We start from the raw sequence: 71,938 nt of genomic DNA on the forward strand, positions 1-71,938 counted from the left end.
TTTCGTCGTAAATCGAGCATCGGACCTAGGGAATGGCCCCAAAAGTTGTGTGTGTCCACATGGCATGCACAAAAGTGATTTGAGATGGTTCTATGTCCAATGATACCCCCTCCGGTGTGCCCTGGCTTCTCGGACATGGGGTTCCTACACTTAGGCGGTCTGCATGTATAGGGGGAACTCCCTCGGAGGTGAACCGGAGAGAACCTTGGGATCATAGGGTATGATCCTTGTTTCCACATGTACCTATGACCTAACCAAGCTCAAACGTAGGCATACGCCCACCGGGGACCCCGATGGGATGCGATCAAAGGGGTAGACGGCGCGATCAACAGAACTAGGGTTTCGTCAGAAATCGAGCATCGGACCTAGGGAATGGCCCCAAAACTTGTGTGTGTCCACATGGCATGCACAAAAGTGATTTGAGATGGTTCTATATCCAATGCTACCCCATCCGGTGTGCCCGCTTCTCGGACATGGGGTTCCTACACTTAGGCGGGTCTCGCATGTATAGGGGGAACTCCTCGGAGGTGAACCGGAGAGAACCTTGGGATCATAGGGTATGATCCTTGTTTCCACATGTACCTATGACCTAACCAAGCTCAAACGTAGGCATACGCCCACCGGGGACCCCGATGGGATGCGATCAAAGGGTAGACGGCGCGGTCCAACGTAACTAGGGTTTCGTCAGAAATCGAGCATCGGACCTAGGGAATGGCCCCAAAACTTGTGTGTGTCCACATGGCATGCACAAAAGTGATTTGAGATGGTTCTATATCCAATGCTACCCCCTCCGGGTGTGCCCGGCTTCTCGGACATGGGGTTCCTACACTTAGGCGGATTCTCGCATGTATAGGGGGAACTCCCTCGGAGGTGAACCGGAGAGAACCTTGGGATCATAGGGTATGATCCTTGTTTCCACATGTACCTATGACCTAACCAAGCTCAAACGTAGGCATACGCCCACCGGGGACCCCGATGGGATGCGATCAAAGGGGTAGACGGCGCGGTCAAGCGTAACTAGGGTTTCGTCGTAAATCGAGCATCGGACCTAGGGAATGGCCCCAAAAGTTGTGTGTGTCCACATGGCATGCACAAAAGTGATTTGAGATGGTTCTATGTCCAATGCTACCCCCTCCGGGTGTGCCCGGCTTCTCGGACATGGGGTTCCTACACTTAGGCGCATTCTGCATGTATAGGGGGAACTCCCTGAGGTGAACCGGAGAGAACCTTGGGATCATAGGGTATGATCCTTGTTTCCACATGTACCTATGACCTAACCAAGCTCAAACGTAGGCATACGCCCACCGGGACCCCGATGGGATGCGATCAAAGGGGTAGACGGCGCGGTCAACGTAACTAGGGTTTCGTCGAAATCGAGCATCGGACCTAGGGAATGGCCCCAAAAGTTGTGTGTGTCCACATGGCATGCACAAAAGTGATTTGAGATGGTTCTATGTCCAATGATACCCCTCCGGTGTGCCCGCTTCTCGGACATGGGGTTCCTACACTTAGGCGGATTCTCGCATGTATAGGGGGAACTCCCTGAGGTGAACCGGAGAGAACCTTGGGATCATAGGGTATGATCCTTGTTTCCACATGTACCTATGACCTAACCAAGCTCAAACTTAGGCATACGCCCACCGGGGACCCCGATGGGATGCGATCAAAGGGGTAGACGGCGCGGTCAACGTAACTAGGGTTTCGTCAGAAATCGAGCATCGGACCTAGGGAATGGCCCCAAAAGTTGTGTGTGTCCACATGGCATGCACAAAAGTGATTTGAGATGGTTCTATATCCAATGCTACCCCCTCCGGGTGTGCCCGGCTTCTCGGACATGGGGTTCCTACACTTAGGTAGATTATGCATGTATAGGGGGGAACTCCCTCGGAGGTGAACCGGAGAGAACCTTGGGATCATAGGGTATGATCCTTGTTTCCACATGTACCTATGACCTAACCAAGCTCAAACGTAGGCATACGCCCACCGGGGGACCCCCGATGGGATGCAGTCAAAGGGGTAGACGGCGCGGTCAACAGAACTAGGGTTTCGTCAGAAATCGAGCATCGGACCTAGGGAATGGCCCCAAAAGTTGTGTGTGTCCACATGGCATGCACAAAAGTGATTTGAGATGGTTCTATGTCCAATGCTACCCCCTCCGGGTGTGCCCGGCTTCTCGGACATGGGGTTCCTACACTTAGGCAGATTCTGCATGTATAGGGGGGAACTCCCTCGGAGGTGAACCGGAGAGAACCTTGGGATCATAGGGTATGATCCTTGTTTCCACATGTACCTATGACCTAACCAAGCTCAAACATAGGCATACGCCCACCGGGGACCCCGATGGGATGCGATCAAAGGGGTAGACGGCGGGGTCAACGCAACTCGGGTTCGTCAGAAATCGAGCATCGGACCTAGGGAATGGCCCCAAAAGTTGTGTGTGTCCACATGGCATGCACAAAAGTGATTTGAGATGGTTCTATGTCCAATGCTACCCCCTCCGGGTGTGCCCGGCTTCTCGGACATGGGGTTCCTACACTTAGGCAGATTCTCGCATGTATAGGGGGAACTCCTCGGAGGTGAACCGGAGAGAACCTTGGGATCATAGGGTATGATCCTTGTTTCCACATGTACCTATGACCTAACCAAGCTCAAACGTAGGCATACGCCCACCGGGGGACCCCGATGGGATGCAGTCAAAGGGGTAGACGGCGCGGTCAACAGAACTAGGGTTTCGTCAGAAATCGAGCATCGGACCTAGGGAATGGCCCCAAAAGTTGTGTGTGTCCACATGGCATGCACAAAAGTGATTTGAGATGGTTCTATGTCCAATGCTACCCCCTCCGGTGTGCCCGGCTTCTGACATGGGGTTCCTACACTTAGGCGGTCTCGCATGTATAGGGGGAACTCCTCGGAGGTGAACCGGAGAGAACCTTGGGATCATAGGGTATGATCCTTGTTTCCACATGTACCTATGACCTAACCAAGCTCAAACGTAGGCATACGCCCACCGGGGGACCCCGATGGGATGCAGTCAAAGGGGTAGACGGCGCGGTCAACAGAACTAGGGTTTCGTCAGAAATCGAGCATCGGACCTAGGGAATGGCCCCAAAAGTTGTGTGTGTCCACATGGCATGCACAAAAGTGATTTGAGATGGTTCTATGTCCAATGATACCCCCTCCGGGTGTGCCCGGCTTCTCGGACATGGGGTTCCTACACTTAGGCAGATTCTGCATGTATAGGGGGGAACTCCCTCGGAGGTGAACCGGAGAGAACCTTGGGATCATAGGGTATGATCCTTGTTTCCACATGTACCTATGACCTAACCAAGCTCAAACGTAGGCATACGCCCACCGGGGACCCCGATGGGATGCGATCAAAGGGGTAGACGGCGCGATCAACAGAACTAGGGTTTCGTCAGAAATCGAGCATCGGACCTAGGGAATGGCCCCAAAACTTGTGTGTGTCCACATGGCATGCACAAAAGTGATTTGAGATGGTTCTATATCCAATGCTACCCCCTCCGGGTGTGCCCGGCTTCTCGGACATGGGGTTCCTACACTTAGGCGGGTCTGCATGTATAGGGGGAACTCCCGAGGTGAACCGGAGAGAACCTTGGGATCATAGGGTATGATCCTTGTTTCCACATGTACCTATGACCTAACCAAGCTCAAACGTAGGCATACGCCCACCGGGGGACCCCCGATGGGATGCAGTCAAAGGGGTAGACGGCGCGGTCAACAGAACTAGGGTTTCGTCAGAAATCGAGCATCGGACCTAGGGAATGGCCCCAAAACTTGTGTGTGTCCACATGGCATGCACAAAAGTGATTTGAGATGGTTCTATATCCAATGCTACCCCCTCCGGGTGTGCCCGGCTTCTCGGACATGGGGTTCCTACACTTAGGCAGATTCTGCATGTATAGGGGGGAACTCCCTCGGAGGTGAACCGGAGAGAACCTTGGGATCATAGGGTATGATCCTTGTTTCCACATGTACCTATGACCTAACCAAGCTCAAACGTAGGCATACGCCCACCGGGGGAACCCCGATGGGATGCGATCAAAGGGGTAGACGGCGCGGTCACCGTAACTAGGGTTTCGTCGAAATCGAGCATCGGACCTAGGGAATGGCCCCAAAACTTGTGTGTGTCCACATGGCATGCACAAAAGTGATTTGAGATGGTTCTATATCCAATGCTACCCTCCGGGTGTGCCCGGCTTCTCGGACATGGGGTTCCTACACTTAGGCGGATCCCGCATGTATAGGGGGAACTCCTGAGGTGAACCGGAGAGAACCTTGGGATCATAGGGTATGATCCCTGTTTCCACATGTACCTATGACCTAACCAAGCTCAAACGTAGGCATACGCCCACCGGGGGAACCCCGATGGGATGCAGTCAAAGGGGTAGACGGCGCGGTCTATTCTATTCTTATTTTTTGTAGTCAAAGGGTTAGGGTTAGTGTTATGATTTGAGATGGTTCTATACTATTCTTATTTTTTGTAGTAAATAGTGACAATATTTATTTAAAAAAATAAAAAGAAAAAAAAATAAAAAAAAACTGCCTGTGCCGACGGTCACCGTCGGCACAACATCACCGTCGGCACAGGTGGGTCGACCATAATGGTTAGACCCACCAACACGCGCGCCCCACACACACGAGCCGCGCGCCACATCCACTCGCGACCACCCACCGCCGCCGCCACCCACCGCCACCCGCCGCCGCGCATCCCGCCGCCGAGCTGCTCCGCCGCCGCTCCGGCCAGATCCCGCCGTCGCCTGCTTCGCGCCGCCGCCGCTGCCCGCCGCGCCGCCGCCGTCCCTTGCACTCCTGCCCCGCGCGCCGCAGCCGCCACGCCCGCGCCGCCGCCTTCCTCCCGGCCGCCGCCGCTGCCTCGCTTCGCAGCCCGCCGCCGTCCTCCCGCCGCCGCCGCCGCCGCCTTCCTCCACAAGGCTGCTGTCGCTTCGCCCCGCAGCCCGCCGGCCATGGTAAGTTTCTTACCGTTTATTTTTTTTTTAGCTTTTTAGTATTTGCAATTAGCTAGGTAATTTGAAATGTAAATAATTTGAAAGAAACATGTAAAGAATTTGGAAATTGAAATGAAGTAAAATAGAATTTGCAAATTGAAATTGAAATTGTAATGTAAATTTGCAAATTGAAATTGAAATGAAGTAAAGAATTGAAATAGAATTGTAATTGTAAATTTGCAAATTGAAATAGAACTTGCAAATTGAAATTGAAATTGAAATGAAGTAAAGAATTTGGAAATTGAAATTGAAATTGTAATGTAAATTGAAATGAAAATGAAGGAATAGAAATGGAAATTGAAGTGAAATAAATTAGAATTTTGTAGAAATGCATTTGTTTTATGAATTGATGAATTTGCATTGACAAATTTTTATTATTTTAACTAGGTCCAGTAGTGAGCATCCCGCGTGACGATCCCGGATCTTGCGGCGCATCTCTACGGCCGTCGACATCGCCGGTTGTTCGACTACTTCCTCTACAGCCGAGGGTGAGCTGAATTGCCGACTCCCCCTCCGCATTTTTTATGTCATTAGATTTCATTTCTCCGTCAAGTCGCGTAACCTAGGTGTCAATTCCCGTCCGCAAGCGTTACGCGGATAAATATGCATTAGTGGTCAGCATATTTTGAACCGTAACGCTTGTGGCATTTACGGGACAGTCGCCGGACCCGTAGTTGGGTACGTTTTCCATGTTCTGCTCGGGTGCGAGACAGATTTCGTCGCGCCTCCTGTTGTTCTCCGGATGCACATCCTCTCGGCTTTTTGCCGAGACGTGTATCGGGAGAGCAGCGGGGAGGTGCTGCCGAAATTCTGTCTTGCACCCGAGCAGAACGTGGAGAACGTACCCAACTATGGGTCCGGGGGCTGCTAGGAGCCCACCTAGTAGAGATGTAGGTTGATGCACGCGTTTTCGCCGGTAGAAAAGTAAAAATATGATGCATTCAATTTCATGCTACTATTTGTTGTTTGTCACGCAATAAAGCAGGATGGCTGATAATGAGTGGATGTACAAAGTGGCCGTGTTAGTTCGACTCAAGTGACAGATGAATGGAAATGGAAGACCGATTTGTTAGTGAAGGAGTTAGCTCGTGGTTCGAAGGGGATTGTTCGTCCCCGTTGCCCTTGCAATGTCTGCAGGAGGCGTCATCCTAAGGATATTCTAGAGATGACTAAACACCTTTGGTGGAATGGGTATATGCGTGACTACGACCCGCCGGTCGACTTTTCTCGGCACGAACGTGATAGAGGTAAGGTGATGCGGCAGCGGATCGATGGCAATGAGAACGATGGCATCTTAAACTTGCTAGATGATCTTCGGGATGCTGACATGCCAGAGTTACCATGGGACGAACAGTCTGAACCGGAGGAACCGCCTGAACCGGAGGGACCGCCACAACCGGAGGAACTTCCAGAGGAGGAACCTGAGCCAACCGCGAGGGCCTTCATTGATATGATGGCCTCAGCTAGGAGGCCTCTATACCCGGGTGCAAAAATGTCTCAACTTGATGGCATCACGCAGTTGCTAGCCGACAAGTGCATGTTTGAGAGTACTCGAGCATCCTTTGAAAAGACTCTGAGCACAGTAGGTAACATGTTGCCTGAAGGTCATTGCTTGCCCAAGACCATGTACGAAACGAAGAAAATCTTGAAAGCATTGAAAATGGATTATGTAACATATGATGTCTGTCCAAAACTTTGCCTTTTGTTTTGGAAAGACTATGCGGATGACAAGTACTGTGCCAAGTGTGGTCACTCTAGGTATCATGAGGTAGATGTAGGCAATGGTCAGAAGAGGCATAAAAGTAGCCATAAAGATTCTTCGTTATCTCCCATTCATCAAAAGAATCCAGCGGCTTTACATGTTCGAGGAGACTGCCAAGCAGATGACATGGCATAAGACCGGGATAAGACTGCAAGACGAGAAGAAATGGGTACCCATGGTACATCCATCTGATGGTCAATCATGGAAGCACTTCGATGAAAAGCACCCAAATGAGGCAAGTGAGGCTCGGAATGTTAGAATTGCGATAGCAACCGATGGATTCAACCCATATGGTATGTCGACTGCCGCGTACAGCTGCTGGCCCGTGTTTGTTATTCCGCTCAATCTCCCTCCCGGAGTCGTAATGCAAAGGAAGAACATATTCTTGTCGATGATCCTTCCAGGGCCTGAATATCCAGGGAAGAAATTGAGTGTCTTAATGCAACCACTTGTGGATGATTTGCACCACTCGTGGCATCACGGTACATTGACATACGACCGAGCATCAAAGAGAAACTTCATCATGAAAGTTTGGTTCCACTATTCGATGCATGACCTACCCGGGTACGCCCTATTTTGTGGGCATAGTACAGCTGGTAAGTTTCCATGCCCAAGTGTGCGAGCACGAACTAGAATTCAGGCACCTAAAAACTGGACACAAATATGTTGCCTTTGACAAACACCGCAAGTTCCTCGATCCAGGGCATCGGTTCAGATCGACAAGAAAAACTTCACGAAAGGCGTAGTTGTGCTTGAACATAAAGAAATACCAAAGTTCAATGGTGCAATCATGATGCTGAGCTACGTGCTCTCCAGCCTAGTAAGGAACCCGGCCACCAATTTGAGGGATATGGTAAAACGCACAACTGGACTCACATAGCAGGCATAACAGAGCTCGAGTATTACAAGGACCTTGAACTTCCCCATAATATCGATATGATGCACACCGAAAAGAATTGTGGGGAGGCATTCCTTAACACCTGCTGCAACATACCAGGCAAGTCAAGGGATAATGTTTCAGCTAGAGTCGATATTGAGGAGATATGAGACAGGGTGGCTCTACACATGCAGCCTCCTGAGGGCAATCGAAAAGGTTGGTTAAAGCCGCATGCCAAGTACTGTCTTGATAGCGCCGACAAGAAGGAGGCATTTACGTGGCTCAAATATGACGTGATGTTCCCTGATGGTTATTGTTCGAATATGAGTAAGGGAGTCAATCTTGCTACAGGAAAAATAAACGGGCTCAAGAGTCACGACTATCATATATGGATTGAGCGGCTGATGCCGGTGATGCTTCGAGGGTATCTCCCCGATCATGTCTGGCGAGTGCTTGCGGAGGTGAGCCATTTTTTCCGCACGGTCTGTGCTAAGCAGATATGTACCGAGGTGATTGAGAAGCTGCAGAAGCAAGTGCCGGACATGCTATGCAAGTTAGAGATGATATTCCCCCCAGGCTTCTTCACTCCGATGTTACATCTCATCGTGCATCTCGCCAACGAGGCACTCTTGGGGGGACCGGTGCAGTATCGTTGGCAGTTTTGTATTGAGAGGGAGTTCAAATATATTCGGTACAAATGTGGAAACAAAAATAAGATTGAAGCATGCATAGCTGAGGCAACTCTCCTCCATGAGATGGCAGACGCCACGACAATGTACTATGCCAATGATGTGCCCACTAAGCATAACCCGGCCGCTCGGTACAACCTCGATGAGCCCAACCGTGACCCAAAGCTCTTGCTCTTCAAATATCCCGGTGGCAAGGCCGGTGCCTCAAAAGTGGAGAACATTTCGCCAGAAGAGAAGGATTGCATAATGCTTTACGTGCTTATGAACATGGAGGAAGTGGTCGATTTCATGAGGTAAAATGATGAACCAATTACTTTGCAACCAGTAACTTGGTTTTGGTCTAATACGTATTTTCTCCTTTCAGCCAATTCCATGATGAAATGTGGTCAGGAAGAAATGGTCCCACTCCCACGCAAAGGGTACACTCTTCTGAAAGAGGGTGCCCCGCCCTTAAATAAAAGCTTCGTGAACTGGTTCCATGAAAAAGTAATTTCTCAAATGTTCCTCTTACTTTGCAATCCGTGACTTGTCTTATTACATGTAACTAATGCACAAAATAATCTGAACTGAACTTGTAGGGAGCTGATCCCAACGTTGAGATGACAGATGAGTTGAGATGCGTTTCCTGTGGTTTTAACCATAGAGTCCATACGCATGAGAAGTATGATGTAAATGGGTATCGCTTCCATACGGAGTTTCACCAGAAGAACCGACCTAATGCAAAAACAATAAATACTGGGGTCTACACCCGCGGAGCCGATGATCTTGATTACTATGGAAGGTTACAAAAGGTATACGAGTTGACGTTCAACAACGCAAACATAGAACTCAAGCTCTTTGTGTTCAAATGCCACTGGTTTGACCCACACGGTGGAATGAGAAGCACCCCTTCCATTGGTTTAGTTGAAGTTAGGCCTACAACCACCTACAGCGGATCCGACGTCTATGTTGTGGCTCACCAAACCAAGCAAGTTTATTATTTGTCCTACCCATGTCAGAATGAGGAACTCATGGGCTGGCAAGTCGTGTTCCAGGTATCGCCACATGGTAAGCTACCCATCCCCTCCGAGGACGATTACAACAACATTGACCCGGTAACATATGAGGGAATTTTCTATCAAGAGGAAGAGCAGTTCGGGGCTCTTCAAATAGACATAGGTCTTCAGGATCTCCACAACGATGTACAAATACGTGGTGAGACCGTGGTGGACCTGAAGGACATAGCTATGCTCACCAAGCGCCATGCGAACAAAGACAACATTGTCGAGACTCAACCGGAACCCAATGCCGACCATGAATACTCATATGATACTGATTTTGATAGTGAGGCTGAGAACCCAATGCCTAGAGATGAGAGTGGTGATGAATGGTGAGGGTCTTTTATGCTTAGTACCTACATTATCATTATGCTTAATACATACATTTGTCATTATGCTTAGTACCTACATTATCATTATGCTTAATACATACATTTGTCATTATGCTTAATACCTACATTTTTCATTATGCTTAGTACCTATATTTGTCATTATGCTTAGTGTTTACTCATTTTCAACATGCTTATTAATTATTTTCTCTTTTCTTATGCAGGTAATTGCCCAATATGAGCGGACGGAAGGCATCATCGAGCTCCTTGCTTGATCAGATGCATCAGCGGAAGCTAGGGGCCGGGTGCTTCCAGACGGAGTGGAAGACCCATTGTTCCCACCCGGCGTTACGAAGACGCAGACGGAGGACGGGGAGGACGAGGGGGAGGACGAGCTGGAGGACGAGGGGGAGGACGAGCTGGAGGACGAGGGGGAGGACGAGGGGGAGGACGAGGGGGGAATGCACAGCTCCTTCTAGCTGACATTCCCTCGCTCGGCCTGGCTTCACGCCTATGGATGAGGAGGACACTAGGGAGGAGGAGGAGGACACTAGGGAGGAGGAGGAGGAGTCTAGGGACGAGGAGGCTTCGACGGAGATGGCTCCGAAGAAGTTGCGGATTCGTGGGGAAGCGCAGGTTCCCGATGAGAGTAAGGAACCTGCTACGGAGGATGAGAAGTGGCTCCTTGTCCCAGGAAGATAGAGTAAGTAGTAAGGTGATTTCATTTTCGTTATGACACTTAGCATTTTCTAATGTTTGATAATTGTGCAGGAATTTCACATACACGGGGAAGAATGTCCGCGTGCCAGGGAGTCTGATTGGAGCTGCTATTAGGAAGTACTGGCCGGGGATGTACACTCCGGTCCTTGGGGGCGAGTCCAAGCTAGCCTACACTTGGGAAGACTTTGAGATAGCGCCTTACCCTGGCTTTACTTCCGCCGCCGACGCCGTGATCAAGAAGTTTTGGGTACGTAATGCATACTCTTTGGGTTTCGTTCATATGTAGTTGATAACCCCACCGTGATAACTCATGCCTCTCACACTTTCTGTTATGCTTGATTGCAGCGCAATTATAGGGTGGCGACTGAGCATAAGGAGAGGGCGGACGTGGTGCTCCGTAACATGTGTCGGAAGTTGACACGGCAGCAGTGGTACAACCAGAGGATCACGTGCATCGGCCACTTCTATGCTGAGCAGGGCGTAAGGTACACAAAGCCTGAGATTGTGCAGGGACTCGCCCCGGCTATGACGATAGATGACTTCATGTCGGTAAGTAATTGTCAATGCGATTCTATGTACCGCGGCTAACTTGCAACTATATTGTTTGTTCTTCAAATGAGTTTTGATTTTGCAGGTTGTACCACATTGGGCTGATAATAATAAGAGGGCCGCCTTCATGGAGTTGGTCAAGAATTGGGTCGGCGAAAACCCCGATTTCAAGGCCGTGAGCGACCGGAACAAGGCCAACCGTGGGAATCAGGGAACACACACTGCGGGGAGCAGCAGCACCGATCGCTATCGGGAGCGTCTGGTACATATAAAAATGGAACAAGCTGCATTTTTTTGATTTTCGATGATATGCATAACATTTGTTTTGTGATGCAGGGGAAGAAGCTCGGGAGGGAATGATGACCCACAAGTATAGGGGGTGTATCGTAGTATCTTCGATAAGTAAGAATGTCGATCCCAACGAGGAGCAGAAGGTGTTGACAAGCAGTTTCGATGAAGGATTCACTGTAAATGCTCACAGACAAGTATTCAGGGGGTTTTGATGTAGCAGTTGAATAAAGTACGAGTATGTAAAGTGCGAGAGTAATAATTGCAGCGAGTGGCCCAATCCTTTTTAGCACAAAGGACAAGCCGGTTTGTTTACTTATAATGACCAAACGTTCTCGAGGACACACGGGATTTTAGTCTAGTGCTTTCGCTTCATACAGCTAAATAATCTTCATTGTTGTGATAAGTGTTGTGTGGGTGAACCTATGCTAATGTACCGCCCTTCCTAGGACTAATACATACTTGTGATTATACCCCTTGCAAGCATCCGCAACTACAAGAAAGTAATTAAGAAATAAATCTAACCACAGCCTTAAACTCTGAGATCCTGCGATCCCTCCTGCATCGATATACCAACGGGGGTTTAGGTTTCTGTCACTCCGGCAACCCCGCAATTAGCAAACGAATACAAGATGCATTCCCCTAGGCCCATAAATGGTGAAGTGTCATGTAGTCGACGTTCACATGACACCACTAGAAGAATAACACCACAACTTAAATATCACACCATTGAATATTACTCATCCATAGTTCACTACTAACATTTAGACTTCACCCATGTCCTCAAGAACTAAACGAACTACTCACGAGACATCATATGGAACATGATCAGAGGTGATATGATGATGAATAACAATCTGAACATAAACTTGGTTCAATGGTTTCACTCAATAGCATCAACAACAAGTAGAAATCGATACCGGGAGAGTTTCCCCTATCAAACAATCAAGATCAAACCCAAATTGCTACGGCGGTGACGGTGTCCAGCGGTGATGATGGCGGTGATGATGGTGGGGATGATGATGATGGTGATGGCGATGATGTCCAGCTCGATGACGGTGACGATGGCGTCGATTTCCCCCTCCCGGAGGGAATTTCCCCGGCGGATTCCTGCCCGCCGGAGAGCTCTTTTCTCTCTGGTGTTCTCCGCCCCGCAGAGGCGGCTGTAACTCTTCGCGAGGTACCCCTTCTGGCTTAGGTCTTCGGGACGAAGGGTTTGGCGAAGAAAAGGAGGCGAAAGGGGCCGTGGGCCCCCCAGACCACAGGCCGGCGCGGCTAGGGCCTGGGCCGCGCCGCCCTAGGGTGTGGGCCCACCCTGGCTGCTCCTGGCTCCTCCTTCTGGCTTCCTTCGTCATCTTGAAAAATAGGATTTTTGGTATAATTTCCTTCCAGAGTTGATCTTCCGAAATATTGCGTTCGACGGTGCTTTTTCCAGCAGAATCCACGGCTCCGGTGTTCGATCCTCCAATAATGATGAAACATGCAAAATAGATGAAATAACATAAGTATTGTGTCCCAATATGAAATATATCAATGAATAACAGCAAATTATGATATAAAATAGTGATGCAAATTGGACGTATCAACTCCCCCAAGCTTAGACTTCGCTTGTCCCCAAGCGAAACTGAGCTCGATAGACACGACCACATGTTTATGGAGTGAAGAGTCGATAAATAAAATACGGACAAGAAGCATCATATTCATTCACACAGGTCATTATAGCAAACAACCTCTTATAACTCATATTGAAACAAGTATAAGGTAATCACAAGTAAAGGTGCATGAGAAATCATGATTGGTGATGGCAAACTTCGTTCTTGATCAGAGAACAATTAACAGATTATATTTATCTCATTGAGCAGCGCTCTCATGTTAAAGTTTATAAGGCACAACTTGCATACTCAATCATAATGGTCTTCTCATGATCATTGATAACTTGCAAAGCTATATTCATTCAGATAAAACTTGTACTAAACAAGGAAGAATAAAAGACATGATGTAGCAAATCACAATATAATGGTTTGATCACAACTACTCAAATGCTTGCTTGAGATGGAGGGAAATAGGTTTACTGACTCAACATAAAGTAAAAGACAGGCCCTTCGCAGAGGGAAGCAGGGATTAAATCATGTGCTAGAGCTTTTTAGTTTTTCAATCATATAAAGAGAATAAAAGTAACATTTTGAGAGGTGTTTGTTGTTGTCAACGACTGGTAGCGGGTACTCTAACCCCCTTGCCAGACAACCTCCTAAGAGCGGCTCCCATATTATTTTCATTTTGTGTGGCACTCCTTCCAACCTTTCTTTCACGAACCATGGCTAACCGAATCCTCGGGTGCCTGCCAACAATCTCATACCATGAAGGAGTGCCTTTTATTTAAGTTTTATTATGGATGACACTCCCCCAACCTTTGCTTACACAAGCCATGGCTAACCGAATCCTTCGGGTGCCGTCCATCAATCACATACCATGGAGGAGTGTCTATTTAGTTTAATTAATTTGGGACTGGGAATCCCATTGCCAGCTCTTTTTGCAAAATTGTTGGATAAGCGGATGAAGCCACTAGTCCATTGGTGGAAGTTGCCCAACAAGATTGAAAGATAAAACACCACATACTTCCTCATGAGCTATGAAACATTGACACAAATAAGAGATACTAAGTTTTGAATTGTTTAAAGGTAGCACATGAAGTATTTACTTGGAATGGCAGAAAATACCATGTAGTAGGTAGGTATGGTGGACACAAATGGCATAGGTTTGGTTTAAGGTTTGGATGCACGAGAAGTATTCCCTCTCAGTACAGGTCTTTGGCTAGCAAGGTTAATTAGCAAGCATAAGAGTCGAGGGAAACAAACAAATATACATATGATAGAAACAATCATGCATCTTCCTTGTAAGCACAAACAATTTTAACTTCAGAATAATAAGCTATGAGCTAACAAGAAAGACAATGAAACATCTACATGTATTTCTCTTTTCTATTTAAACCTCAAAGTGTTGTTGCTATTGACCAATGCTAAGTTTGCCAAAACCAAATAGATTTATTCAATGCTCCCAAAGTGATACCAATACTAACAACAAGATGAATCATAGAGATTGCAAACTAAAATAAAATGTGCAATATGTAAATGATAAGACTTCTCATTAATATTCCATAACGATAACTCACACCAAGGGATACATAGATAACCAACTAAAGGAGAGATACTTCCAAACGCAACCCATCTTATATGATAACTTCCCTACTCATGATATGACACTACTTGACAATAAAAGTAAAAGGTAGTGATAATGTGATACCGCGGCACTCCCCCAAGCTTGGAACAAACCAAGGGGATGCCAATACCGATGATGAATTACTCCTGCGGAGATGGTGGTGATGAATTCTTCCCGAGCTTCTTAATAAGCTCCTTCGTCTTCAGCTTCTCAGCTTGATAATTCTGCACTAAGATTCGAAGAGATTCATTGTTATCCGAAGTTGGCGATGACGACCTTGTGACGCGAATCGAGTGGTATTCAATCAATCTTCGGAGACGGCAGTTCTCCTCCTGGAGTATCTCCACTTCTCTTCTCAGAGCCCGATATTGATCACAAAACTCATCGGTAACCCGTAGAACTTCTTCCATCATGGGGAAGGAGTCGAGGCCGAGAGCGGGTGGTAGAGGTCCCTGCAAGTTATGAGAAAAAGAACGTCGAGTGTCAACAGATCCCACCAAGATTTGCTTGCTCCCTCCGGCTTGCTGATCTTGTCTTGATGGCACCTCCTTCACTTCTTCCTCCGAAAGCCCCTTGCCCTTGTCGTTGGAGGCCATGGTGCTTCTAAACTGAAAACAGATCCTGGCAGAAACAGCTCGAAACAAAACACGTCGAAAACACGATATACGGACCTCCAGGGGTCCGAGAGATTATATAGCAAAAATTTTCTCGACAAAAGGAAAGCACCAGATCGAACCAGAGTCGGAAAGGGGCGACGGGGCGGCCAAACCATAGGTCGGCGCGGGCCCAGGTCAGGCCGCGCCGCCCTATGGTGGCACCCCCTCGTGCGTCCTTTCCACTCCGTTTCGAACTCGTAATTTCTCATATTTTCCAAAAACTGCAAAAATATAGTTCGGAAAGTAAATTGCGTACTTTTCATTACCAGTACTGTTACCTATTCAAAGTCGAGTTCTGGCGGACTGTCAATTTGCCCTTTGATGAAAGCTTCCGGTGTTTCCATTTGAATAATATCAACATCAACATTATAGGAGTCACCTGAGATATAATGCTTGAGTCTTTGTCCATTCACCACTTGCGTAGCATTGCCTTGGAGAGAGCTAATTTTGATTGCTCCTGAACGATACACCTCCTCGACAACATATGGTCCTTCCCATTTCGAGAGTAATTTCCCTGCAAAGAATCTGAGACGAGACCGATACAATAGGACTTTATCCCCAATATTAAATTCTCTTTTGATAATCCTCCTATCATGCCATTTTTTAACTTTCTCTTTAAAGAGCTTAGCATTTTCATAAGCTTCACTTCTCCATTCATCTAGAGAACTCAATTGCAACAACCTCTTATCACCGGCAAGTTTAGGATCTTTATTTAATTCTCTAACAGCCCAATAAGCTTTGTGCTCTAGTTCTAAAGGTAAATGACAAGCTTTCCCATAAACCATTTTATAAGGTGACATTCCCATGGGATTTTTATAAGCAGTTCTATAAGCCCAAAGTGCATCCTTCAATTTACTAGCCCAATTCTTTCTGGTTTTATTAACGGTCTTTTGCAAAATAGATTTAATCTCTCTATTTGATAATTCTACTTGACCACTAGTTTGAGGATGATAAGCAGAAGCAATTCTATGATTAATACCATACCTAGCAAGAGTTTTTCTAAAACCTCCATGAATAAAATGAGAACCTCCATCGGTCATAATATATCTAGGTACTCCAAATCTAGGAAAAATAATTTCTAAAAGCATTCTTAAAGAAGTCTCACCATCAGCACTTTTTGTAGGTATAGCTTCCACCCATTTAGTAACATAATCAACAGCAACAAGTATATGAGTGTTACCTTCTGAAGACGGAAAAGGTCCCATGAAGTCAAATCCCCAACAATCAAACGGTTCAATAACAAGAGTATAATTCATAGGCATTTCATTGCGTCTGGAGATATTACCAACCCTTTGGCATTCATCACAAGATAAAATAAACTTTCTCGCATCTTTGAAAAGAGTTGGCCAATAAAAACCTGATTGTAGAACCTTTTGCGCGGTTCTTTCTCCGGCGTGATGTCCTCCATAAGCACTACCATGACATTTACTCAATATCTCCTGTTGTTCATATTCGGGGACACATCTTCGCATAATACCATCCACTCCTTCTTTATATAAGTGTGGGTCATCCCAGAAATAATGCCTCAAGTCATAAAAGAATTTCCTCCTTTGCTGAGCTGAAAAGGTTGGAGGCAAGTACTTGGAAACAATAAAGTTAGCATAATCAGCATACCAAGGACTGTCTCGCGAGCTCACCTTTATTACAGCCAATTGTTCATTTGGAAAACTATCATTAACAGGAACGGGATCATAAGCAATATTTTCCAATCTAGACAAATTATCAGCAACAGGATTATCAGCACCTTTCCTATCTACAATATGTAGATCAAATTCTTGCAAAAGAAGTACCCATCTAATAAGCCTAGGCTTAGCATCTTTCTTTGTCATTAGGTATCTAATTGCAGCATGATCAGTATGAATAGTAACTTTTGAATCAACAATATAAGATCTAAATTTATCACAAGCAAAAACTACAGCTAATAATTCTTTTTCAGTTGTAGCATAATTTCTTTGAGCAGCATCAAGAGTTTTACTAGCATAATGAATAACATTCAATTTTTTATCTACTCGCTGTCCAAGAACAGCGCCTACAGCAAAATCACTAGCATCACACATAATTTCAAAGGGTAAGTTCCAATCAGGAGGTTCAACTATAGGAGCAGTTGTTAAGGCTTTCTTAAGAGTTTCAAAAGCTTCCTTACAATCATCATCAAAAACAAATGGTACATCTTTTTGAAGAAGATTAGTAAGAGGCTTTGAAGTCTTAGAGAAATCTTTAATAAATCTCCTATAAAACCCAAAGATGACCAAGAACACTACGAATACCTTTAACGTCCCTCGGATAGGGCATCTTCTCAATTGCTTCAACTTTAGCTCTATCAACTTCAATACCTCTCTCAGAAATTTTATGTCCCAATACAATTCCTTCATTAACCATAAAGTGGCATTTCTCCCAATTAAGAACAAGGTTAGTTTCTTCACATCTCTGCAAAACTTTATCAAGGTTTCGCAAGCAACTATCAAAAGAATTCCCATAGACGGAAAAATCATCCATGAATACCTCTACAATACTTTCACAAAAACCATGAAAAATAGCAGACATGCATCTTTGAAAAGTAGCAGGAGCATTACATAAACCAAAAGGCATGCGTCTATAAGCATAAGTTCCATAGGGACAAGTAAAGGTGGTTTTCTCTTGATCTTTAGCTTTAACAGCAATTTGTGAAAACCCAGAATAACCATCAAGAAAGCAAAAATGAGTATTTTTAGATAATCTTTCTAGCATTTGATCAATAAATGGTAAAGGGTAATGATCTTTCTTAGTAACTTTATTAACTTTTCGAAAATCAATGCACATTCTATACCCTACAACTACTCTTTGAGGAATGAGCTCATCATTATCATTAGGCACAACAGTCATACCTCCTTTCTTGGGAACACAATGCACAGGACTAACCCATCTACTATCAGCAATAGGATATATAATACCAGCTTCAAGAAGTCGTAATACCTCATTCCTTACCACTTCCTTCATCTTTGGAATTAGACGACGCTGAGGTTCAACAACAGGCTTTGCATCATCTTCCATATTAATAGCATGTTGGCAAATAGAAGGAGAAATCCCCTTCAAATCATCAAGAGTGTAGCCAATAGCGCCTCGATGCTTCTTCAATATTTCCAATAACCTTTCTTCCTCAATCTCTGAAAGCTTAGAACTAATAATAACAGGATATATTTTCTTATCATCAATATGAGCATATTTAAGATTATCAGGTAAAGGCTTTAAATCAAAAACAGGATCTTCCTTTGGTGGCGGTGTTGTACCCAAATCTTCCACCGGTAAATCATGCTTGAGAATAGGTTGGCGAAGAAAGATTTCCTCAAGCTCATCTCTTTCTTTCCTAAAAATTTCGCTCTCGCTATCCTCCAAATGTTGCTGCAAAGGATTATTAGGAACAAGAACAATAGATGCACATTGCTCCATTTTAAAATCATTACTAGGCAAATCAGCTTTATAAGGAGTTTTAGTAAATTTAGAGAAGTTAAACTCATAAGATTCACCAGCAAATTTAGTCAAAATTTTTTCTTTCTTGCAATCTATAATAGCTCCACAAGTATTTAGAAAAGGTCTACCAAAGATAATAGGACAATAATCACTAGTAGCAGAACCAAGTACCAAAAAGTCAGCAGGATATTTAATCTTACCGCATAAAACTTCCACATCTCGAACAATACCAATTGGAGAAATAGTTTCTCTATTAGCCAGCTGAATAACCACATCAATATCTTCAAGTTCACAAGAATCAATTTCGTGCATAATCTCCGTGTAAAGCTCATACGGAATAGCACTAACACTTGCACCAATATCACATAATCCATAATAGCAATGATCACCAATTCTAACAGATATCATAGGAACACTAGCTTGTTTAGGTTTATTAGGATGTGAAACAATATTAGAAGCATCTTCACAGAAAATAATATGACCATCCTCCACATTTTCAGTCACAAGATCTTTAACAATTGCAACAGCAGGTTCAATTTTTATTTGTTCTTCAGGTTCTACAGGTTTCTTTTCACTTTTATGAACCGCACTATTTATAACAGAATACTCTTTCATTTTAGCAGGGAAAGGAGTTTTTTCAATATAAACTTCAGGAATAACATGATCAGCAGTTTCAACTACAGCACATTTATTAATAGATGAATCAATTTTATCTTTATACGGTTCATGATACTTATCAAAATTCTTCTTCGGCAATTCATAATGAGAGGCAAAAGCTTTATAAAGATTTACAGCAACTTGAGAATCAAGACCATATGTAGCACTCATATTACGAAATAAATCAGTATCCATAAAAGCTTCAATGCATTTATAATCATAAATTATACCTGATTCTCTATCCTTGTCGTTCTCCCAACCTTCGATTTTCTTGGATCCGATCAAGAAGGTCCCTTTTAAACTCTTCTTTGTTGCGTGTAAATGATCCAGAGCAAGAAGTATCTAGCAAGGTCTTGTCTTGAAAAGAAAGTCTTGCATAGAAATTATCAATAATAACATTACCAGGAAGCTCATGAATGGGGCATTTGAGCATTAAAGACTTCAATCTCCCCCAAGCTTGGGCAATACTCTCTCCATCATGAGGCCAAAAATTATATATGCGATTCCGATCCTTATGAATTTCACTTGGAGGATAGAACTTAGAATAAAACCGGGGCACAATATCATTCCATTCAAGAGAATCCCCATTATCCAATAATTTATACCAATGCGCCGCCTTACCGGACAGCGATAAAGAGAATAATTTCTTCCTCACTTCATCCATAGCAATACCTGCACATTTGAATAACCCGCATAATTCATGCAAAAACAGTAAATGATCACCGGGGTGGACAGTTCCATCCCCTTCATAGCGGTTATCCATAACACGTTCAATAATTTTCATAGGTATTTTATATGGTATCACTTCCTCACCTGGCGCCTCATCCACTACCGTTGCAGTAGCAGTAGATTTCCCAAATAGAAAATGAAGAGAAGATCTCTCCATAATGACTTATAGCAGCAGGCAGAAATAAAATCAGCACAACAGTAAAGGTTTTCCTTACCAATTCCACTTACCAATAGCGCTTCACTCCCCGGCAACGGCGCCAGAAAATATTCTTGATGACCCACAAGTATAGGGGGTGTATCGTAGTATCTTCGATAAGTAAGAATGTCGATCCCAACGAGGAGCAGAAGGTGTTGACAAGCAGTTTCGATGAAGGATTCACTGTAAATGCTCACAGACAAGTATTCAGGGGGTTTTGATGTAGCAGTTGAATAAAGTACGAGTATGTAAAGTGCGAGAGTAATAATTGCAGCGAGTGGCCCAATCCTTTTTAGCACAAAGGACAAGCCGGTTTGTTTACTTATAATGACCAAACGTTCTCGAGGACACACGGGATTTTAGTCTAGTGCTTTCGCTTCATACAGCTAAATAATCTTCATTGTTGTGATAAGTGTTGTGTGGGTGAACCTATGCTAATGTACCGCCCTTCCTAGGACTAATACATACTTGTGATTATACCCCTTGCAAGCATCCGCAACTACAAGAAAGTAATTAAGAAATAAATCTAACCACAGCCTTAAACTCTGAGATCCTGCGATCCCTCCTGCATCGATATACCAACGGGGGTTTAGGTTTCTGTCACTCCGGCAACCCCGCAATTAGCAAACGAATACAAGATGCATTCCCCTAGGCCCATAAATGGTGAAGTGTCATGTAGTCGACGTTCACATGACACCACTAGAAGAATAACACCACAACTTAAATGTCACACCATTGAATATTACTCATCCATAGTTCACTACTAACATTTAGACTTCACCCATGTCCTCAAGAACTAAACGAACTACTCACGAGACATCATATGGAACATGATCAGAGGTGATATGATGATGAATAACAATCTGAACATAAACTTGGTTCAATGGTTTCACTCAATAGCATCAACAACAAGTAGAAATCGATACCGGGAGAGTTTCCCCTATCAAACAATCAAGATCAAACCCAAATTGCTACGGCAGTGACGGTGTCCAGCGGTGATGATGGCGGTGATGATGGTGGGGATGATGATGATGGTGATGGCGATGATGTCCAGCTCGATGACGGTGACGATGGCGTCGATTTCCCCCTCCCGGAGGGAATTTCCCCGGCGGATTCCTGCCCGCCGGAGAGCTCTTTTCTCTCTGGTGTTCTCCGCCCCGCAGAGGCGGCTGTAACTCTTCGCGAGGTACCCCTTCTGGCTTAGGTCTTCGGGACGAAGGGTTTGGCGAAGAAAAGGAGGCGAAAGGGGCCGTGGGCCCCCCAGACCACAGGCCGGCGCGGCCAGGGCCTGGGCCGCGCCGCCCTAGGGTGTGGCCCACCCTGGCTGCTCCTGGCTCCTCCTTCTGGCTTCCTTCGTCATCTTGAAAAATAGGATTTTTGGTATAATTTCCTTCCAGAGTTGATCTTCCGAAATATTGCGTTCTGACGGTGCTTTTTCCAGCAGAATCCTGGCTCCGGTGTTCGATCCTCCAATAATGATGAAACATGCAAAATAGATGAAATAACATAAGTATTGTGTCCCAATATGAAATATATCAATGAATAACAGCAAATTATGATATAAAATAGTGATGCAAATTGGACGTATCAGGGAACTTGGTGAGATGGAAGCGTGGACGCACATGAAGCTGGTGACGCCCCATCCGAACGAGCCTCGGCCCGCGCCTGAGATGTACTACGGCAAGGCCAAAGAGAGCAAGGAAAGATACTGCGAGGAGTACGCCAAGCTCCATCCAGAGGTGGAGGACCCTATGACCGAGCCGGTCGACGAGGTGGCGATGATGCTGGCGGGGAACGGCCAGCCGCATGGACGTCCTGCCTGCCTTGCTGGGGGTTTCAAGCCTCAGAGGAACTTCAAGCAGATCAAGGCTACCCTCCCCTCCGGCAGCTACGCTACCTCCTCGCGGACTACATGCCGTTCTCGGGTAGAGGTAGATGTAAGTCATCCACACTTTCATCCTCTGTTTTGACTCTTGTTCCTGAATGGCTATGTTGATGAGACGCATTATTTCTGAAATTGTAGACTCAGCTCGAGGAGGCCTATGCAGTAGCTTACGAGGAGTATCTCGAGAAGATTAAGGAGCATGACCTTGTGAAAGATGCCTATGTCCAGTGGACGAGCAACCAGATGGCGGTAAGTTTCAATCTCTATGGTTGCAAAACATCATAAGTCCCCATGTTTGAATCTGAGCTATCTCTCCCGTTTCTTGCAGAGTTTCACTCGGTTCATGATGACTGGAGTGCGAGAGGAACCACTCCCAGAGCCACCTCATCCGGGGCCGACGCCAGTGTTCCCGTCCAAGGAGGAGTTCTATATCATGTACAAGCGTCAGCGTCAGTTGACCCCGGTAAGTTGCTAACTTGGCTAAGTTGCTAACTTGGTGTGACATGGCTAAGTTGCTAACTCCCTCCAACATGTAGGGATTGGGAGAATCCGGGAACGACACTCCTTGTGGTACGCCGATGCACCCCAGTCGCCATTCTCTCGGTGCTTCGCCGAACCTCGGCAGTTTTCTGTTCCGGTGGCTCTCGTCGTGGTTCTACCTCCCCGAGCACCGTCGAAATACAGCGGCCTCACTTCACCCACTCGGAGCTAGATCGTCTGTAGCTAGATCGTCACTCGGGTGGTGCACCACCATAGTTTCTACATTGTACTAGCACATGATGACACGCTCCATCTTTGTAGTGGATCCGGTGTATGTACCATGGTCTTGTATGCTATATTTGTGCTATTTGTGAGATTTGATGCTATATTTGTGAGATTTGGTGCTATACGGTGATATCTTTGTGCTATATGGTGCTATATATGTTACTGGATATTCAATCTTATAATATGTGCATTTTGTGCGATTTTCTGAGCAAATGAGGCCAAATTGGCAAAAATCAGAAAAAAACTGGGCCGGCTGTGCCGACGGTGTCACCGTCGGCACAGACCCGTAGCTGTGCCAAATGGCAGGGTCTGTGCCGACGGTGACACCGTCGGCACAGCCGGCCCAGCGCTGCGCGTTTCCGATTCGAAAAGTCACCGTTTTGCCGCGATTCTGAAAAAAAAGGAAAACTGTGCCGACGGTTACACCGTCGGCACAGCTGGGGACGTTGACGGCGCCGGCGTGACGGCTGGTTGGCTGTGCCGACGATGGGGCGGCCGACGGCCACCGTCCAGCCGTCGGCGTACGACTGTGCCGACGGTGAACTGCTGTGCCGACGGTGCGCGCGCAGACCCCGACGCCTGCTGTGCCGACGGGGAGACGCCGACGGTGACCGTCGGCAGAGCCTGTGCCGACGGTGAACCGTATTGTGCCGACGGTGCGGGGCCGTTGGTGTAGCCGGTCGTCCCCGTAGTGTTGATCCGCTCGTTTGGAGATTTGTTCAGGGGTGTTCCGCTGGTATCCACTCGAGTCGAGTGAACGATACGTGTAAGAGCATCTCCAGCGGTTGGCGCTCCCCGCGGTCAAATTTGACGCTAAATAGCGCTGAGTTGGATGGAAGTTTCGACTTGGAAACGCTGAAGTTTTAGTCGTCTCCCCAGTAGATGCCCAGTGTTTGGCGTTTTTCAGAAATAAATGTCTCTGGCTACCAAATATCCAGCACAGTTCAGCGAATTTGACCAATTTTACTAACATTTGGCTTATTTTTACAAATAAACATTACAGTTCAACAAAACAAGCAAATAAATTGACAAGTTTTCAAACAAATCAAATGGAAACTAGTTGGTGTTGCCTCGAAGTATCCATATGTGCTCCACCAGATCATCCTGCAGCTGTTGATGCATTGTGGAGTCTCAAATCCCCTGACGCATAGTGATGAATGCAGCCCACGATGCCGGCACCTGGTGATTAGGTTGTGCAAGAGGACCCTCTCTGTCATATGGTGCAGCTTGTTCGCTCAGAGGAACCGAATACTTTTGCTCATTCTCGATAATCATGTTGTGTAAGCACACACAACAGTTCATCACCTCCCACATCTGATCTTTGGACCAAATCAAAGCAGGAAATCGGACTACAACAAATCTATGCTGGAGGACGGGGCTTGAGATAGTCTTCATAAATGTTGCCCACTTTGGATAGATACCGTCTGCAAGATAGTATCCCTTGTTGTACTGCCGGCCATTGATCACAAAGTTAACCGGGGGAGCATGACCCTCAACAAGCTTGGAGAAGATCGGCGAGCACTACAAGACGTTGATGTCGTTGTTGAATCTTGGCATACTAAAAAAGGAGTGCCAAATCCAAAGATCATGGGTAGCCACTACCTCAAGTATCATGGGTAACCGCAGCACTCATCATTTGCATACAAGCCTGGATCTTGATGGTGCACAAGAGAGCAGTTAGGCATGATGTTTTTCCTCCTGTCAGTTACGGTCCTATGTTACAACGAGATCAGGAGAGGCTGGCCAACCTAAACTACATCTACAACTGCAACGATGTCGAGGCTATCCAGATGCTTCGGATGAGAAGAGCCATTTTCTATGCACTTGTCAGAACGTTCTTGTCTAGAGGACTTCTGGTTGATAGCATCCACACCTCTGTCGAAGAACAAGTCGCCATGTTTATTATTGTCGTGGGTCATAACCAGAGGTTCAGAGTCATCCATAGCATATTCAGGCGATCCACGGAGACTATCTCTCGGTACTTCCAGCAGGTGGTGTACGCAGTTGGGAAGCTCAGAGGTGAAATGATCAAGCTAGCATCAACGAACACACCACCAAAGATCAAGAACAACTACAGGTGGTTCCCGTATGCCAGGGTGAGAACATAATCATCTTCATTCTACTTATTAGATGTGTGGTACTATCACAAACATGATTGTGTGCTAATTGTTTGACAGAGATTGCTTTGGAGCTATTGATGGTACTCATGTGACTGCAAAGGTACCGAGATCAATGTATGCAGCATTCCGCGGGAGGAAGTACTACACCAGCCAGAACGTGCTAGCAGTTGTGGATTTCGATATGAGGTTCACATATGTGCTTGCTGCGTGGGAGGGTTCAGCTCATGCATGATGCAAGCATCCAGTCCGACAATTTGTCAAGGCCTGATGGGTTGCAAATCCCTGAGGGTAAGTTCTACCTTGGAGATGCTGGATATGCATGTCGACCTGATATTCTACATCCCTTCAGGAAAATAAGGTACCACCTCTCCTTGGAGATGCTAGATATGCATGCCGACCTGATATTCTACCTCCCTTCAGGAAAACAAGGTACCACCTCAACGAGTTCACTCGCAAGAACCGACCTCAGAATGCGAAAGAGTTGTTCAATCTGGGACACTCAAGCCTTAGAGTCACAATTGAGAGGGCCTTTGCTGTATTGAAGAACATGTTCAAGGTTCTTGACCAGAAACCGTTCCACACTTTTGATATTATGTTGAACTACCCCATGATACGCGTACAGCACGCGTCCGTTGGGAACCCCAAGAGGAAGGTGTGATGCGTACAGCGGCAAGTTTTCCCTCAGTATGAAACCAAGGTTTAATCGAACCAGTAGGAGCCAAGAAGCACGTTGAAGGTTGATGGCGGCGAGATGTAGTGCGGCGCAACACCAGGGATTCCGGCGCCAACGTGGAACCTGCACAACACAAACCAAGTACTTTGCCCCAACGAAACAGCGAGGTTGTCAATCTCACCGGCTTGCTGTAACAAAGGATTATATGTATAGAGTGGATGATGATTGTTTGCAGAAAACAGTAGAACAGTATTGCAGTAGATTGTATTTCAGTATAGAGAATTGGATCGGGGTCCACAGTTCACTAGAGGTGTCTCTCCCATAAGATAAACAGCATGTTGGATGAACAAATTACAGTTGGGCAATTGACAAATAAAGAGGGCATGACCATGCACATACATATTATGATGAGTATAGTGAGATTTAATTGGGCATTACGACAAAGTACATAGACCGCTATCCAGCATGCATCTATGCCTAAAAAGTCCACCTTCAGGTTATCATCCGAACCCTTTCCAGTATTAAGTTGAAAACAACAGACAATTGCATTAAGTATTGCGCGTAATGTAATCAGTAACTACATCCTCGAACATAGCACCAATGTTTTATCCCTAGTGACAACAGCACATCCATAATCTTAGAGATTTCTGTCACTTCCCCAGATTCACGGAGACATGAACCCACTATCGAGCATAAATACTCCCTCTTGGAGTTACAAGCATCTACTTGGCCAGAGCATCTACTAGTAACGGAGAGCATGCAAGATCATAAACAACACATAGACATGAATTGATAATCAACATAACATAGTATTCTCTATTCATCGGATCCCAACAAACGCAACATATAGAATTACAGATAGATGATCTTGATCATGTTAGGCAGCTCACAAGACCCGACAATTAAGTACAATGGGGAGAAGACAACCATCTAGCTACTGCTATGGACCCATAGTCCAGGGGTAGACTACTCACACATCACTCCGGAGGCGACCATGGCGGCGTAGAGTCCTCCGGGAGATGATTCCCCTCTCCGGCAGGGTGCCGGAGGCGATCTCCTGAATCCCCCGAGATGGGATTGGCGGCGGCGGCGTCTCAGTAAGGTTTTCCGTATCGTGGCTCTCGGTACTGGGGGTTTCGCGACGAAGGCTATTTGTAGGCGGAAGGGCAGGTCAAGGGGCGTCACGAGGGGCCCACACTATAGGTCGGCGCGGCCAGGGCTTGGGCCGCGCCGCCCTATAGTCTGGCCACCTCGTGGCCCCACTTCGTCTCCTCTTCGGTCTTCTGGAAGCTTCGTGGCAAAATAGGACCCTGGGCGTTGATTTCGTCCAATTCCGAGAATATTTCTTTACTAGGATTTCTGAAACCAAAAACAGCAGAAAACAAAGAATCGGCACTTCGGCATCTTGTTAATAGGTTAGTTTCAGAAAATGCACGAATATGACATAAAGTGTGCATAAAACATGTAGATAACATCAATAATGTGGCATGGAACATAAGAAATTATCGATACGTCAGAGACGTATCAGCATCCCCAAGCTTAGTTCCTGCTCGTCCCGAGCAGGTAAACGATAAACAAAGATAATTTCTGGAGTGACATGCCATCATAACCTTGATCATACTATTTGTAAAGCATATGTAGTGAATGCAGCGATCAAAACAATGTATATGACATGAGTAAACAAGTGAATCATATAGCAAAGACTTTTCATGAATAGTACTTCAAGACAAGCATCAATAAGTCTTGCATAAGAGTTAACTCATAAAGCAATAATTCATAGTAGAGGCATTGAAGCAACACAAAGGAAGATTAAGTTTCAGCGGTTGCTTTCAACTTGTAACATGTATATCTCATGGATATTGTCAACATAGAGTAATATAATAAGTGTAATATGCAAGTATGTAGGAATCAATGCACAGTTCACACAAGTGTTTGCTTCTTGAGGTGGAGAGAAATAGGTGAACTGACTCAACAATAAAAGTAATAGAATAGTCCTTCAAAGAGGAAAAGCATCGATTGCTATATTTGTGCTAGAGCTTTGATTTTGAAAACAAGAAACAATTTTGTCAACGGTAGTAATAAAGCATATGTATCATGTAAATTATTTCTTACAAGTTGCAAGCCTCATGCATAGTATACTAATAGTGCCCGCACCTTGTCCTAATTAGCTTGGACTACCGGGATCATCGCAATGCACATGTTTTAACCAAGTGTCACAAAGGGGTACCTCTATACCGCCTGTACAAAGGTCTAAGGAGAAAGCTCGCATCGGATTTCTCGCTATTGATTATTCTCAACTTAGACATCCATACCGGGACAACATAGACAACAGATAATGGACTCCTCTTTTATGCATAAGCATGTAACAACAATTAATTTTCTCATTTGAGATTGAGGATATTGTCCAAAACTGAAACTTCCACCATGGATCATGGCTTTAGTTAGCGGCCCAATGTTCTTCTCTAACAATATGCATGCTCTAACCATAAGGTGGTAGATCTCCCTTACTTCAGACAAAACGAACATGCATAGCAACTCACATGATATTCAACAAAGAGTAGTTGATGGCGTCCCCAGTGAACATGGTTATCGCACAACGAGCAACTTAATAAGAGATAAAGTGCATAATTACATATTCAATACCACAATAGTTTTTAAGCTATTTTTCCCATGAGCTATATATTGTAAAGGTGAAGAATGGAAATTTAAAGGTAGCACTCAAGCAATTTACTTTGGAATGGCGGAGAAATACCATGTAGTAGGTAGGTATGGTGGACACAAATGGCATAGTGGTTGGCTCAAGTATTTTGGATGCATGAGAAGTATTCCCTCTCGATACAAGGTTTAGGCTAGCAAGGCTATTTGAAACAAACACAAGGATGAAGCGGTGCAGCAAAACTCACATAAAAGACACATTGTAAACATTATAAGACTCTACACCGTCTTCCTTGTTGTTCAAACTCAATACTAGAAATTATCTTGACCTTAGAGAGACCAAATATGCAAACCAAATTTTAGCATGCTCTATGTATTTCTTCATTAATGGGTGCAAAGTATATGATGCAAGAGCTTAAACATGAGCACAACAATTGCCAAGTATCACATTACCCAAGACATTATAGCAATTACTACATGTATCATTTTCTAATTCCAACCATATAACAATTTAACGAAGAAGAAACTTCGCCATGAATACTATGAGTAGAGCCTAAGGACATACTTGTCCATATGCTACAGCGGAGCGTGTCTCTCTACCACAAAGTGAATACTAGGATCCATTTTATTCAAACAAAACAAAAACAAAAACAAACCGACGCTCCAAGCAAAGCACATAAGCTGTGATGGAATAAAAATATAGTTTCAGGGGAGGAACCTGATAATGTTGTCGATGAAGAAGGGGATGCCTTGGGCATTCCCAAGCTTAGACGCTTGAGTCTTCTTGATATATGCAGGGGTGAACCACCGGGGCATCCCCAAGCTTAGAGCTTTCACTCTCCTTGATCATGTTGTATCATCTCCCTTTCTTGATCCTTGAAAACTTCCTTCACACTAAACTTAGAACAACTCATTAGAGGGTTAGTGCACAATCAAAATATACATGTTCAGAGGTGACATAACCATTCTTAACACTTCTGGACATTGCACAAAGCTACTGAAAGTCAATGAAATCAAAATATCCATCGAACATAACAAAACTGGCAATGCGAAATAAAAGGGCAGAATCTGTTAAAACAGAACAGTTCGTATTGACGAATTTTATCGAGGCACCAGACTTGCTCAAATGAAAATGCTCAAATTGAATGAAAGTTGCGTACATATCTGAGGATCACTCACGTAAATTGGTATAATTTTCTGAGTTACCTACAGAGAATTTTGCCCAGATTCGTGACAGAAAAGAAATCTATTTCTGCGCAGTAATCCAAATCTAGTATGAACTTTACTATCGACGACTTTACTTGGCACAACAAAACACTAAACTAAGATAAGGAGAGGTTGCTACAGTAGTAAACAACTTCCAAGACACAAAATAAAAACAAAGTACTGTAGCAAAATAACATGGGTTGTCTCCCATAAGCGCTTTTCTTTAACGCCTTTCAGCTAGGCGCAGAAAGTGTGTATCAAGTATTATCAAGAGACGAAGTGTCAACATCATAATTTGTTCTAATAATAGAATCAAAGGGTAACTTCATTCTCTTTCTAGGGAAGTGTTCCATACCTTTCTTGAGAGGAAATTGATATTTTATATTACCTTCCTTCATATCAATAATAGCACCAACAGTTCGAAGAAAAGGTCTTCCCAATATAATGGGACAAGATGCATTGCATTCAATATCCAAGACAACAAAATCAACGGGGACAAGGTTATTGTTAACGGTAATGCGAACATTATCAACTTTCCCCAAAGGTTTCTTTGTAGAATGATCAGCAAGATTAACATCCAAATAACAATTTTTCAGCGGTGGCAAGTCAAGCATATTATAGATTTTCTTAGGCATAACGGAAATACTTGCACCAAGATCACATAAAGCATTACAATCAAAATCTTTAACCTTCATCTTAATGATGAGCTCCCAACCATCCTCTAGCTTTCTAGGAATAGAGGCTTCGCGCTCTAGTTTCTCTTCTCTAGCTTTTATGAGAGCATTTGTAATATGTTTTGTGAAAGCCAAATTTATAGCACTAGCATTAGGACTCTTAGCAAGTTTTTGCAAGAACTTTATAACTTCAGAGATGTGGCAATCATCAAAATTCAAACCATTATAATCTAAAGCAATGGGATCATCATCCCCAATGTTGGAAAAAATTTCAGCAGTTTTATCACAGGTTTCAAAGCAGTTTTAGCGATTTGCAGCGGTTTCTCGCTTTGCATTAGAAGTGGAAACATTGCTAACACCAATTATTTTACCATTAATAGTAGGAGGTGCAGCAACTTGTGTAGCATTAGCATTACTAGTGGTGGTAATAGTCCAAACTTTAGCTATATTCTCTTCTTTTTCATTTTCTTCTCTTTCCCACCTAGCACGTAATTCGGTCATCAATCTTATATTTTCATTAATTCTAACTTGGATGGCATTTTCTGTAGTAGTAATTTTATTATTAAGATTATCATGAGGCATAACTTTCGATTTCAAAAGATCAACATCAGCAGCAAGACTATCGACTTTAGAAGCAAGTATATCAATTTTCCCAAGCTTTTGTTCAACAGATTTGTTAAAAGCAGTTTGTGTACTAATAAATTCTTTAAGCATGGCTTCAAGTCCAGGGGGAGTGTTCCTATTATTGTTGTAAGAATTTCCATAAGAATTACCATAGCCGTTGCCATTATTATAAGGATATGGCCTATAGTTGTTACTAGAATTGTTCCGGTAAGCATTGTTGTTGAAATTATTATTTTTAATGAAGTTTACATCAACATGTTCTTCTTGTGCAACCAATGAAGCTAACAGAACATTATTAGGATCAGCATTTGTCCTATCATTCACAAGCATAGACATAATAGCATCAATCTTATCACTCAAGGAAGAGGTTTCTTCGACAGAATTTACCTTCTTACCTTGTGGAGCTCTTTCCGTGTGCCATTCAGAGTAGTTGATCATCATATTATCAAGAAGCTTTGTCGCCTCGCCAAGAGTGATGGACATAAAGGTACCTCCAGCAGCTGAATCCAGTAGGTTCCGCGAAGAAAAATTCAGTCCTGCATAAAAGGTTTGGATGATCATCCAAGTAGTCAGTCCATGGGTTGGGCAATTTTTAACCAAAGATTTCATTCTTTCCCATGCTTGTGCAACATGCTCAGTATCTAATTGTTTAAAATTCATTATTCTACTCCTCAAAGATATAATTTTAGCAGGGGGATAATATCTACCAATAAAAGCATCCTTGCATTTAGTCCATGAATCAATACTATTCTTAGGCAGAGATAGCAACCAATCTTTAGCTCTTCCTCTTAGTGAGAAAGGGAACAATTTTAATTTTATAATGTCACCATCTACATCTTTATATTTTTGCATTTCACACAATTCAACAAAATTATTGAGATAGGCAGCAGCATCATCAGAACTAACACCAGAAAATTGCTCTCGCATAACAAGATTCAGTAAAGCAGGTTTAATTTCAAAGAATTCTGCTGTAGTAGCAGGTGGAGCAATAGGTGTGCATAAGAAATCATTATTATTCGTGGTTGTGAAGTCACACAACTTAGTATTTTCAGGAGTACCCATTTTAGCAAAAGTAAATAAAGCAAACTAGATAAAGTAAATGCAAGTAACTAATTTTTGTGTGTTTTTGATATAGCAAACAAGATAGTAAATAAAGTAAAACTAGCAACTAATTTTTTTGTATTTTGATTTAGTGCAGCAAACAAAGTAGTAAATAAAACTAAGCAAGACAAAAACAAAGTAAAGAGATTGGGATGTGGAGACCCCCCTTGCAGCGTGTCTTGATCTCCCCGGCAACGGCGCCAGAAAAAGTGCTTGATACGCGTACAACACGCGTCCGTTGGGAACCCCAAGAGGAAGGTGTGATGCGTACAGCGGCAAGTTTTCCCTCAGTATGAAACCAAGGTTTAATCGAACCAGTAGGAGCCAAGAAGCACGTTGAAGGTTGATGGCGGCGAGATGTAGTGCGGCGCAACACCAGGGATTCCGGCGCCAACGTGGAACCTGCACAACACAAACCAAGTACTTTGCCCCAACGAAACAGTGAGGTTGTCAATCTCACCGGCTTGCTGTAACAAAGGATTAGATGTATAGTGTGGATGATGATTGTTTGCAGAAAACAGTAGAACAGTATTGCAGTAGATTGTATTTCAGTATAGAGAATTGGACCGGGGTCCACAGTTCACTAGAGGTGTCTCTCCCATAAGATAAACAACATGTTGGGTGAACAAATTACAGTTGGGCAATTGACAAATAAAGAGAGCATGACCATGCACATACATATTATGATGAGTATAGTGAGATTTAATTGGGCATTACGACAAAGTACATAGACCGCTATCCAGCATGCATCTATGTCTAAAAAGTCCACCTTCAGGTTATCTTCCGAACCCCTTCCAGTATTAAGTTGAAAACAACAGACAATTGCATTAAGTATTGCGCGTAATGTAATCAGTAACTACATCCTCGAACATAGCACCAATGTTTTATCCCTAGTGGCAACAGCACATCCATAATCTTAGAGATTTCTGTCACTTCCTGCATTCACGGAGACATGAACCCACTATCGAGCATAAATACTCCCTCTTGGAGTTACAAGCATCTACTTGGCCAGAGCATCTACTAGTAATGGAGAGCATGCAAGATCATAAACAACACATAGACATGAATTGATAATCAACATAACATAGTATTCTCTATTCATCGGATCCCAACAAACGCAACATATAGAATTACAGATAGATGATCTTGATCATGTTAGGCAGCTCACAAGACCCGACAATTAGGCACAATGGGGAGAAGACAACCATCTAGCTACTGCTATGGACCCATAGTCCAGGGGTAGACTACTCACACATCACTCCGGAGGCGACCATGGCGGCGTAGAGTCCTCCGGGAGATGATTCCCCTCTCCGGCAGGGTGCCGGAGGCGATCTTCTGAATCCCCCGAGATGGGATTGGCGGCGGCGGCGTCTCAGTAAGGTTTTCCGTATCGTGGCTCTCGGTACTGGGGGTTTCGCGACGAAGGCTATTTGTAGGCGGAAGGGCAGGTCAAGGGGCGTCACGAGGGGCCCACACTATAGGTCGGCGCGGCCAGGGCTTGGGCCGCGCCGCCCTATAGTCTGGCCACCTCGTGGCCCCACTTCGTCTCCTCTTCGGTCTTCTAGAAGCTTCGTGGCAAAATAGGACCCTGGGCGTTGATTTCGTCCAATTCCGAGAATATTTCTTTACTAGGATTTCTGAAACCAAAAACAGCAGAAACAAAGAATCGACACTTCGGCATCTTGTTAATAGGTTAGTTCCAGAAAATGCACGAATATGACATAAAGTGTGCATAAAACATGTAGATAACATCAATAATGTGGCATGGAACATAAGAAATTATCGATACGTCGGAGACGTATCACCCCATTATGATAAAATGCCATTCGTAGTAGCTAGGGAGCATAGTTATGAACTACCATTCGTACTAGCTAGGGTGGATTTCATGAACTGCTAGCTGCGTAAGTCTGCAACTGTGATGAACTGGTTATGTGATGGAAGGTGATAGTATGGTAAGGCTACCCGTTGTAGAAAAGAGGTGACCTTAGGCTTGTCTAGATGGTACCAAACAAACGTAATCTCATCTCCATTGAGATTTGGGGTTGGCTACATGTAAACAAATAAAAAAGCCTTTTTAGTCCAAATCATGCGGTCCGACCTACCAAATAACAGGCCAATTCTGACCTATGGCTCGTTCTGAACGGGCATGTGCCCTCGCACCACTGCGCCAGTGAATCACAAATCGGACCCAGGCTAACAACCGCGTCCTTAGTAATCTAAAAATGTCCTCATAATTCTGTTTGGCAAGTAATAAGAGAGATAACTAGTATATCAAATTAGGTCACCTCACTTTAAGACCATGCATGGCTAATATTTCAACAAGTTATCTCTCTGAAATCACTTTTAATGATGTGAAAGTACGTAGCCAATGTATGTGCATTATTCAATTGTTCGTTTGGACACTTGGACTGCCGAGCTTTCCAACTCACCTAGATTGGAACCCTAATGGTTTTGCCACAACCACCTCTCTTTTTCCCTCTTTCCGCATGGCAGAGTTCCATTTCTATTGGAACTACACCGCTACTTCTGTTGTGCAATAGGCCGGGGGGCAAAAAAGATTTTTCGTAAAGCAATGTGTACACCAAAGTCCAAATCAAGCCCGTCTTTCTTATCAGTTCCTGCGGCTAGCAGCAACGCCCATTGGCTGGCAACTAGAAGATCGAGCATCATATCCGAACTTTTCATCGGAGAAAATAGACCATTTAGTGACGACTGACAAGTTCTCATCTATTTACAGTAGTATACTTATCTATCTATCTCCCATGAGCTGCTTAATTTCTCAAGCCGATCTATCCACAACAGATTGTGTGGAGACAATTATCCACGATTGTCCCATGGAAGTCCTACACCGAGATGGATTAATTCATGGAATTGAAGCGACCGATATGTGTCGCGAACCACACATACGTGTACCGCAAAACTGCAAAGCTAGCTACATGGAGAGATCGCACTACTCACTCACGCGTAAGGGCAACTCAAGTGGCCGTCACCGTCAAACTCAAAAGCGACGCCCCTGCCAGATCGATCACGATAATATAAGGAGAGACAATGTCGAACGTGCAAAAATAAATATAAACGTCGGCAAACGTAATCCAAAGCGTATTTGGCCGTATGCAATCTACACATCACACACCTTTCCCCACTATTTGCAAAATTCTGCTACTCCGTACGCTAGAACAGGGGCCAATAACACGGCCGGCCCATACATGATGCAAGTTGTTGGGACAAGGATTTTGTGCACATGGGAGTCAGTGCTCCCTTCACTTTTGAATTTTTGAAAATTTCAGATTCTTATATTTCTCTGCTTTCAAGAATTATGACATTAAATATGTAGATAGATGTGTATACGAGGATTCGAATCAAAAAAGTCTCGTCAAAAAATACGTTTTGTATTTTCCAAAATACAAAGTATTTTTTAATGGGACTTTTTTAACTACACTCCTCGTGTCTAAATCTATCTACATATTTAATACCATAATTTTTGAAAATATAAAAGAGTAAGGTTTTGAAAATTTTCAAAAATCCAAAAGTCCAAGGAGCACTTGTGCTCATGTGCACGTGGTACTTTCTGAGGTTGTTGGCAGTATATTGTTTCTACGTGGAGCTTTAAAAACTCAAGATACTGTTCATAGTTAGTTCTCAGTTGTCCGTGACTTGTGGAGTGCATTAGTATTCGGGCGGGGAAACGGAGCCTGTCATTGGATGGTCCAAACTAGTTATATCTAGTCCTATGCATGTGTGATCTACACCATTTTTTTTTCCGAAAGGAATACGGTAGGGGAAGGCTCTACAGTGATTTTTTTTAATAATAAGAACCTAAATTCGCGTCTCTGGGAACTTGAAACTGAGTGGGTTGTATATCCACTTTCCTAACCAAGTGAGCTAGGCTCACTTCTTTGATCTACATGATGTTACTGGTCTAAAAGTAGCTTCATGGTCTCCCGCGCGAAAACCGAGGCGGTGACTGGTCATGCGGCGTCCATTCGCCTACGCCGTCGTAAATGCGGGCAATTGGCACCCCTATTTAGTACGTACGTCGTCCACCGCCGCGGTGCTATCCTCTCATCTCCACCACCGCCACCGCGCCAGTCTCTCCTCTCCACCTCAAAAATGACGCGCCGTCTTAAGACGACGTACTCCATGCTTGGCCACAACAGTCGCGCGTTGCCTACAGAGTTTCCACCACCACCACAGCCGGAGCCGCAGCCGCAACCCGACGCGGACTACAGCTCCGACGACGCAGTGGACCCACGTTTCGCGGTGTGGCACGAGGCCTACGTCGCAGATGCAGAAGCTGAGACGGCGGAGGAGGCGGCGTACTGGGGCGAGCAGCCGCGGGCCCCCGCCAACACGGAGCACATGCGGTGATCCTGGCGTCGTTGAATGCCCAGCGCTTCTGGAGGTTGAAGGAGGAGGAGCGGGAGTTCGTCAACGACGCGAACCTCGAGCACACCCTCGAGATCTCGCGCCAGCGAGCGGCCATGGAGGAGGCGGGACGCCTCCTCATGGAGGCGGAGCGGCAGAAGCTCATCGCCACTACGAGGCGTTCGCCAGGGAGCAAGCCAGGCGCGCTGAGAACGAGGCTTCTTGGCAAAGGCTGGCAGCGCGGGCACAGCGCCGCCGGCAAGCTCCTGCGACGTCAGCCGCCATGCTCCACCGCCAGATGCACGAAGCAAGGACCGGGAGGTGGGCACAGACGCAGGAGGCAAAGGGGAAGAACGATGGTGAGGCAGACCCGTCGCGTGCCGCAACCGACGTCCAGTAGATTAGGGTTAAGTTTAAGTTGTATTTAGGTTTAGATTTGAGTAATTTTTTTATAAATTTTGTATGAATTCCGGTTTTAAATGTCTATTGGAGCTCGCATATGGGGGCGCCGGTGGAAGCAGCATCCCCAAATAGAAGATGCTCTATCGGTGACCCCCATACGATAGTACCGGCGCCCCTACCGGTGCCTATTTGCAGGTCGCCGGTGGATATGCCTTTTGAGAGCTGTGGATGGTTTGTGTAGCTTAGCCATCAGTCCAAAAGTAGGACTAGCGCCTTAAGGATCCGTAAAGAATATTTCTTGGCATGACATAGATGCAACTATAAATACTAAAAAGTGGCAAACCACACTGTGTAAAGAGAAAAGTAGCAGATCTATGATTAAGGCATGAGCAATGGTGGCATACACAACTACTAGATTCGATCCTCACTTGCAATACTTTGCACATGCAAACAACATACTATGGGGTATTGTTGCTCATTTTTTAATATAGTTGTTCCATGTAAAAAAGTTGTTAGAAGCAACATGGTGAATTTTATCTCTCCAATGGAAGCTACAACTTTAGTCAGAAAAAAAAGAGAAGGGACCCCACAAATATGACACTATGTATCTCTTTCTCTCTCCAAAAACCATACATTTAAGACTTAAGATCCCACTTCTTGAAGAGAGGCTGCCTCCTCATCTGAACCTACTTTGGACCACTCAAACCTAGCTAAAGGTGTGAGGCGGTACCTCTAGGGCAGTGCATTAGGCATGCCCTAAGGACCCTTGGTTTGGTCGAGTATGATGTTTTGCTCAGATCATGAAATTGGCGAGAAATCTATATGTAATTTATCCAAAGCCAAAGCTCACCGGTAGGGCATCCCTAGATGTTCGATGGCATCCGTCGCCTCCATGGCATGGCCTCTCCATGGTAATGGTGGGCGGCGGTGTGCCACGGATTTAGCTCCTACCCAGATCTGTAAGCAGTGGCCTATGGTCATACGGTGCTCAGTTGGGGGCTGACGTGGAGCTGATCTGCGAGGTCGACGGATGGCAGCGTGACGACCTGCTTGTGAATAGAGTTGGTCTGGCCCTGTTGTTCTTCGAGCACCATGGCTTTGATCTGATGCCCGTCGGCCTCCTAGATCTAGCCACAAATGAGTTTCGGTCTTTCTCTCAGAAATTTCAGTAGTTTAGCATATGAGGCTACTCGCTATCAGGATATCTAAGCAGAATCGATGAGGTCTTGTGTTTCCTTATCATAGTGGACTCATTTGGACGAGCTTAACCTTTTTTCGGTGCTATGAGATATTTCTTATTGTAGATTTTTGTGAAGCTGACAGAGGTGAAGAAAGCAATGTTGGCTGTGATCGGAGGTTGGTAATGGTGAAGAGGGTACTGACTGCGATAAGAACAGTGCAGCATAGGTTCTTCATGCTTGTCTGGTGTTTGGAGACTTGCAGCAGCAGCCTTAAGAAGCAGGAGTGGAAGCACAAGTGGAATGCATTCTTTGTTGTGCTCCTTGCGTACCGAGCCACAATTTCTACGGTGAAAATCCAACGTCTGATTTTTATTGGTTGTACCTGACAATGATGTTACTAAAGGCATTGTTTTGGAAACTTGGACTTCCTCCACGATGAAGAGTCAAGATCTATGATTGGACGACGATAACGTGTGTGGATTGTTTCTTTCTTGGAAGCATTACTTTTGCAGAATCTTTTTGTAGTCCGAGTGTTGTCTTCGGTGGTCATTATAAAGTGCTACAGTTGCGAGTGGTTCATCACCGTGACCTGTTTCTTGGTTGTGTGCATCTGTGATGTTTTTGGACATCTTATTGGTGCAGATGCTAGATATAACTAGATATTAATATAATTTTTTATTGGGAAAAAGTCCCAATTAGCATCTGTGTCATGAACCATGTTAAGCTCAGAAAAGGAAACTAAATTAGACGAACAATGCTACATGACCGAATGACCGTAAAAGCTGTCTTCCCTGACGGATCACTTTTTGCCTTGTTCCCAATACTACTCCTAGTTCTTTTTTTTCTGAAATGGGGTAGTCCCGGCCTCTGCATCGATTGATGCACACAACTTTTTATTAAAAACTGAGTATTAAAAATTTACAATTCATGAATCAACGAGAATCGATGCAAATATCAATCACCGAAAAATTAAAAAAACATGTTAAGCAGTCTAAGCATCTTCTAGTCTCTTAATAGGCCGCCAAGTAGCCTGGTAGAAAATATCCTGGGCAACCATTCGAAGACGGTTGCATCCAGAAACCATGCATTCCCGCTGATCCTCCGGGAGCAAGAAGCGCCAAAGCTGAATCCAATGGACCATAGTGTGAATAAACTGCAAAAAATTAGTAGAATCCTTTTTGTTAAAAACAATATCATTCCTACAATTCCATATTGAACAACATAAAGCCAAAACACCGATGCGAATTCTAACTTTATCAGTTTTGTCCATTCCATTAAGTCAATTTTCAAACATGTTTGTGATATTATATTATATGCTGCAAAAACTACTCGTCAAATAAGTCTAGCAAAAGGGCATGAAATAAACAAATGTTCTACTGATTCCTCGGTGTTACAGAAACAATATTTTGTATTTCCATTCCAATTCATTTTTACAAGATTATCACTGGTCAAAAGGATTTTTTTTTTACTTAGGAACCACATCTCCTAGTGCTGAAACTGTTTATATATTCTTTCTTGGTCTTTACCTACCACCATTGCATGATCCCAACACGCTTTGTCTGTCTTAATCACATGATTGGACACGTCAGGCCCTGATTACCCACACCTTTTATCTTCACTCTGTCTTTCTTTGCATCTGCTGTAGAAATTTAGAAAAACATCGTAGGGTTGGCACACGTCCTCAAACTGCTTATTCTGCATTTTAAAAATCACTCCTAAGCACGAGTGATCTGATCTAAAGCTACTCGTAAAGAATAAACCTTCGCTTTCCAGATTTGGTAACTGTTCGTTGCCCGGCTGCCCGCCTTCCGTCAGTAGCTTTCGAGCCTCGACGAAGCTATGCTGAGCTTGCGCGTAGAAGAACCAGCTGGCGACGACGCCAAATGCTCCCTCGCCGCCGGCGACGTACGTGCTGGCTGAAGGAGGCGACACGACGGACGACGACGATTGCTCTGTCGCGTCGTGTGGCGAAGGCATGTGTTGTCTTCTCCCCGTCTGCTTTCTCGCCCCCATTTGCCACTGATTCTGTCAAATGTCAACACTGGCGTGTAACACTGTAATGATACCAAGTGGCGAACTCTTTGGCATAAGTGTCAGTGGTGGCATTTCAGACGGGACATGATCTCCCCGGTGTTCTTTCAGAGATGGTGGTTTGTGGTGCCGCCACTCGCGATGAGTTCCGTCGTTTCATTTTGCCCGGGTGACATGTGCTATTCTAACAGGCAGCTAAACTAAGCTGAAAAACAAAAAACAGACAGCTAAGCTGAAAGATTGTGTGGTGTGATAACACGGAGTAGTACTGTACCTCCAATTGTTATAGGTCATGTTTGAATTGAACCATCCTTGTTAAATGCTGCTGGAGAGTACGAGAGAAAAAAATAGCGCGCTATAACAAAATAGCGTGGGTCTAAAAATACGCTATTAGCATGCTATAGCGTGCTATTAACGCGAATAGCGCGCTATAGCGCCGAAATAGTGTAGCGTCGGCTCTCCAGATATGCTATAGCGTTCTATTAGCGTAGGAATAGCGCGCTATTTTTTCCATGCGAGTGTGTCAGAATCCTAGACCAGTGAGGAAACCGTCAAACAACTCTAAATTAAGCTAATGTGCACAGAATCTAGTGGCGGTGACAGCATATTCGGTGGATAAATAGATCGCTATGTTAGGGGACGTACAATCAAGATATATATAACAGTGGATTGGGAAGAAGATTAGATGCGACATGATTGTATTACTCAGGAACAAGATGTTCCATATACGCGCTACTACAGTTTATCCTTCTGAAGATGGATGACAGCTTCCTGAAGGAACTGGCATGCAGTATGTTATACTAGTTCGAATTTACGTAACCAAACCTGGCTACCATATTCTCGATACGCTGGATCTCTCCTGTGCTTGCATCAGCTACCCTGGAACTGCATACATCACTCAGTAGAGACCAAGGAGCGCTAGCTTATCTCGAGGTCTTGACACTGCATGTGCTGCATGCCGCGCAGCTGTATACCTACCTGCACATGCAGACGGTACAGATCTCTGAAGAACGCGTGTTGGGTTGAGCAAATCGCGATAGAATAGTCACCGCCGCGCGAATCCGGCGCAGACACAGTTCGATCAGGCTGCTGTTTCCGAGTTAATTTATTAGTTTAACAGTCAGCACTACTAGTAATACTGTGTAGTTCACTCCGAGTTAGTTAATTAGTTTAGCAGTCAGCACTACTAGCAGCCACAGTTCGAACAAGTCAAGAACTTGGACCGTTGCTTCACGCCAGTCTAAGCCCCTATTATCTTTGATCCCTGTGGAATCCAGGACTAACCTGTTGGGAAGGAAGTAGGAGTAGTACCAGTACCAAGAAGTGTACGCAAGAGAAACGTGCCATCCGGTTAACGAATCCGAATCGATGCGCTTCTTCCACCTCCGGATCGGGATCGACAGCAACGGGCAGAGTGGAGAAAGCAGCAACCGGATCAGAGTGTACGTGTAAACCCACGTTCAGTTTTGATCCTCGAGTGATTGGGACTGCTACTTGGTGATGCGCCTGCCTTGCAAGAAACTGAGAGCTCTAGTTTAAATTTTTTTTCCTTTGTGTATTAGGACACATCAGAAAAGATCTTGAGATGGGCCTTCGTTTTGCATGCATAGACCATGGTGTATTTCGGACTAAAGAAGAGCAGTCCATAGAGCTCTTGCAAAATATGCGGCCCAAGGCCCATTGGGGCACTTGAAATCGCTTGATGGTGTATTTTCAGCAGTTGGTTTGGGCGAGAAACAGAGAATGTCATATATTTGAAGAACTGAACATAGATAACATTTTTATTTATTTATTGAAATAAGAACTTGATGGCAGTAAAGGCCTTGCTTATAACTTGCAGTACACGTTCGAGTACTACTTGAACAAAACTTCACACACTGTTGTGTGGCTCTAATATGTGACTTCGAAGAATACACTTCCACATTTTGTGCTGTATATGTGCACAAGGTATGAATTGAGTTACGGAAAGTTGGTCAGAAATAATTAGCTACCATTAAGACTATATTGTTGGGTTACGTGTCACGGACTCTAAATCACTTGTAGGTTGCTTCCTCAATAGGGCTGGCGAGACCAGTCTCCAAACTGCAGAGAACAAAAGAAGTCAATTTTACTGCATCAATAATTCATACTTGGACCACGTCATCTACCATGACATGCAAAATAAGTAAATAATGCACACTGAACAGAAGATTGGCAAATTAATGCAACACAGTTTCTCTAAATTCAGGTTCTGTAGAATTAACTGTTATGTGAGAAGTGGAAACAAAGATTTTAGTCGACAGGCAATGGCGGCTTACCATATATGCAAGCTGCCAACCATTCATTCATGATCTTTACCCATGTGCTAGCCCATCCAACATCTATGCTCCACCTGATTGAGAAAGGGAAGGATGCGAGATGATGTTACTGGATGCATCTTATACTCAACATATATGAGGTGACAATGTAACAATATCTCACTGATGAAAATATTTGCACTGTAGGAGAATGCCATAAACAATCAATAATGTTTCCACTTCGGATTATAATGATATGTGCTTTTCTGCACGACATGTCTTACTTTTTTGTTATTGGATGTTTAAGCTCCCAGCTTATGAATAACATTGCGAAATACATAGCTCCCACTGCAAACACAATGTGGAAAACCTCGTAGCTGTAAGGGACGTCTTCTTCTGATTGCATCTCGTCGTTTCGAAACTGAAAACATAACACTTCTGTTAGGATGGTGGGTAATGTGAACATTGTCGAAGACGCGCATAATCATTCACATAACCTTTGAACTGGAGTAGATTATTATTAGTCTTATATACTAGACTAGAATGTAATTTTGATTCTTTCAATAACTGATTAAGGAGGGTCCAACATTGATTGCTTGATGAACTAGACTGTAATTTCGATGCTCGTTTAGCAGAAGAGCTACATATTGTACAGCTTAATCAACAAAATACATGGTTAATTAGGTTGCTCCAAGTTGCCCTCTACTACCCTCCTACTATGGATGTTTGGAGCAACTAATTGTTTGCTTCGAATCATTTGCATATCAATTCAGAACTTCTTAAATACTATGCAGAAATTTGATACTTGAAACTTACTTGAAAGGATCTGCTATCGACTCCAGTAGAAAATGTGGCCATCACAATGGAGCAAATTGCAATAATGAAGCTCTAGAAAAGAACAAATCAGTTAATTAGAACATTGAGATTGCATTTACTACCACAAACTAAAAGTAAATATGTTGCTAGCATGTATGATTAAACCACCAACACAGTTATGGTAGACCCTTAAAATAGGGTACAGTCATTCAAGTGAGGTGTTAGACAGTGCAAACTAGGAGACACCTGGTGTTTACAAGTATGCAGGCTGGGATCTGGATACCAGGTAAATTCTGTACATGCCAGTGTCTGAAATTTAGGAGGTTAACCATAATCCTGGAGAACATTAATCTCTCAGCAGTGAAACTAGGAGATATTTCAGGAGTATTCACAAACGAATCTCAGAGCCGAGGCTCAAGGTGTATCTTGGGGTGATAGCTACACTCTGGGGTAGAAATATTTTTTTTGTTTGAAAAGGAGACTATGCCCCAACCTCTGAATCGATCGACGCATGTGGCCCTTTATTTCCTTATTCCAAACGTTCGAGTCTTACAAACAAATGACCTGGTAGCATGACTTTATTGCTTTATTAAGTAAAAGAAGGGCGTTACAACACAACAAACTGGTAGAAAGAGGCCTTTTAAGTGTTAATACCAAACTCAACAACAAGTAACAGGCTAGATGCAATCTTGAGTCTCCTAATATCAATGGCATGACCATCCAAGATAACATCAACTTTTTTACTTACAATTATAGTAGCCCAATTACCATCCTTGCCAATTTTCATCTCAGTGTAGCACTTCCCTGTTCGCGGTTCGCTGCACATTGCAAGTCATGAAAATGAGTGTTGTATAACTAAATCGTCGAGGCTCTGCTAAGTGGAAGGAAAAATGAGGAATACAAATATAAGATAATACCTGTGTAGTGCAGACCAACAGAGGAACACAATATAAGAGCCCATGATACCAGAAGATAGAAGACCCTCGTTAACCTTTTTGGCAAGCAAAGTAAACAAAAATCATGCACCTCATATAGGTTAAAGGCAATGTCAGGCAGAAAGCCAGCACAAAACGTTCCAGGTATCAGTTGAACATAAAGGTAGTGCACTGCAGCATTAGGGCATTATTATTGGTTGTAGAACAGTAGCAATAATGCCACAATGTTGACTTAGGTGTATCTAAAACTTGCAGAGTATGGCCATCAAATTGCAATGCTTTTTTGTTCTCAACTAATTAGGTTTCGTGAATGGTGCGGGAAGCGAGGTGACATGAGCAAGAGAACTGATCATTTGCCCCAACTTCCATATACCTTTGATCATTTAACATTTTTTTCATTGTAATATAACATATGTCCTTTGATTGTGCCAATTGATCATTTCCCTAAATCTGTTAGTAATAAAATGTTTGTTCGTTCCTACTTCCCAGTATCACTTATTCATTTGAAATCACAACTTCAATGTTTTTTGAACTTTTTTTATCAACAATTTATCCGAAGTAGTAAAACAATTCCACGTTGAATACTGTACGGCTATTCGCTGACTGCTGTACGGCTAATTTGAGGTCTGGAGTTATATTATTCTCGTACCTTGGAATGTAGTGACACCGCCATCATTATCTTCACTAGAATAGCTGTCCATATAATAGTGAAGATGTTGAACACACATGACGAGTTTGGAACATACAAAATATATAGCACAGCCACTCCCGCAAATGAGGCAATGAAGGCGACAGTTGACAAGAACAATCCGAACAGGCCACTGAAAAGCACACAAAAGGTCACCTGTGTCAATGCCTTACAGATTTTAACATTGCTCTGAAGTAACTGGGACACCACGATATCAGCTAACTAAACATTCGAGTACTCAAATGATTATGTACCATTGATTTGATCCAGGATCTGGCATCCAACGTTTATTGCACCACGATATCAGGTGGAGCATGCTTATAAGCTGGAGAATGAGAAATATCCTGGAGGAAACATAAGTTAACTGTAACGTGTAATGAAACGTGAGTTTAGCACAACTTGAAAAATGATGCATCATGCAAGGCTTGAAACTAATCAAATCTCAGTAAGGTATATTAGAATTAATAAAATTACCCGGCACCCATTCGAGCAATTTCACCTGCAGAAGATATGGAACCATAAGTTTCTTTCAGCTCACTATTGTTTAGGCATATTATTCAGATATAAAGTTATGATGGAAGTAGTATCAATACAAAATTGTTTTCTACGGCATCTTTGCATATGTTTTTTTTTTTTTGCTAATGAAGGATCTGTAAGTTGCTTCCCTCTTGATACATACATCCCAGTCTCTGTTACGTACTGTTTTGAAATAAAGGGCAATTTCCACTGCACCATTGAAAAGATATGCAGTTGTCAATATATCATTGTGTACGTGCTAATGACTTTGGTACATTGCAAACTGGTGAAATGGGGCCATTATAGCACTACCACACCACCCATACAAGAAAATAAAGTGTCTCAATAAGGTCCAAAGCTGCAGTTCCATGTGTTCAAAAACTTTCGAAAAAACTCTTACATGAAACTTAGTAAATATGAAAATCTTGGGCCCAAAAGTACATGAATTTTCGAGGTACATAAATCACAAATTGTGTATAATATTTTTTTTTTGGGCCCTACTTTTTGCTTTTTTACATGGCATATATATTGACAATTCAACCTGCCCAAAATTTGCAATTTCACAATTCATCGCATGATCAAAATCTAGAAAAAATCCCCCAGATTTTCAAAATGTTGCTAGTGTGTCTTTAAGATCATTTCTGTATTTTCCACCATGAGGGTTGTGTGGATATTTTCAAAAATTGGTAGCAATGGTAGATTAATTTTGCAGAAATGTATTCATCTTGTATGAAATGCAGCAGAACTAAGCATAGTCATCTGAAAAAAGCAACAGTTTACAATGTACATTTTCTGCACATCTACGAGTGCTTCATATCTTGCATTCTCTGCGGCAGTACATTGTATCGGAAATCTCAGTGTGCAGTATGCTGAGAACTTTATGGATGGCGAAATGTATCATTAAGTAGACGACGAAAAGCTTACCGTAAAGTTGGATGAATATGTTAGGGATGACAAATGGGGCGATGATCGACACGGCATACACAAGAAACTTGAGAAGCCAGCATCCAGAGTGCCACGAATTACGAACTCCCTGGAGCTTACGAGTTCCAAATGTTGTGGCAAACATCAACCAGAAAAATATCTGTCACTTGATATAAGGAAATGAACAAACAGAAACACACACAATTCATCGGTTTCATTTCACTGGCTTGTCTGCTGCTTACCCCTTGAACGCCTTTTTCCAAAATGCGAAGTCTTTCTGAGCACTGAGCAGTGCACGCAGAAGCAGAACTAGTAAACTAGCTCGAGCAATTAAAATCCGCAATTCAAGAAGCCCAGGCGCAATTCATGGCCCGTTTTTTTTGTGTGTGTGAAATCAAGGATACGAAGCACCCCAAGCTCACCCGAAGCACCCCTCCAGACTGGAAGCATTTCGAGTCCCCCGCTCCACAAACCGAATTATCTGAAAAAGATTAAAACAGCACATTTCAGGATGCGGCATCTGAAATTCATGGCAATGCCGCAAAACTTCAGATGTAGAAACCGGCAAATGGAGGAGAGGGCGAGGAACCTACGGTGCAGGCCGTGGAAGACCTTGGCCCCGTAGTCCCTGATGAACCAGGCCAGCAGGTTGGTGGCGAAGAAGATGAGCCCGTAGAAGTACCGCGCCCTCAGCGACTGCCTCTTCCTCGCCTCGTAGACGCCGGTGTATTTGCACAATTCCGGGCACTGTATCTTGGCCATCTCCCCTCTGGTAGCCCCCAATGCCGTCGCTGCTGTCGACCAACAGAAAAGTTTCTTCAGTAGCCGAATTCTGCGTGGAATGAATTGACAAGCCATCGATGAGGTCACTCGCTCGCTGCCGAGTGCAGGTTGCAAAATGCAGTCCGGAATTCAGAATGGCAAAGGGAAGGGGGTGAGGAAGGAGGAGTGGAGGACTGACCGGCGTCGCTGCTGCTCCCACGACTGAGATCCTCCACGGCGGCGCAGCGCAGAGCTGTTGATGCTTTTCCTTTGCTCTCTGCTCGTCTCTGTTGTCCCGTCTCACTCAGGTCAGAGCGTCAGGTGGTCTTTAACAGGCACAGTAGGCGCTGCAACTCCGGTGGTCGGAGCGGTGGATTCGAGGATCGCAGGGCTGTCGTGCACTGACGGGTTACATTCATTTGGGTTCTAGAAGCGAGCGCTGCTCCACGCCAGATGACCGTTGGGGCGCGGCGGTAGCGTTTAAAAAGCGGAAATCACTCACATCTGTGTCTTCGCCAAGTTCGGGTTAATTCAAGCAAATTTTGCTAGCCAAGCTGTTGCCCGAACGAAACCATAACCTCGCGTGGCTTACTCGTTTAGGCCAAGTTCTTTGTTTGGTGGAGAAATTAGTAGCGCGGTGGAGATTTTGAAGGGGAAAAGGGTCTTCTCGTGCACGGCCACAAACTGACACCACGGGTAGGTTTGCTTTTTCTGCTGTACAAATTCTTGAAGCATAATTAACCCTACATGTGTTTGTCATTCTTCTCAATGTTTGGACAAACTTGTTAGAGCATCCCAGCTGATGGTGTAGGTGTAAAAAACCTATCATATACACCACTTGGAGCAAAAATGAAGCTAGATCAGATGATTTAGGTGTAAAAAAAAGTGGTCCCAAGGTGGTCCAACTTTTACCTGGTGTATAATTTGGTCCAACTCGTGTAAATTTACACCACTTGGTAAAGTGGTGTATAATCCCTCCGTCCGCCACACGTCCCCTCTAACCGTTTTTCTTGTCCTCTTGTGCGCGCCCAGCTCCTCCCCACCCGCACGCCCGCTACGCCACCACCGACAAATCGATCGAAATCCGGGCAGCTGACGCTTCCCCGCCGCCCGTCGACGTGTCCCCCTCGCCCGTCGGCGTGTCCCCGCTGCTTGCCGAGCCTTGCCGCACCTCGTCAGAGTCTCCCCACAAGTCGAGATGGACTGAAACACCCTGTCACGACCCTAGTTGTCCGCCGCCTGGCGACACGATTCCGGCTCGCCGCGGCTTTCTGCCGGCGGTTGGGGCCGCAAGACCTCGACCACCGTCGATCTGCGATCCGCAAGCTCCCGCATGACCAAGTTCGGTCGGAATCAGCCGGGCCTTGACCGGCTCCGCCTCGCCGCCCATCATCCTCCACACCGTCGCCACCGGCCTCACCCCGACCAACCCACCTCACGACGGCCTCGTTGAGGACCCTGCCTGCCTCTAGGTACTCCGTGCTGCCTTTCACGCGCCCTTGTACCGTCGGTGATTGTGCAGCTCCGGGACACACAACCGGTGTTCGACGGTTTATACAAGTGTGAAATATACACCACCAAGAATATACACCATCTGTTGGAACACTAGGTGGTGTATTTTACACCATCTGAGTATCGGGGGAAAACGCTGATCGTGTAAAAACTAGAAAAGTGAAAAGGTGGGTGGTGTAAAACACTGTCGGTGGTATATATTTCCTACAAATATACACCATCTGATGGGATGCTCTTACCATTGTCAAATGCAGCACGTATCGCACTACTCTTGAGCTTCTTTTCTCCGGGTAAAATTGGAACTTTATTAGGCAGTTTGGGTTACATAGCGATAATGATCCAGAAGCTGAAGAACTTCTTCGGATCCAGAGCCTAACCAAGATACAAACATGTGTTCTACTTTAACTAAATTAGCAAAGGTAGTTTTTTTCTCGAAATGTAGTCTCTGCATCAATTGATGCATATGGTTTTATTTTATTACAACCTCAGCAATACAACATATTGTCTCAGAGCATTATTACAAAATCATGGATCACATAAGGTCTCAACAAAAATGAGCCATCTAAAAAAAACCAACAACATGAAGTGTCTCTGCATCAACATGCCAGCCATCTATCAGCACACCAACCGCACTACTGTAGAAATCCCGTGCTATCGTTGCCAGTCGGTTGCACCCAATATCTATAGCCTATCGCTCCTCCGCCGGCTCTAGATAGGACTAAATATGGATCCAATGGTTAGCCATAGGGATAACCTGCAAAAATGATGGGAAACTTTTCCTATTAAACACAATGTCATTCCTGACCTTCCATATCGCCCAAAGAACAGCGCACACACCAACTCTAATGTGTCATTTGTCTTTTTAGCCACCCCTTTTAACCAATTCCCAAACATGTTTATAATATTCAAAGGTGGTGGTATATTAAAATTCATAAACACAATCCTCCATATCATTTTTGCAAACGGACAAGATATAAAGAGATGTTGGATTGTTTCCTCTTGATCACAAAAGCAACATGTAGTACATCCTTGCCAATTTCTTTTATGCAAATTCTCTTTCGTAAGGATCACTTTCTTATGAAGGAACCACATGAATATCTTAATCTTTAATGGGACTTTCATATTCCAAATATATTTCCTAAGATAAACAGTATGGTCATTGAGCAAGTCATGATACATTGATTTCACAGAAAAAAACGCTGAAGTAGTCAAGTTCCATCTAAATACATCATCAACATCAGTTAGCTGAACCAATATGAGTCGTTGTAAAATATGGATCCACCTATCCCACTTATTACCACTCAATGTCCTTCTAAATCCTATATTTAGTGGGTTTGAGTCCATGACACTTGCAACTGTTACCTGCTTATGGTAGACAATATTGTACAGGGTTGGGTATTCATCAGCGAGCGATCTATCCCCTAACCAAATATACCCCCATAATCGAGTATTACGGCCATTACCGATAACAAAAGATCCTCTAGTGAAGAAATCTTCTTTAAAATTCATTAGTCATTTCCAAAATGGAGAGTCAGTTGGGGCTTTGCTGAAATCTGAGATAAAGTTTTGGAATGTAGGTATTTCTTATGCAACAACTCTTGCCACATGCCATTTTCATTCAAGAGCTTATATAACCACTTGCTAAGTAAGTTGTTGTTTTTTAACTCTAGAACCTCGATACCTAAGCCCCCTTAATCTTTCGTCTGATATATACTATTCCACTTTGTCAATCTATACTTCTTATGCCCATCACTTTGCCAAAAGAAACGAGACCTAAAAAATTATAACCTCTTCTGAACTCATTTCGGTATCTCGAGGAAATAAAGCATAAACATGTGGAGGCTAGTTAAAACTGAGTTAATAAGAACTAGGCGATCACCATACGAAAGCATTTTACTAATCCAGTTACTCAAATTTTTCTCGAAGCAATCCTCTACTGCCATTCACCATTCCTTAGTTTTCAAAAATGGATAGGGATACCCAGGTATCTAAAGGGTAGTGTCCCTATGTCACACCCAAATAGAATTTTTTACTCATCTTCCACCTCTTATGGAAATTTATACCCGATAATTGTTCAAAATACATAATATCAATTTCATATTAAGTGCTTTATCAAAATCATGATCCATAAAAAGGATAGTATCATCGGCATACTGAAGGATAGAAATACCCCCATCCACTAAATGAGGGATAAACCCATCAACTTGACCATCCTCTTTGGCCCTCGCAATTAGGATAGCCAACCTATCCGCAACAATGTTAAAAAAATAGGAGATAGTGGATCCCCTTGTCGAAAACCCTTCTGTGTTTGAAAGTAATGACCTATGTCATCGTTAACTCTAATACTGACGCTGCCCTTCTCAATGTAATTTTGAATCCATTAACACTATTTAGGATCAAACCCTTTCATCTGCAATGCTTCTGGCAAGAAAAACCAATTGACCTTGTCGTAATCTTTTTCAAAGTCAATTTTAAAAAGTACACCATCCATATTATTCCTATGATGCTCATGTATTGTCTCATGAAGAATAATCACTCCTTCCAGAATGTGTCTACCGGGCATGAAAGCCGTTTGGGTTGACTGCACCACACTTTCAGCAATTGTTGTAACACGGTTCGTCCCCACCTTGGTAAATATTTTAAAGCTAACATTTAATAAGCAAATGGGGCGATATTGATGAATTTGTATTGCGTTATCTTTCTTAGGTAGCAGAATAATTGTCCCAAACTTCAGATGAAAAACGGGTAACTCTCCCCATTGAAAACAATCGAACATAACCTAACAACGTTCTACCTTTACGAAAACACGCTCTCTAAAATGTGAAGTTAAATGTTAAATCTCTAATTATTAATGAAGAAAAGAAGATCTATCCTTCACATCGGAATTAACTGCAGTAACTAGCTGGAACAATCTGACTCAATGATGATTGGCAGAAGGCTATGATGGAGAGCAAGGTCTAGTCGCGACATGCATTCTTGAAGTTCAGCTTCCAAAGCACTTGCACAAGTCACTATGGCTCAACACGAAGGGAAAATATTAGGTCACCAGCTTCATCATGCAGCACCATGCCTGCATGTCGCCGTGGTGAACAGACAGATGCCATAGGATGGCGTAAGTTGGGGCCGAATGTGCGCTAGAGGATTCAGGGGACGGTTTTGGTAACAAGGGAAAGGATTTGGGAAGAAATTCCGGTATAGATTGATGAACATGGCCCTTGGCCAGAGGTTGAAGAACGTACGGATCACAAGGTGAACACCTCTATCATGCTCTACTTCTTTCTAATGCCTAACAAACTGTCTCCTGAGCCCTCCCGCGCAGGGGTGTGCCCCCTCTCCTTATATAGGGGAGAGGGTGGCTTATAAGGGAAGAAACCCTAATGGCATCTTTGATGAGCTAAGCTACTTTATAAAGCTTCTTTGGCCTTGCTGGCGCCTGTTAAGACTTTAATCAGGGAGCAGTGACCTCCGTCGGCATCTTTAATGTCATCATCTTGCTTTGGCGCCAGGGCTTCGTTTAAAGCTGATTTGCTTCGCTCATCCTTGTCCTCTAGCTCCCGAAGGAATGTTTGACCAGAGTGCCGACAGGCTACAGTTGAGCCGATGCCGGTTCTCCGGTATCCTATGCCGGTAAACCGGTATCTTATGCCGGTTTTTCGGTATCTTTACCTTTGAGTTCCGGCATCTTTTGCCTCTGTACCTCAATCTCTTATGTTTTTGTACTCCGGTATACCCCTCCTGGTATACTGGTTTGTTTCAACTTAGCACAAGTCTCACTCAACTTTGAGCATCCGGTTTAATATTTAAACCGGTATACAAACTGTTTATCATGGCATGTTTGCCATAGTCTTGGCCTACCGGGGGCCATCCCCCCGACATTAGTCCCCGAAGCTGGTGCGGTCCGGCTGATTCTTCCGACGGGCCACGCCAGTTCCTATTCTGAATGTACCGGATTAATCATTCGGGTTTCAAGTTAACCTCAGCCGATGTTTTACCGAACCCAATTCGAACAACCGAACTCATCCGAACAAGCCTCCATCCGCTGAAAAAATTGCACCCTCACAGCATGATATTAATTAATACCAGTTTACAGATGAAACCCGATATATATATACTCACAGTCCCCGAGATTCGGGTTAAGTGAGAAACACTTAGCGTGAATCTTCCAAAAAAAACTTCCACTTTTTTTTCTTTTTTTTCATACTGGTATACATAGTCCCTGAGTTTCGGGTTAAGCATGAAGTACTTAGCGCGAAACTTTCCAAAAAACCGGCATAGCTAGTCCCCGAGTTTCGGGTTAAGCACGCAGTACTTGGCGCGAAACTTGCCAAAAATACCGGCATAGCCAGTCCCCGAGTTTCGGGTCAAGCACGCAGTACTTAGTGCGAAACTTGCCAACGGTTAGCTCTTGTTCTCATCTCCTTCTTTTACTAGCATCTTTTTCATACCGGCTTAGCCTTCTTGGGCGTTTTTTTTTGCATCTTTTCCATATACCGGTATATAGCCTTTTTGGGCGTTTACCGGAATAGATTTTGCCAGCCTGGGCATGTTTGACACTTTGCCTGCTTGGCTTTCGTCTCACATACCGGTGTGAAGCCGAAGAACCCGTTGAAGAGACTGCTGAAGATACCACCACTGCCGACAACGAACCGGCCACCACTGGCCAAGCTCCGAGGAGTTCCTCTCCGGAATATGTCTGATGCACCTTATTCCTGTGTCTCAAAAAACCACTCGTGAAATCCCCGGTATGCCGGGTGGGATGATGTAATATACAGTTAAATCCTTTTGGTGGTTGTGAACCGTAGTAGTTTAATAGGTTTGCATTCTTGAACTCTTAAGCTTATTATGCTAAACCGGTAGTCTTGGTTTAATTGATACCTTTCGGTTTGTTTTGCCTCTTATTTTCATGGTGAACACTCCGGATTCATTCCCGAGTTCAATCCGGTGCACGCTTGGTTCTTTTGCTTTGGCTCTGTCTACCTCTTTTGGGTGTTTTGACGTATGAGGCCCAAAGTTCTTTTTCCAAGCAAACAATTTCTTGAACTTAGAGAGAAAACTCGATTTTTTTTACAAAAAACCGGTATAACCGGGGTTAGTTAAACTTTCTTCCGGATTGTTTGTTTTTGGTTTCTTTTTCGTCTTTCATGTGTTCAAATCCTTCCGGTTTGTCTTGCTTGCCATGAAGCCGGGTTGCGGACAGCTGCTAAGTCAAATATTTACCTTTAGGTTAAACACACTACTAAACCGGAAAAGCGAACCTTAAGCAAACAAACCGGTATATGGAAAAAATAAACATATTGCACGCAATTTCAATAAAGGCAGTCCCCGAGATTCATTCGAGGTGCTGGCATACTACTAATAGCAAATAAGGTACAAAAAAGGAACTCCTTACATTGCACCTTCAGGTATGGAAAGGGCGGAGAAGGGCTACATTACGTACCAGCTCGCCGGTCATCATCACCTCGACGCTGCCAGCGGCGCGATCGGAGTGCGGCCCGCAAGCAGCCTAAGATCTTGGTGGATCCGGCGCCACCAGCACCGGCGAGGGGTACTGGCGCTCCTTGACGGTGCCGAGGTAGATGTGGTGGCTGCCGAACTCGATGATGCGGTCGTTCTGCGGGTAGCGGCCGCCGTTGGCGAAGCAACCCGCGTTGTCGTTGATGAAGTCCAGCGAGCCGAGGCGGTAGACGAGGCCAGAGACCACGCGCTCGCCGGAGACGGTGAGGAGGCCCGCCCAAATATGAACTCCAGCAAACGCAGCTGCTGGCCCCACGGTGGGCGCCAACTGTCATCGTGGTGAACAGACAGATGCCATAGGATGGCTTAAGTTGGGGCCGAATGTGCGCTAGAGGATTCGGGGGAGGGTTTTGGTAACAAGGGAAAGGATTTGGGAAGAAATTCCGGTATAGATTGATGAACTTGGCCCTTGGCCAGAGGTTGAAGAACGTACGGATCACAAGGTGAACACCTATATCCTGCTCTACTTCTTTCTAATGCCTAACAATCTGTCTCCTGAGCCCTCCCGTGCAGGGGTGTGCCCCCTCTCCTTATATAGGGGAGAGGGTGGCTTACAAGGGAAGAAACCCTAATGGCATCTTTGATGAGCTAAGCTACTTTATAAAGCTTCTTTGGCCTTGCTGACGCCTGTTAAGACTTTAATCAGGGAGCAGTGACCTCCGCCGACATCTTTAACGTCATCATCTTGCTTTGGCGTCAGGGCTTTGTTTAAAGCTGATTTGCTTCGCTCATCCTTGTCCTCTAGCTCCCGAAGGAATCTTTGACCAGAGTGCCGACAGACTACAGTTGAGCCTATGCCGGTTCTCCGGTATCCTATGCCGGTAAACCGGTATCATATGCCGGTTTTCCGGTATCTTTTTCCGGTATCTTTACCTTTGAGCTCCGGCATCTTTTGCCTCTGTACCTCAATCTCTTATGTTTCTCGTACTCCGGTATACCCCTCCTGGTATACCGGTTTGTTTCAACTTAGCACAAGTGTCACTCAACTTTGAGCATCCGGTTTAATATTTAAACCGGTATACAAACTGTTTATCATGGCATGTTTGCCATAGTCTTGGCCTACCGGGGCCATCCCCCCGACACTGCCCCTCTCGATAGATTACCCTCCTGGAAAGAACCATCAATATACAACTTCACCCAGCCAATCAGCGATTTACATCATGTTTTGTCCGGGATTTTCACCTTTTGATTAGTACTCCCTCCGTTCAGATTAAATTGACGCGAGCTGAAAGTAGCTTATGTAGTACGTAGAACGGAGCTCGTGTCGATTAAAGGTGAACAGAGGAACTAGTAGGTATGCTTCTAATGCTAACCACCAGCCACTTTCCTTTAAGTATCTCATCTACTGGAAGGGTCTTGATATTACTGAACAATTTCAAATATCCGCATAAGAACCACTTCGTCACCTCCACTGAAGGTAGGGTTTATCATGCGTTATTTCATTTCTTGCGAACCAAGCTCGCCAGGCCACCAGCAGTGGAGTTTTGATCATATGGTCTGGAATTTGTAGTAGAACCTCTTGAAACCATCGAATTGATGACATCCTAAGATCCGTCAATAGATGGAGACAACAGGAAGGTCTCATTGCCGCCCACAAATTATGTGCATGAGGGCACATGTATAAAGCATGTGCCACATCCTCTTGGCATATCCTCATTTTCCAAACGTGTTTGCTAATCTAAACGTACAAGTGCTTCTACATGAAATCCGGAGAGCCATGTAGTTTCCATTGGAGTGGCGGCTAAATATGTGAGTGGGGACACCCTTCTAATAAGTTTGAATGATTCAAAGATTTTTCTTATAAATCTTCATAGATTTTGTAGCAATTCAGAAATTTGAGTGGGTTCATATGCCCTCCCTCGGGCGTTCTTGCGTTCGTCCATAGTTTCCAACGGCATTCATCGTTTCTTGCGACGATTGGACCATTTCCAACTGTACTTAAAAGGTATTACATACTACAAGGCGAGGACCGACTAAATCATGTATGAATGTCACATTAGGTGGGGAAGCTCTACGAAGCTCAACAATAGTATCACTTTTGTGATGAACAATATGGTACAAAGCTGGGTTTTGGCATCAGAGAGTGTTATTACCTCGTCACCTATCTTTCCACAACAAGAGAATAATTCATTCTAATGAAAAATAATTCATGGCCATCATTTGTACCCTCATATTGGGGAAGATTGTGAATATATTTCCTCCATATGAACATATCGTGTATTACTGTCTCCTTCAAAAATGAATTGGCAGTTAGACCATTGGTATCATTTAAGATTCTCCTCATGTAGAAGGTGTTCACATTGTGCATTTGATTGGATTTTAATCTCAGTATCTTGATCAGATGAGGGATGTAATTCCAGAATTCTTCAAGATCATCAATGATAGATGAAAGGTTTGTTCTTTTCTATAAATGTCTCTTGTGTGAAGCACCCGGCCATCCCCTTATGTATTGCCACAAAGGCATGGATTTTATTATTCTACCTATGGATGAACGTCCACCCGGATGAGTGGTTGTGCCTAAACCTTCCTATCAATATCACTAAAACCAAAAATCTAAAAAAAAAATCTAAAAAATATCACTAAAATCATCCTAGTGCACTTGGCCAAGCTCAAAATTGAATCGGCATCTATTACCATGTGGTCTTGTGTTCTCTAAGTTAAGTAGTAGTGGTGCATTACCTAAGATATCCTCAATGCGCTCTAGAGTGCAAACTATAACCAAATGGTATTTAGCTTCCCAAGTTCACTAGTACACGATTCAACTTTTCGTATGTACGACACTTATATACTTATATCAAATTTTGTCTCCTTTTTGTAAAATATTTACCTACTAATAAAATAAGTAAGGTTTATTCGGAGAGTTCACCTCTAATGACAAGTTTACTCTTCCCTACATGAGTATTAGCCTAAATATGACTTTTATAACATTTTAATCCAGTATATGTATTAATACTCCATAATATTTTGTGTGGAAGCCAAGGAGGTGTGGATGGACCTTGGACTAAGTTCTTACATCGAACATGCATCTGTTTAGGTTATGTGGTCTTGCAATATATTCTATGTAGTCCTAGAATGAGAGCCCCACAACTGGAGCATGTAGATCTTAAAGACCTGATTGTTGTAGGATGTTGGTACTTATGGTGGAGACGACGTGAGATGGTGAAAGGTGTCTCTATTCCTACACCTTCTAGATCATCCTTTGCCATTAGTTCGTTAACACCAAACTATAATGCAGCCAAGAAGAATGCATTTCGGAAGAAAAATACTATGGGAAAAGCCGAAGCATGAAAGTCGTAAGCTAAATATTGATGCATCTTTTCATATGGATGGGGTTCTGGTGCTGCGGGGGGGCTGTCCTACGGGATCACATGGGTGAGGTGATCACAAGTATGGCATGCACCCTTAAAAATGTTTTGAGTGCAACAACTGCAGAAGCTTTAGCACTTCTATGAGGATTGGAATTTCTGAAACAGTTGGGCTTCTCTTCGGTGACTATCGAGTCATGTTCACTTGCAACGGTGTGATTCAAGTCTGGAGTTCCTACTCGGCGATCATGGTGGAATGTTTCAAAAAAACTTTGTAATAGGGAGAGGTTTTATTCAGCATTGTAATAGGGATGTTAATCAGGTGGCACATAGTCTACCTAAGCATGTGTATGAGTCTAAAAAAAAATCTACCAGGGAATAGCGACCCTCCAAGGTTTATCTTACCTTTTGTAATCCGTGATGTGACAATCTCCTATCAAATATATAAAGCACCGATGTGGCATTCCTTCAAAAAAAAAAAACTATTTTGTGTGTGTTTGGATTATTGTGTTATGTCTATAGTCAGTTACAAGAAATTAATGAAATACAGATCGGTGAAATATAAAACGAGAATTAGGAAGTTCATCAAAATGTCTCAGCAAACCAAAGCGACAATTTTTAGAGAGCTCTTAAAATAGAGTTGCTATAGTGAGAGAAGTTGCCACTCTTTTCTATTCTCAATGAGAGAATGGGAATCAAATTTGGGGTCGAGTGCTCAGCATGGCAATAGCTACAATAGACCACACATGCTAAAATAAATACAAGAGTGTGATTATTTCTCGGTCGACTGAAAACTAACTTTATTCTCAGTCAGAGATGTCATTAAAATTTAGTTGCAACTCATAACTAGCACAAATCACGATGCAAATCGAATTATGTAAGACTTAACTAAGCACGAAGCTAGGAACTAGCAAATCCCTAAAAATAAATCCAATCGCACACTGGTGTATTTACTAGTTACTCCTACACCCTTCAAAAAAAAAAAGTAGCTACTCCTACATTTACAATAACCACGGTTCAAAGAACACAATCGGTTTTGTTACTCTTCTCGCATCTACGAATAACCCCGAGGACCTTCTAACCGGAGGTAGTCGTACATGACCCCGAAGAAGGGGTTGAGCGCCCTCGTCTGCGTGATTGCGATATTGTTCTCGCCCTCCCGAAGCAGGCTCCCTCTGATCGGGAACTCGAAGCTCCACTGCGTCCCATGATCGCCATGTCTGGCGATCGCGTTGCCGTCGCCGAACGTCGGCGTCGCGAGCGGCCTCCTTCCAGTCGCCCCGTTCACCTGTACCTGCAGCCTCGCCTTGTGCGCGGCCGCGAGCTCGACACGCAGCGTGTAGACGCCGTTCGCCGCGACGCGGCCCAGGTTGAACCGCACCTGCCGCGTCGTCGGCGCGAAGCCCCCGTCGTCGCCGGCCTTCCTCGTGACGTGCGCGAAGTACCAGTGCCGGGAGTGGTGGCTCTCGCCGACGGTGAAGACGGGGTCCTCGCCATCGGGGTACAGATCGGCGTACCGCTCCCACAGGCCGTACTGCCGGTACGCGTCCTTGCCGGCCAAGAGCTCGCTGTTGTTGTACTTCGGGCCGGCGACGGCCGGGACGAACATCTCCGCCGCGCTCCGGTCCGGGACGCCGATCTCCCACAGCGTTGGCCCGGACCGCGGCGGCTCGAACACGACGTCGCCGAGCTCGACGGCGCCACCAGGGGTGACGGTCACGCGGGAGGCGTGCACGTAGTCACCGAGGAAGCCGGGGACCCACGCGTAGAGGCTGTACTCGCCCGCCCGGACGTTTTCGATGGTGAATTTGCCGCCGGAGGACGGAGACGTCGTCGTCCAGAACTGGTAGCCCTTGCTCTGCGTCGCCCACGAGCCGGCTTGCCCCGGCGCAGCCAGGCCGACGTACGCCGTCCCGGCGGGTATGTCTTGGAGGCTCACGTGCCTGTCCCTGACCAGCAGCCTGCCGACGACGGAGCCTCGCTCGGCGGCCTTGTGGAAATCCGGCGACTCTACGAAGCCGTACGGCCACTTGGCGGCTTCGGCGTCCGCCCGTGCCTTGGCGTCCTCCCAGAGCGCGCGCGGATCTCCCTTGCTCGGGTTTGAGTTGAGGTAGACGAACACGGGGCCCATCACCTTCTTCCAGTACTCGCCGTCGTCGATCCTCGCCACGATGTCGTTCCCGACGTAATGCGTTCCCAGAAACATCTGTAGGCAGCATACGTCGCAGGTTAGGATGACATGTCAGCTGAAGGCAACCCAACAAGACGATCGAGGAACAAAGGAGAAAAGAAAGCATGATGCTTACGGTGACCGAGGTCGGGCCGACGTGCGAGGTGAGCTCCCGCTTGAGCGGGCCGCCGATCTTGAACTCGTTGCTGGGCGTGACGACCCAGAAGCCGATGGGGCTGCCCTGGCCGGCGCCGACCCAGCCGTGCACCTTATTGTCCTTGTTGTCGAGCGAGTACTGGTACTTGTCGTCCACCTCCCCCTTGAACCGCGGGTTGGCCGGGTCCACGAGCAGCACGGCCTCGCCGTAGGCCAGCCGCTTGGCGCGCGGCGACTCCCGGTCCTTGGCGCTCGGCATGTACCGCTGGATGGCGTCCGAGACCGCCATGTAGTTGAACCGCGCCGTGTTGAGCTTGAAGGCGAGCCGGGCCTCGCTGACGGACACGGCGGGCGCGTCCGCGGCGTGCTCCATCACGGCGTAGCAGTAGAACCCGGGGCTGCCACGCAGCATCACCACCCTCTTGTCCACGCTCAGGGGGAGGCCGCCGCTCTGGCTGGACGCGTTGTAGGTGCGCCGGAAGGAGAGCTCCACCTTATCTTCTGTCGCGGTCACCACCTTGAAATCCGAGCCCTCAAGTCTATAGAAACGAACACCGGTGAGTCGCTTATGGACCGCAAGGAAGAAGAAAAAGGGAGGAGGAATCACGTACATTTGGTAGTTTCCTTGACGGCCGGAGCCCGGGGTGTTCCAAACCATGTCCCAATACCCGCCTGAATTACCGCCGTGTTTGGAGTGCAGGAGGTTCCGCTCCCCGCCGTAGCGGACGCCGGTGATGTGGCCCTCGGGGTTGGACAGCGAAACCTGCACCACACCGTTGTCCACCAGCACCTGCATGCATGCAGCTTACTCAATTACAAGGGCTCAACATTAACGCGGCAGGCGAAAACGTACTGTGCTATACGCATAAATACACGCACCTGGCGATGCTCGACGTGCAGCGTGACCGGCGCCGCCATCGTCCCTACGGCGTTGGCGGCGGCGGGCAGCAGCAGCAGCGCCTGGGCCACGACGAGCAGGAGCAGGGCCAGGGCCCTTGTCGTCGTCGAGCCGCGCGCCATCGATCCAAGCAGCTGCGTGATCGTCGATTTCGTGTGTTCGTCTGCTTTAGCTTTGGACTTAACTCTGACTCTGCTCTTCCTTTATAAAGGATCCGGTGTACTACAAGGAAGTCCGTTTCACCGATGTAAAGGGACCGAAGCGGATTCCTTATGCGATTTATGTAATGGAAACCGAAACGAACTGCACTCCGATCCGTGGAGGTACGTACGTGCGCCGGCAACGTATGTTGTAGTTCGTTCTGTTCTCTCTTAGCATAAGAGTATTATAGTCTTCCCTTGCAGTATAGCTGGCGGTTCAAGAAATTAATCTGCAATCTGCTGCTCTACGTTGTTCATGGTGAAATCATTTTCTGAATCTTCTAACAAACCTAGCTAGGTTAATTATAAAGATAAGCAATGAAGTACAGAGTTGATACTGTGAATTTGCCAACTCTCCTCACTACGGACGGGGACGGAGCAAGGAATGAAGTATAGGGGGGGGGGGGGGGGCAGAACTAGCTAAAATCACACAAATAAGGAGGTGTCATGGCTAGTGTTCAAAGGACACCCCCCCCCCCCCACCCCCCCCCCCCGTTACAAAAAAAGTAAAGGTGTCGATGGCTAGTAGCCGTCGTCATAGGCCCATTTGATAGTCGGCATAGGTTATGCCGATGGCAGCCGTCGGCATCTCACGGCGTCGGGACAAGCAATTTTACCGTCGGCGTAGGCTATGGCTGACGGTGTAGGCTATGCCGACGGCTCCGTCGGCATAGAGGTTAACGGCCGTTTGTCAATTTTTCCAAAAAAAAGTTTAAGTTTTTCAATTTATTTTAAAATTGTTTGATAGTTTAATCTCTAATGCTTAATATCAGGTCGAATTACTTAGTAATAGTCAAACTTCTCACCCAATTCTCAAACTTCTCTCATCCCATCATTCTTTACGTTTTCATTCCTTTCGGATGTAGAGAAATTATACTTTGTTGATAATAGTATTCTATCAATCTTATTAACCCTTAGACCATGACACCACACTTCTTTATTATTTTAATTCCAAAAAATTATTTGACTAAACAACAATGAATAAATAATAGTAATATTAAATTTAAATAACAATAAAATGATTATACATTTTCTAATCACCTAAATCTAAAACCTGAAAATCTCCTATTTCCATTTTAATTTTGAGGAATGTAAAAAACGGGTAAACGGCCTTAGGAGTTAAAGTCGGATGTACAATTTTCCGTAGATACATTTTTATATAAAAAAATGTTTTGATCGGAGGTCGAATGCAACCAGAAAAGATTTTTACCGAAACATGATGCCGTTTTGCAAAAAGAAAGTAGAATTGCATGTTTGTTAATTTCCCTTGCAACTGGAAGACATAACACATGGACATCTCGAAGGATTTTTTTTACTTTTTATAACTTTTTTTTTGAAAACTACAGAGGGGAGCGTGGGGCAAAAAAAAACAATTAAGAGATGGGCTACGCCGATGGCATACCTGGGCCAACGACCCTTCAGGGGGCTTCCAGGCTTGTGCCCTACACCGACGGCCCCGACAAAAAGACTTCGGCGTAGATTTATTCCGTCGACAAAAAGACTTCGGCATAGGCTGCTGAAAATTTATCTAAATTCAGATGTATCTAGAAACTAAAAAGTGTCTAGATATATCTAAATTTAGACATACTTGCAACATTCTTCTATGGATATAGGTAGTATTTAGGAAAATTCGTCAAGTCTTCATCTTTATCATTATTTTTTTGTGTGAAAAGGGCCCTGACATTAAAATAAATATTCAACAGTACAAAGTACCTCAAAAAAATTACAAAGAAATCTTTGAGATGCCCTTCGTTTTCAACCTTTAGACCGTATCGACTACGCTCCGCTCCTTAGTGAACCGACTTGGCGTTGTTGGTTGCGGATGGAAAGTCGCCAAGCGGGTCAAGAAGACCGTATCCATCCTGGAGACGGAGAAGAAGTAATAACCGTTGATAAAACTCGTTGACAATCCGAAGATCCCCACAGCCAAAAGAAATCCTCGAGAACCACACCACTCCCACAAACTTCTCGACGTTTCCGCCGAGATGGGACTGAAGCAGGGGAGACTTTATTGGACAAGGTGCCACCACCACCAACCGAGCGCTGCCCCACCAAATTTTAACCCTAAACTAGGAAAACGGAGCCCTTCCCTGACGGGGCTGAGATCCATATCGCATCCATCGCCCGAAGGCCATAAAAGTGAGGCATATCTACATTTGCACGTTTGCACCGACAGGAGACGGGGGAACCCTAACCAAATGTGTGTGTTTCTCTTAGGGCGAAGGGGGTATGTTTTCATATCACTCTGGAATATTTATCTTTATCTTTACCTACTAATAATAAAAGTTAGGTTACTTGTGAGTTCACCTCTAAATAATAAGTTTAGCCTTGCCTGCGCGAGAATTGGCCTCTTGGGCTCCCCCTTGTAAATGTTTGGGTGGAACGATGCCCCTCGTTGAAGGGGATCAAGTGCGTGTTATATGGCGACAAGAAGAGCCTTCATTTGGCGGAATTATAGGGAGGTATACGTAAAGGTATGTATATGTATGATTATTCTAACAACCACCAGTAATCTTCTCCTGGACTATGGTTAAGATTACGTTTAAACTCATCTAAAGCGGCTTGGTAAACTTATCAGCAACTTGATCTTTATTGGAGATGAATTTGAAATTTTTTTGGAAACTCTTTCACGAAAAAACAATAGCCAATCTCAACGTGTTTAGTCCGGACATGAAACACATAATTCGCAGAGAGATAATAGTGGCACCAAAATAGCCACACCATAAGCACAACTTTTCCTTAAGAGAAACACCAAGTTCGCGAACCAATGCCTCAACCTAAATAAGTTCAACAGTGGCATTAGCAATCAAGGCTTAGGAACTAGGAGTGTCATTATCTTTAGGACCAAGAAATTCCGCCGTCAAGGCTTGCTTTTGTGACATGATGAATGACTCCAAATTCTTGAGGTCATCCAACGTAGCCGGAATGCTTATCGAGGGTGGCAGAGCAACTTGTCCCCGGGGAGGGTGGACACACTGTCCCCTTCTTTACTAGTTCCTTCACTCATAACTCTTAGGTCGTGAATCCCAAATCATGAGCCGAGGCTCTGATACCAATTTAAAGTTGGTGAATTCGCGACTAGAAGGGGGGTTGAATAGGAGCTACGCAATTTTTTGTCTTTTTCAAATTTTATGTTGGTTGCGGAAACGGAAAGGTGATTTCACAAAGTAAACGTGATCCTATATGCGATGCAAACAACAACAAAGGAAACACAAGAAGAAAAACAAGTGTAAAGGGAAGCGGGCCGGGTAAAGTGCGGAGATGAGGAAACACAAAATGTTTTCCGTAGTTCCCTCCACTAAAGAAGGTACGTCCACATTGAGGAGGTGTGGCACCACAAAGGTTCCAACCGCCACAAAGGCGTCACCTTGTTCCTCGTAGGCACACCACACTTACCTACTTGTTCACTAAGCACGTTCGGTCAAGGTGGCTAGCCTTCACACAAGGTTGGGTAAAACTCCACAAAGGACGGAGGCTCCCAACGACATCACGAACTAGTGACAACAAGATCTATAGAACCGAGATGCCCTTCAACAACAAGGACCTCCACAAAGGAGATCTAGGGTTTCCAAGTCCACAAAGGATAAGTATAGGGATCTTGAAATTTCTTGGATGGATAGGTATATCTAGCCCTCCTCCTTCGATTCCCATAGTTTGGGGGATTTTGTTGGCTAGGGAGGGCGATCCACGAGATTTAAGTTCAAGATCTATGGAGGAGAGAGTGTGTTTTTTGTGCTGACGGATCTGATCTGAGAAGGAAGAAGGCCCCCCTTTATAGCTACGGGGTCTTGGATCCGTTGAAGTGTCGGATGGGGGGATGTTCCGTGTATTTTAACCCCGAATTGTCCGTCCACCCCGGATGATCCGACTGGTCAATGTAGGTTTTGGGGGCGGATGGTCCGGCCGGCCCCGGATATTGGGAATTTTCGGCGGCCGGATGTGATTTCTGTCCGCCCAACAATCTAAGGGCGAGTAGGCACTTGCCCGGTGTAGGGCCGATATAAATAATGTCCACTAGGTGGATGTAAAATACCCCACCCCCCTTTTGCACCTTGCCAGGCAGCCGCCGCTGGGATACTTTTGAGCGCAGGGGTCGGATGGTGTGGCCGCTCGGGGGCCGAATGATCCGGACTGGGGAAACTTTAGGCCTTCTCTTCGCTTCCTCTTCTCCCCAATAAGATCTCTTCCACCAATATCAAAGATCAAACATTCAGTTCAGAAGAACCATACATCAGATCAATATCAAAAGGTGGATCATCATCCGTAGTGCTAAAAATTGATTCCTACACACTTGAACACACACGGTAAAATTCTTATTCAAATGTTGTTATCAAACACACAAAATCGTAGAGATAAAGCATGCTCTTTCAACGCTGATCACTGTACTAATGTTGACCACAATGCTGATCATGTCCATGCCAAAACACCACGTTGGTCAGCACGGTAATGCTCCTGGTTACCACAATACATCTCATGAATAAGGTAGTCTTGGCCACGATGATCTTGGCACAGAGGAGGACAGTTGGTCGATCTTGGAGACAACAAGCATCATCATTGGTAGAAGATTGAAAACTACTAGTACCTTGAGTCCTTGACAAATCTCAGAGAGCATAATTTGTCGCTCATCATACACAGTAAGTTGGGAACAAATGTTAGTGAGGGTTATTCTCATAACAACACTAATGGAGACAACAAAATGGGTATAGTCACCATCCAAACCATTTAGGATATATACTCTTTAAGCTCATAATCAACTTTACGTCCGCCACAACAAGTTCAGAGATGAACTCTTTCATCTTTCTGATAAAAAATTTAGCGGACATATCAAGTTTATTCGTGTTGGAGAGGTTACCACGGAGAAAAGAGATGCGGGGTTTGGACTACCACGTGTAACACGCCTCAAGGATGGACGACATGTTCAGCACGGAAAACCTGAGCAAGGACATTGGGCGAGATAGACTTCAACAAATAGCTCAAAAAATATTGATCCCACATCAGCCATACCTCGTAGGCTAGTTTTGGCATGATTTTCTTTGTCTTTTTAGCATATTCAAACTCCATATTTTCCACTGGTGCCTGATCGAAGCTATTGAGCAGCCCCATAACTTGAGAACCACGTAAGGAGGGAATGACTTGCTTCTTCGAGGAAACACTGTTTCTCCTGTAAGAAATATGCCCTAGAGGCAATCATAGAGATGATTCTATTTTGTTGTATCCATGAGTTATCGTAATGTTCCTCGAATATCCATAGCAGGCAACTTCTATTCATTGGAAATGACGTGAATTGTTTGTGAAACTCTTTACTTTCATGGTTTCCTAAAAGTTATCCCTCTTCGGAGTTCATGCGAGGACACATGTGAATATTAGACTAGCACATTGATTGGTTGATGTGTAGTGGTTCGTAGCAGAAAACAAAAAGTTCTAACTAGCGTAGACTGAATGCCCATTATCTATCTAAGAATAATGTTGTAACGGAGAAGGTTTCGGTGGATACCATTGTAGACCGAAAGCGGTTAACGTTTCGTAACAACATGGATAATGTATTCGTACTCGTCGCCAACCTCAGGGTCAAGATGAAGTCCTGTCGTATGATGTCAAGTGCCGCAAGTGGCTGCACCTCGTAGTTTTTCACACATACGATGCTCAACGATGCTCCTAGATCCGATCCAGTGAAGTTGTGGAAGTAGATCTTCTGAATCCGTTTCCATGCAGCGCTCCCGCGTACTCGGTAGGGTTGTCTCCCTCCCTGCGCAGTTCTTCGGGAAACCACGCAGAGAGAAAACTAGACAGAGATATTTCTCTATTTAATCGTGTATTTTCTTCCCTCCACCTCACCACTATATATAAGGGGCAAAGGGGGACGGCCCGGCCGTCCCCCCTTTGACCTGTGGGGTGGCCAGCCACCCTTTCGTAATGGGCTCCCCTTCCGGGAGGGGCCCATTTAGGTGTCGGGAGGATTTTTATTAAATAAATGATATATTAATATATTAATTCGGTTAATTAACATATTTAACATATTTTTTAATTGCCGATGTTCCGAGACACCTCCTGAACCACTTCGAACTTCTTTGGGATACTCCCGGAACCCCTTCCGAATTTCTCAATCTATTTTAGATGATTCTAAAACTATATTTAGCTTTGATGAACCCTTAAGTATGTTACATACGGTTCGAGAATGACCCGAACATGATCAAAACGACTCTCTGATCAAGAATCACATCAATAATCACGTGGGTGTTCTGGATAAATCATTGTGGCTGAGGTGTCCGCTTCCTCCAGGAGCTGCGGTGGGTGCAGAGAACACCTTCATGTCGTTCCTTGGTCCCTAGGAGCCTCCAACGGCGCGGCGAAGGCCATGTTCGCATATGGGTTTCTGCTCAGCCACTACCTTTTTGATAAGTTGACCAACCCGGCTAATGCCTTCACGATGTGGGAGTTTGAGTCGGTGCGGCACTCAAGCACCTCGCTCGAGTTCCCCACTTCGCCGGCGGCAAAGAGAGCGGCGCCCGCGCCGGACCAAGATGGAGGCGGAGGGGGTGCCAATCTGCCGGCGCGCAGGGCCAGATCTACTTCGCCCTTGCGCAGCCGCCGGCTATCAGAGCCGGGTCCAGTCTTGCCGCACAGCTGGAGGGAGGAGGAGGATTTGGAGCTCTCCCCACTAAGATTCAAGGAATCACCGAAGCAAGCGGAGGAGGAATTCTCGGTGCAGGACCAGTCTACTCCAACAAATCAAGGTCAAATCTCAGCCCCTCTTTTTCTGCTGCAAGGAGCAGGAATCGATGTAGACCTTTAGGCTGGGATGTTTCAGAAGATTCTCACGCTGGAATTGGCCATGGAGCTGCGGGGGTTACTCACCATAAACCTGGTGCTTCCACCTAGCGTCCTATTTGCCGGCCTGAAGAAATGGCTTTGGGAAATGCTGGTGGCAGAGGTTCTAGCCATGCTATGGGGATATTTGGTGTCCCCGATGCTGCTTCAAACTATCCATCGCCGGCGCTTAGTAGCTCGACAGCAGACCATGACCCCTGGCCATTATACTCGTCGTCACCATCTCACTCTATGGCTACGCAAGACACACAAGAAGGAGGTTTCTCACCTCCTCCTATGGCTCGCGAGTACTATGTGGGTGTGGATGGCTGTGTTGGCAGTGATGCAGCCGGAAGCCAGACAAATGTTCAAGGCCAAGTTCAATTGGGCACCCCTAGCAATGATGCTACACAGACTGTGTGTGATGACTCTGGGAGAGCAAGCGTGGAGATGGATCTCGAGGCAGCGGCGCCAGCCCTTAAGGTGCCACGGGCGTCATGAGGGCCTTAGGATGGAACTGCCAAGGTATGGGCAGGACCCTTGGCAGTAACAAAATGGTATATCTTGCCCGGATGATCACTTCTGCTAAACCTCAAGTAACCTTTGTTTCCAAAATTAAATCTTCCAAATTGACATGCAATGATCTTAATGGTAGGTTTAACATGTACAATAGCTTTGTAGTGCCCTCTCGAACACGCTCAGGCCGGCTCTGGTTGATGTGGAATGATGATCTTCAAGTGACTGCGCATAGTTCTAGCTTCCATGTTATCCTAGCTACTGTAGTCTATAGAACTAGAAATCTCAAGTTTGGCTTAGTGTGTATATATGGTGATCCGTACCATCGTCAAACTAGTGCTATTTGGGAAGAAGTTGCTGCTTTTGTGCATGAAAATTCCTCGGTGCCTATGGTTTGTATGGGAGACATGCATGAATGAGCTTTTGTCTGATATGGATAAGAATTCCACTAATATTAATCGCAGTCGCTTGTATGCTTTCAGATCCTTGGTTAAAAATTGTGGTTTATTTGATCTTGGATTTAGTGGCTCCGCTTACACTTGGACTAATAAGCGTTTTTCTTCCAAACCGACATATGAAAGATTGGATAGATTCCTTGTTAATGTTGATTGGTGTGATTTTTTCTCATCTCTAATGTTTACAATATGCCTATTATTCACTCTCTTAGTGATCATGCTGCCATTTTGCTCTCTACGGAGGGCCCGGTTAGAAGGATAAAAAATTCTTTTAAATTTGATAATTGGTTGCTCAGAGAAGATGATTTCAATGAATATGCAAAAAAGGCTTGGAATGTCTCCAGAAACAAAAACTTCTCGAATAGAACTAACCATATTGCAGGTCAATTAAAAATTTGGTTTAAAAAATAAGCCTTTGCAACAGGAACTGACCAATTTGGAGGATCAAATCAAAACAATTCAAATGCAACCAGCAGACCAACAGGATCATGCGAAGGAAGCTTCTCTGAGCATAAGGTATGAACAACCTTTGACTAAATTAACTGATTCCTATATGCAAAGAGCAAAAAAAGAATTGGGTGAAGGATGGTGATAGGAATACTGTTTTTTTCCACCGAGCTATTGTTAAGCGAAGAATAAAGAATACTATTGTCTCGGTAAAAGATGAGAATAATATTTTACACTACATGCCGGACAAAATCAGTAATACCTTTGTTAACTACTTCAGATCTATATTTGCTTCTTCTCAAACTAACAATGGCAGACCTTTCTTGCACACTCAGTTACCTCATGACCCACATGATTATACTTATTCTATCGCTGATGAAAAAGAAATCTTAGATACTCTCAAAGACATGAAGATAAATGCTTCACCTGGACAATATGGTTTCAACGTCGAGTTCTACATTGCTACTTGGAGCTGTATTGGTCAAGACGTCATTCAACTTGTTAGATCCTTTTTCCAAATAGGTATCATGCCTAACCACATAAATGACACTCACATTGCGCTTATTCCGAAAAAACTTGTTCCTCTCGCCTGCAGATTATAGGCCTATTAGTCTTTGCAATGTAATTTACAAAATCATAGATAAATGCATTGCCAATAGACTTAAGCCTCACTTGCCCATTTATATCCACCCTTCTCAGCAAGCTTTCATTGAAGGTAGGCAGATAAGAAATAATATCATCATTTCCCAAGAAATTACTCACTCTTTTGCCATTAGTTCTTGGAAAAATAAAGCTTTTCATGTTAAAAATTGATCTTGCCAAAGCTTTTGATAGAGTTGAGTGGAACTTCATTGTCGCAGAGCTTGCACGTAAAGGGATGCATGGTCATTTTATAAATCTCGTTCATGCATGTGTCGCGTGTCCTACTTTTTCCGTAGTAATTAATGGTCAGCCTTTTGCAAAATTTAAAGGAGACAGAGATATACGACAAGGATGTCCTTTATCGCCGTACTTGTTTGTCCTTGCCATAAATGAATTGTCGATCGCTCTGCAGGAAGCTATGACTACTAACCAGTTTGTAGGCATTAAATTGGGGCCAAACTGTTCGCCTATACATTCTCTGTTGTTCGCTGACGATCATCTGGTGTGCGGTCAAGCAACGGAACAAGAAGTGATAAAAATGAAACAGATTCTCCAGGACTTCTGCAAGCAGATCAGGGCAAATTCCGAACTGGACAAAATCCAGAATACTCTTCAGTAAGCATGTTGATAATCATACTACCCATATTATTCGCATATCTTCCCTGTGCCAATTATAGATTCAAACTTTGTTCACCTTGGACATCCTCTTATCATTCCTGGGAAAGATAGAACTGCAGCTTATAGCTTTGTTTTAGATAAATTCAAATCCAAACTTTCAACTTATAAAGCAGACCAACTTTCTCATGCAGCTAGATTGGAATTGATTAAATATGTTTTCTCTTCCATTCCGGTCTACTACATGTCTAACATTCTCTTCTCGAATTTTTTTATTGCAAAACTCACCTCTATTATTAGGAACTTCTGGTGGACAGGTACCAGACAAGATTCAAATTCCAGGAGTTTATGCCTTTAGGGCATGGAAGGACATATGCGCGCCAAAAAAAGAAGGAGGGCTAGGCATTAGGAATTTGCAGGCTATCAATCAAGGGCTTATTGTTATGGCAGCTTGGAGACTTGCAGACCAACCACATACATTTCTCCATCTTGTTCTGAAATCCAAATACTTCCCTGACTCCTCTTTTTGGCGCCCAAATTCACATCCTCCTAAGTCAGCTTTCTGAGCCTCAATCCTTAAAGCCCATTCCTTTTACCAAATCACTTTGGGCCAGATTTCTATTTGGAGCACACCCTGGTGTGAGGGGTGGGCTCAGATTTATTATTCCCTGATAATACAACCCGGAAACTATTCTTATCCTAGCCAAGTTAAAGACTTATGGATCCCTGGGCAAAAAGTATGGAATGAGCAGCTTATTAACAGTTTATTTCAGGAACAAATAGCGGAAGAAATAAAAAACACCACAATTATCAATACTCAGGATGAAGATTGTCTTTGTTGGAGACTTACACCAACAGGCAAATGCAATTCCAAGAGCGCATACAAAGCTTGCCTTGAAAAGCTTTTTGATCAAGGAGAGCCGAGGCCAAGACATGTTAGTACTACTACTAAACAACTCCTTCAAGCAATCTTGAAAAACAGAAATATCATTCTTAGGATAAAAACATTTGGTTGGAGAATTATAAGGAAAGCAATTTCTTCGGGATCGTGAGCTGGTAAGTATAGCAAGCATATTAGTAAACTTTGTTGGAGATGCAGCTTGGAATAAACAGATCGGCACCTCTTTTTTCCTTTGTGCTTTTGCTAGAGCAGTCTGGTACTTGCATCCTTGGAATCTAAGAATTGATCAAATTGTTTCTCCCGCTGATTCCATCTCCCAAATTCTTAACAGGCTCATTAGTATGAATCACCTACACCTGGGCAAAACTCGGGCCGGGCCGTGCTTGGGCGAAGCCCGAAACGGCCCGAACGTAAAATGCCAAGCCTGAGCCCGGCCCGGCCCGACCATCGTGCCTATAAATCAAGCCCGAACCCGGCCCGAATGGGCAAAAACCAGGCCCGGACCGAGAAGCCCGGCCCGAACCTTGCCTGAAGTGCGCAAATTGCAAGCCCAAGCCCGCCCAGCCCGACGGTCGGGCTCAAAAATCAAGCCCAAGCCCAGCCCGGCCCGACGTTCAGGCTCAAAAATCAAGCCCGAGCCCGGCCTGGCATGGCCTAGGATTTTCTGGTCGGGCCAGACTGCCCATTCCCAGCTGTAGAATCACCCTTACGGTTCAATTGAGAATATTCTTACTTTTATGTGGGCTTATGGAAATCCAGAAATGACATGTCTGTTTAATAAAAAAGATAACACTCCTCTGTAGGTTCATCATATGATAAATGCTATTTAAAAAATCTAGAATTGCTTGATACCCTGCAGATTCACAGATTACAATCAAGAGCAGATGTACAGGAGGAATTTACTTGGCAAGGGAACACAATCAGGACAAATCTACAAATTCAAGGAAGCAAAATGTTCTCGGATGCGATATGGAAGAAAAGGAGTTCACTGAACACTCAAGAAAATCTGAGAAGGCATAGGA

General features: G+C 44.6%; 4 protein-coding genes across 6 annotated transcripts; 2 read left to right on the forward strand and 2 right to left on the reverse strand.

Moving 5' to 3' along the window:
- Positions 1–10,454: 10,454 nt before the first annotated feature.
- LOC139835304 (uncharacterized) lies at positions 10,455–11,332 on the forward strand. Its single transcript, XM_071825181.1, has 3 exons — positions 10,455–10,688; positions 10,787–10,990; positions 11,076–11,332. Exons 1-3 carry the CDS (start codon positions 10,572–10,574, stop codon positions 11,286–11,288), a joined length of 534 nt encoding a protein of 177 aa, XP_071681282.1. The 5' UTR covers positions 10,455–10,571; the 3' UTR covers positions 11,289–11,332.
- Positions 11,333–24,487: 13,155 nt separating this feature from the next.
- On the forward strand, positions 24,488–25,181 carry LOC139835778 (protein ALP1-like). The gene is made up of 2 exons (XM_071825641.1): positions 24,488–24,915; positions 25,007–25,181. Exons 1-2 carry the CDS (start codon positions 24,488–24,490, stop codon positions 25,179–25,181), a joined length of 603 nt encoding a protein of 200 aa, XP_071681742.1.
- A 16,443-nt stretch (positions 25,182–41,624) lies between these two features.
- Positions 41,625–47,216, reverse strand: LOC127335498 (uncharacterized). Of its 3 annotated transcripts, none has more exons than XM_051362161.1 (13): positions 46,978–47,216; positions 46,610–46,807; positions 46,421–46,497; positions 46,017–46,176; positions 45,051–45,075; positions 44,831–44,920; positions 44,538–44,709; positions 43,871–43,944; positions 43,702–43,771; positions 42,954–43,025; positions 42,422–42,558; positions 42,159–42,232; positions 41,625–41,943 (listed from the first exon to the last, which is right to left on the reverse strand). In XM_051362161.1, exons 2-13 carry the CDS (start codon positions 46,776–46,778, stop codon positions 41,861–41,863), a joined length of 1,203 nt encoding a protein of 400 aa, XP_051218121.1. In that variant the 5' UTR covers positions 46,779–46,807; positions 46,978–47,216; the 3' UTR covers positions 41,625–41,860. The 3 variants fall into 3 exon arrangements, with proteins under 3 accessions (XP_051218121.1, XP_051218120.1, XP_051218119.1); XM_051362160.1 differs by having other exon boundaries at positions 46,610–46,810; XM_051362159.1 differs by having other exon boundaries at positions 46,610–46,848.
- Positions 47,217–58,163: 10,947 nt separating this feature from the next.
- LOC127330558 (uncharacterized) lies at positions 58,164–60,231 on the reverse strand. The gene is made up of 3 exons (XM_051356729.1): positions 60,047–60,231; positions 59,416–59,974; positions 58,164–59,315 (listed from the first exon to the last, which is right to left on the reverse strand). Exons 1-3 carry the CDS (start codon positions 60,229–60,231, stop codon positions 58,164–58,166), a joined length of 1,896 nt encoding a protein of 631 aa, XP_051212689.1.
- Positions 60,232–71,938: the final 11,707 nt, after the last annotated feature.

Source organism: Lolium perenne, chromosome 2, assembly GCF_019359855.2.
Source record: "Lolium perenne isolate Kyuss_39 chromosome 2, Kyuss_2.0, whole genome shotgun sequence".
Taxonomy (NCBI): domain Eukaryota; kingdom Viridiplantae; phylum Streptophyta; class Magnoliopsida; order Poales; family Poaceae; genus Lolium; species Lolium perenne.

Bases quoted from the DNA above. Each gene is read 5' to 3' on its own strand.
- LOC127335498 (XM_051362161.1), bottom strand. From the start codon at position 46,778: ATGGCCAAGATACAGTGCCCGGAATTGTGCAAATACACCGGCGTCTAC. The intron at 44,710-44,830 runs GTACATAATCAT...TGTGCTTTTCAG, and splicing joins GATCCTGGATCAAATCAATG to TGGCCTGTTCGGATTGTTCT. The intron at 41,944-42,158 runs GTAAGCCGCCAT...TGTTCTCTGCAG, and splicing joins GTTGGCAGCTTGCATATATG to TTTGGAGACTGGTCTCGCCA.
- LOC139835304 (XM_071825181.1), top strand. From the start codon at position 10,572: ATGTACACTCCGGTCCTTGGGGGCGAGTCCAAGCTAGCCTACACTTGG. The intron at 10,689-10,786 runs GTACGTAATGCA...GCTTGATTGCAG, and splicing joins CCGTGATCAAGAAGTTTTGG to CGCAATTATAGGGTGGCGAC. The intron at 10,991-11,075 runs GTAAGTAATTGT...TTGATTTTGCAG, and splicing joins CGATAGATGACTTCATGTCG to GTTGTACCACATTGGGCTGA.
- LOC127330558 (XM_051356729.1), bottom strand. From the start codon at position 60,231: ATGCAGGTGCTGGTGGACAACGGTGTGGTGCAGGTTTCGCTGTCCAAC. The intron at 59,975-60,046 runs GTACGTGATTCC...TCGTTTCTATAG, and splicing joins CGTCAAGGAAACTACCAAAT to ACTTGAGGGCTCGGATTTCA. The intron at 59,316-59,415 runs GTAAGCATCATG...TGCTGCCTACAG, and splicing joins TCGGCCCGACCTCGGTCACC to ATGTTTCTGGGAACGCATTA.
- LOC139835778 (XM_071825641.1), top strand. From the start codon at position 24,488: ATGGTGCACAAGAGAGCAGTTAGGCATGATGTTTTTCCTCCTGTCAGT. The intron at 24,916-25,006 runs GTATGCCAGGGT...ATTGTTTGACAG, and splicing joins AACAACTACAGGTGGTTCCC to AGATTGCTTTGGAGCTATTG.